General features: G+C 37.2%; 1 protein-coding gene and 1 long non-coding RNA gene across 5 annotated transcripts; one reads left to right on the plus strand and one right to left on the minus strand.

Moving 5' to 3' along the window:
* Positions 1–2,279: 2,279 nt before the first annotated feature.
* On the minus strand, positions 2,280–6,013 carry LOC116253044 (pentatricopeptide repeat-containing protein At1g09820-like). The gene is given in 3 exon segments (XM_031627771.2): positions 2,280–3,067; positions 3,198–4,346; positions 4,349–6,013. Coding segments are annotated over 2 exon segments (1,920 nt in total). The 5' UTR covers positions 5,688–6,013; the 3' UTR covers positions 2,280–3,067; positions 3,198–3,765.
* Positions 5,992–31,327, plus strand: LOC116253045 (uncharacterized). Of its 4 annotated transcripts, none has more exons than XR_004172374.1 (4): positions 5,992–6,119; positions 16,254–16,398; positions 16,895–16,959; positions 30,889–31,327. It is a non-coding gene; the product is annotated as an uncharacterized LOC116253045 (long non-coding RNA). The 4 variants fall into 4 exon arrangements; XR_004172376.1 differs by having other exon boundaries at positions 31,071–31,327; XR_004172377.1 differs by having other exon boundaries at positions 16,254–16,385.
* Positions 31,328–72,089: the final 40,762 nt, after the last annotated feature.

Genomic DNA, 72,089 nt, shown 5'->3' on the forward strand with positions numbered 1-72,089 from the left:
CCGTCCAATTTAAGACTCGATCAAAGTTGACCGAGTCCTTTCTTATCCAAAATTTATTATTTCAGTTTTGTTCTTTACACCATTTACACTCAGGAAACACATACAAAGTTGTGCTTTCATATTTTTTTCAATAGTTTCTTCTTTAGAAACTATAAATTTTGAATCATGAATGTGCTATTTTCTTTGAATTCCTATTTTATGTTTATATATACATATACATATATATGTACATACGTACCGCCGTACCTAAGTTTTTTTGAAAATAGGCCAAACCAGTACCCGTACCAGCACCCGTACCGGCACCCGTACCCGTACCTCTCTGACCTTGGGTATAGACATGTGCATGGATCAAGGTAAGCACTCTATCCATTTCATGCATTTATTCAAGCAATTACTTGAAGATAGAAGAGAGCATAAAGTAGTGCACATCCTAGGACTCTTGTCTACATGCATTTCTTTTTAAATTAATGGTTTTGGAAGCCCAAAAGATCTGAAATTGTTGGTATACCATGGTGGTGGTATTTGTATAGACTCCTTTAGGGTCGTCTATGGCTTGAAGGCTATTCATTACCCATTGATATACTGAAAACTATTGTCTGTTTCGGTACTAATGGGGGCACTTTTAAATCCAATTGGGTGTAAATATTCTATTGACACTGGAGAGAAGCTATCGTGGGTCTGATTTGTTTTGCAGATGTTCTATTGGTGAGAAATGCTGAAAAAATCATGGAAATGGGTATTTTGAAACCATTTCTAACTAAAAGTAAACTGCTAAACTTTTTTTGAGAGTTCCTAGAGATTTTTGGACATGAAAATAACCTAATTGATCTTGGTAAAACCATTGCTAGAATTTCCATGATTGTTCTTGAAAAATTGGAAATAAATGAGACAAAATGAGGTGTAGGGTAAAATAGTTTTCTACATGGCAACAATCTGAGTGATCTAGGTCTTAGTGTTTGACACCTAGAGCAATACGATTTGATCTGATGTAGTTCTTGAACCCTGCATTTGAAATTCTTTCAAAAAACTTGTTCAAAATCCTCTTTGTGTGGCATTTTTCTTGAGTACTTGTTCATATGGCGTACTTGAAATTTGAAACCTTGGTCTTTTTCTATTGTTGTTCACTTGAATTTTTGTTTATTTAGTTGTCCTTTTAATTGATGTTATGGTCTCAATCTTGACTTTTCAGTTATGGTTGTTTGATGTAAACATTAAACTATAAATTATGCAATATGGTATGGTTTATGTTGTATTGCTTTTGTAGATAAAACTACACGTAGATTGTAGACCACATAGTTAGAGGACAACAAGGTTTCATCGGACATTTTTTACACATACAAGGTACTATTTTGGGTCTACATCTATTTGAATGGTTTTTAATATTATTATGTGAATCTGGATTGTGGACAATTGTGCAATTAAACCGTGCATATAAGGTATTGTTTATGGAATTACCTCACAACAAATCTTTTTCATGTAGAAAGTATTGATAGGACATGTTGATTTGGAGATTGCCCCACATTTGTTTTAAGTTGTTTTGATTTTTCAATATCACCTCAAAACACTCTGCCTCGCTTCACAGGCTTAGCGCTTCACTTCATCTCATCGCAGTTACAACATTGGAAACAAGTGAATTCTGGAATAGGCATTTTTATTTGTTGCGTCACCTTCAAACTTAAGGGCATTTAAAAAATGGGCATATACGAAATATATCTCGATATTTACTGGCTTCACCGCCTTCGGATTCAATTAAATACTTCACATTGGCTTCTCACCATCAAATAAAAATAAGCATAAATATGTCATTTGTAAGGACAAAGTTAAGTCATGTTCTTCGCGTTCACTAAAGACAAATAACCGTACAATGTGAAATATGTGAAATGTTGACATGCATTATTACACAGTTTAACAAGGACACTCCAACCAAATTTGGCAGGCTAATTCCATATTGTAAAGCAAAAATAAAATTAAAGTGCAGGAAATTGGGGGCCGTTTGATGAATTGAAAACTTAGAATTGGAAAAAAGATTATGGAAATAAGTTTCTTGTAATAAAGGAATGAGAAAAATCTTTTCAATTCTCATTTTGCTGTGTGTGTGATGACTGTTCTTAGTTTGATGGATTGAAAACAAGTTTCTGGAAACTTGTTTCTTAGTTTCTTATGTGTGAATGTGTCTCTGCATTTTCACTGTTCGAAGAAGGCATTCACTTCTAAGAGGACTGAAATCGATTAACCTATCATAGAATTTCGGATGACTTGACGTCCCACTAGAACATAGCTTCACAAAGAAAACCATTCCAATTGCACAAATTCGAACTAATTTTCTGTTTTTGGACATCAAATCATGAATAAGATGTACAAGCAATCGGAATGCCAGCTACAAACAGAAGTTCCTCCCATTTCAAGGATGAATTTTCTTCCTAAACACAATCTCCACCACGTCCACTCCGATCAACGTGGCATTAGTTTGGTGACATTTGGAAGGGCAAGGCTTCCTACCGCGAAGCATAGTGAATGTTGATGGTTTAACATCTCTTCACGTCCACATCTTCCACCGCAAGAGCGGAAACAAGTCTTATGGTATAGGCGCAGAATGGACGATGATTTTGCTTAAACTCTTCTCAAAGTTTCGCTAGCAGGGGCTTGCAACTCGTATCTGGTGCTACATCTTTTGATGACTCAGAACCTGTGCTGAAAGTCGAAAGAGAGAGAGAGAGAGAGAGAGAAATAAAAGAGGGGAAAAGGGTTGAAACTACTCCTCGCGAAATCTGCTTCTCGTCGGTGCCCCTTTCCCTCTCCGTCTCTGTTCCTTCCTATCTGTGACCAAACGGACGCCCTTTTTCTGGCGATATGGAGGATCAGCAGTGCAAGAAAGGCAGCACTGGAAAATGGGATAGGATGTTCTTACTGACAAATTTCACCCGCTTGGCTCTTATAGACATCAGTGTGACATCGCAGATGAGAGAAAGCACTGCCTATTGAGAAGTTCATTAGAGCTAGTTTGAATGCACACTCTGGGACTTTAGCTCATACAAGTATATGATGCTGGATTTTCACCATTAGCATCCTGAAAAAGGGAAGACCAAAGCACGGTCAGAAAAAAACAGGGCCTGAAGGTAATCACGTTTGACACTTGCGAAGACTGCAAGTCTAATGAAGAAGGCATTCGACCAGTACTGAAGTAAATAAGTACATACGTTTATGTGCATACTACCGTGTGTAGGACATCAGCATCAAGGAAGGAGAAATTGAAATTGTCTTTCTCTTTGATCTTCAATGAAACACTAATGACATACAATTGCATTTTTTGTATGGAAAATGGCAATCGTACCGTGTGTAGGCAGAGTAATAACAAGGACATGAAACGTGCCCATCTTTAAGCTGGCAACGTGTACACTATCATCATAAGGGATTCCAACTAGAGCATAGGAATGCAACATAATCTGTTCACATTGCAGAAAGGATTCTAACACCATGAGTAGGAAAAAACGCATACCACCCTCTGACTTCACAAGCTCAGGGCTGTCATTATATACTCATGTTGCAGATAAATCACCATGTACCTCCCATCACGCGACCAACAATGCTTCCAATTGCTGACTTGAATAAAGCATGTTTATAGTTCATATTTTCACACACTGAAAAAATTGGAGAAAATCTTACCATTAGTCTCCTCCTTTTGATAGATATGCTTAGCTTGGCAGGCGTTGCCCTCTGGTCAGCAATAGCAGTCGAAGCCAACAATTCATGTCATGAACATCAATACTAGGAAACAGAACTGTATACATGACCATCAATATCTGGAATGAATCCTTTCTGCATCATGTCATCTTTGATGACATCATAAGTTACACGGTTTGGAACTAAACCCTTTTCAAGCATATCGTTCAGAAGCCTATTTGCATCTTCCAGATTTCCTTTCTTACAATGACCCTTAAGCAATAGATTATAGGTAACCACATTGGCATGCTTCCCTTCTTTCTCCATTCTTGCCCTCAAAATCAAGGCACCCTTCAGATTTCCTTCCTTACAGAACCCCTCAATTAAAGTATTGTACGTCACATGACTTGGCTTCAAACCCGCATCCAACATTTCGTCCAACAAAGTGACTCCTTTTCCAGATTGATTTCGCTCACACAAAGCTTTAATCAGTATATTGTAAGTCACAATGTCAGCTTTTATACCCTTTTCTACCATTTTATCTAATAGCTTACTAGCATCTTGCGTCCTGTTTGCTTTGCAGAATCCAGTGAGCAGAGAGTTGTACGTTGAAATATCAAGAGGCATGCCTCTTTCCAACATTAAATTATACATGGCGCAAGCATCCTTCATCTTACCCAATTTCCATATCCATCTATTAAGGTATTGTATGTCACAAGATTAGGCACTAGACAACTTTCCATGATGCAGTTCATACATTTTCTGGCCTCCAAAACCATTCCCTTCTTGCAGTAACCATTGATCAGAGAATTGTAGGTCACTATATTGGGCTCTATACCTTGATCCTTCATTTCTTCAAGCAAGTTAGCCGCTGCTGTAATTTCTCCTTCGTTGCAAAGCCCATTGATCAGCGAATTGTAAGTTACGACATTGGGCAACATCTTCTTCTTCTTCATCTCCACCAGCAACCGCAATGCCAAGAAACAATTCTCATCCTTGCAGTATCCCTCAATAAGAATGTTATATGTGACCACAGTTGGCAAAATCTTCTTGGATATCATCTCTTTCAGGATTGCCTCAGCTTTAAGCATCCTTCCCACTTTGCACATTTTGCAACAACCGTTCATAATCACATTATACGTGACGACCGAAGGCGAGCAGCCCCACGACTCCATATCCTTCACCAGGTCCATTGCCTTCTGCAACTTTCCAACCTTAACAAAAACGTGGATCACGATATTGAAAGTAATCTGGTTGGGATTAATTCTTCTGCTCATCATATCTTTGAAAACAATCTCTATATTCTGCGTGTCAGTCGTCTTCGCCAATGCATTCAAAATCGAATTGCAGGACAATACGGATAATCGAAATCCATAATAGCCTGACCTTCTAAATGCATCTAACGCCATGAAAAGCTTAGAACTTTTGACCAACTCGTACACCAACATATCGATGACAAGCCCAGTAAGATCTCTTCTCTCTCCACCGGAAACGATGATCTTATGAAGGACAGCTGCGCTTGAGTCCGAGTTTACGGGTTCTCCACCGACCATCAAGTGAATCGCTGCCCTAACTTTCCCATATTCCCTACATTCAGCCAAGCGGCGGAACATTGTACAATAAGAACCAAGATCAAAGACTGCCCCTTGTTCCCTCTGAACCCATTTGAAGTACCTAAACACTATTCCCAGATCGATCTTCTTCTCAAACAGAGAAGGCAAGAGCTTCTTCGGTTCAATTTCCCCAAATTCTCTCTTGAAGGTTGACCAATGTTGCTTGCTGACGAGCTCGCTAAACCTAGCTTTGAACTCATCGTCGTCCAGAGACGAATGGATCGAACTGATGGGAGAAACTTCAGCATTTACCGATGAATAAGAGCAGTAAAAAGCATCAAAATCAGGATAGAATCCACGACCACAGGAAGCAATAGCGATCACGACAAACAGGGGCATTGGTCGTATTGGCAAAACTATGGTTTTTGCTATTCGATCAAAGGCTTGCAGCCTGCGAAACGACGGAATCAGCATGAATAAACTATGGATGCAAGCAAATAATGGACGGCAATTTTCTCTGTAAACGGAAGAATGGCGAGCCCCAGGCTGCCGTCTCCTTGTCGGCGCTTGGTGAACCAAAGCTTCCCCAACCGGAACCCTACAAACTTACCAGTGGCTGCGGCTCTGGAGAGGGGAATTTATAAGCGGGCGGGTAAGTCGCGGTAATTTGTTATAACCGGATATAGTAACGCGTAAAACATTAGTAATAGTTGTAGGAGGGGCTCGATCTCGATTTAGCCGATAGTGTCCACTGCTCTTACCGCCCGTTCTAAAAGGATCGGAAGGCCCACATTGATATTCGACGTTATGGCAGGCTTTTCTTTCTTCTCTTCCCCCATTCTATTGCAGCCCCTCTCGCCCCCTTCGTCGTCTGTGGAGGCAATGGCTGCTGCTGTCGCATCACTGGTATGGGACCCTCTTTGTCACTCCCTCCCTCTCGCACTTCCTTACTGTCTCCGCTATTGACTATGAAAGGGAGGTTGCATCTTCTCCCTCTCGAAAACTTTATTACTCTAGTTCTTCCTGGATTTGCCGGAGCCTTATTTCAAGTTCCATCATCGTGCTTCATGGGTACATCTCTCACTTTTTTTATATGCCCTTCTTCTCTCCCTTTTTAAAGGCATATTTCTTCAGTAAATAGGGACGATTTGTCTAGTGCTTGAGTAGAGTGAGTGTTCTAGACAGGTACACAATGCAGATGTCTTGGTGTGGGGATGGCACTTCAAATGTCTTTGGGTTTTCTTAGTCTTGCATTTAATTATATTCATCTTACTTTTTTTATGCAATTGCCATGATTAGATTAATTTACATTGAATTATAGGTTGATTAAGAGCAAACTAGAAGAACCAGTTGTAAAACCAGTCCCTTTTTGCTGCCATCTCTTTGACGAGTTAAGGTGTCAGTACAGACAAACTATGGCTGCAGATATGCAGTGTGTTTGTTTTTTTTTTTTTTTTTTATTGTAAACATGCAGCAGTGACGATAACATAACAACAGAAAAATGGATTAATTAGCAAAATTTTCATTATATCAGCACCTCAGCTGCTTTTTCCTGCGCAGCTTATTGGTCCTTCGGCAAGCTCTCCTCCGTGAAGATCCCATTCCTGTCAGCACATCCATAGAAACTGCAATGTCTGGTTTTGTTTCAGTGTTTGTGAAATTTTAGTTTTATTTAAGAAATTGGTTTTCAATAGTTCTTTTTCATGTAGTAACACTGATAAATGTAGTTTAGAATGGGTACTTTTATTGGATTTTAGGAGTTGTGGGCAGAAGTCCAGAGAGAGTAGAAATTGAAGAGTTCTGTTTTCTAGTTCGTAAAAAAAGGAAGGTGTTTCGAAAGGGTCGTTTTGTGAAATTCAAGATATTCTCAATATGTTTAGGTATATTTTCATTATACTTTTATATCCTATAACTATGATATGCCCTTGTGTCTTATGTTGTATCTTCAAAACGCACAAAACCAGTGACAAAAAGAAAAATTGTTCATAAATTCCTTAAAATTAAATATTAAGTGTACCATTAGAGGTATATTTACATATTTAAACAGAAATGTAGGCTGATTTCATGAACTAAAAATTGAGCCTTTTGTGGTTTCCTTGTATAGGAGCTTATTTCTACCTTCCAAATTAAAAGTTCAATGTTTTCATGACTATTACTTATGGTCACAAATTTCATTTACGGTTATAAAACAGCAAGGTTTTTCTTAGGTATAATATAGCAAAGTCGAAAATCTTACGAAAATCTCAGTAAAGTTTTAAAAAAGTTAAAAAAATAAAAATAAAATGAGAAAATAAAAATCTGGTAATTAAAAATTGTAAAAAAAATGAAAAAATGTGAAACAACTAAAAGACTAAAAAATTACGAATAGTATGTTTTTCGCATTCCTTTCATTTTGTTTTTTTCTAAAACACGTTTTTTCTCTCTTTTTCAGCTGACATTTGTGACCCGGGTACGCCTGTTTTGGTCAAGTACCCGTGTCAGGTATGTGGGTACAACGACACAGGTACGGGTACGGTTGGGGTACCGTTGCATTTTAAACTTTTAAAATTATATTTTCAAACTTAATTTTTTCTCTAATTTTTTATTTTTCTCTTTTATATTTCTCTTTCAATAAGATTCTATATTTTCTTCTCATTTTTCTTTAATTTTGTGATTTTTTGTAGATTATAAGACTATTAATGTTTTTTTTTCATTTGATCATTTTTGAGAATTTAAAAATTTGCCGTACCCACGTACCCATAATTTTCAAAATTGCCGTACCTGAACCTGTATTGCCGTACCCATATTTGTAGTGTACCCGCATGCATGTGACATAGCAGCTTACTTGTTTTTATCATGCAATTCACAAGCATTTCAATGTGACATATCAGTTTCATCTTGTAGCTAATATATTTTTTAATGGAATTCATATTTCTTTCCAGATTCTTTTTGGTTTTATGGATTTAAAGAAGTTTACAATTTCTGTTTACCTATTATTAATTGATATGGGTTATGATGTACTTGCAGCATTGATTTGGACTACCATGATATATTCATGATAGCCTCTTAGGCTATCAAGGTCTGGCGGCAAGGAGGAGAGGGAGATGAGAGGTGGAGAGAGAGAGACTAGAGAGAATGATCCATCATAATGTCATTAGGGCTAAACACGCCCAATTAATAACTTATAGCCTAAACAAAGCGGGTACTTGCTAGGGTCCCGATCCAAACTAATAAAACGTACTAAACTCTAATAAATCCAACCATAATGAAGGCAATGCTGAAATACGACTAAAACAAAGCATTACATTACTCCCCCCCCCCCCCCCCTCTCTTCAAAAAAGCACCTTGTCCTCAAGGTGTGAATAAAAGAAATGAGGCATGATGTCTTCACTATCTTCCCATGTTGCTGGTGCATCTTGTAAGAAATTCAAGCACCAATATCTAAGTTCTGAAATCAGCATTCACGCAGGAATATAAAGATAGAAAGAGTTTACAAGAAGAAGATGAGGAGAAGAAGCCATAACCAAAATGGTTTGCACGGCCTTTATTTATAATCTCATTTTTAGAAATCTAAGAGTCTCCAATCGTAGAATTCTAGGAGATTTTACAAGCTACAAGGACATTAATTACATCATAGAATCGTAGGAGACTCTTCACATGTTATAAGGACATTAAATATCTTAACACATTTTACAAGGATGTGGAATCCTAAGAGACTCATCTTCAACGTGTTGGTGAAGGACTCACTTTCAACATGCTGGTGAAAGATTTATAGTTTAACACCCTCCCTCAAATTGTGCATGGTTTTGCAGTATGTATAACTTGCCTTTTAGAAACTAGAATCGTTGCTTCGTTAATCCTTTTGTAAATAAGTCTGAAACTTGTTCATCTGTACGAACATAAATAGGCTGAATCTCATTGTCTTCCCCCTTTTGTCTAACAAAGTGTTGATCAATCTCAATGTGCTTTGTTCGACCATGTTGTATAGGATTAAAGGCAATGTTAATAGCGCTTTGATTATCGCACATTAACATTGACATTTTAATCTTTTCTCCAATGTCTTCTAGCAAATGTCTAACCATTGTAACTTCAGCAGCACCCGCAGCCATGCATCTGTATTCAGCTTCAGTGCTGGATCTTGCTACTGCCTTTTGCTTTCGACAACTCCAAGACACAAGATTACGTCCAATGAAAATACAAAAACCAGAAATGGATTTCTTTGAATGGGATCTCCAGCCCAATCTGCATCTGTGAATGTCATAAGTTGATGTCCAACAGTTATATTTTCACTCTTACCATAAACTAAGCCATCTCCTGTTATCCCTTTAAGATATCTTAATATTCTTTTGACAACATTCATTGAGTATCTCTAGGTGCATGCATAAATTGAGATACTTGATTCACAACATATATAATATCTGGTCTAGTAAATGTAAGATATTGAAGTGCCCCAACAATACTTCGATATTGCATAGGATCTTCATATAACTCCCCATCCTGAGCACTTAGTCTTTGATTTAGAACACTAGGAGTTCCAACAAACTTACAATCAGACATACCTGACTTTTTTAGCAGATCCAACGTGTATTTCTGTTGTGTCAATATGAGGCGATTATTGTGCCTATCAATCTCCACTACTAGAAAGAATCATAAATCACCAAGCTCTTTCATTTTGAAGTTTTGTATCATCAAAACTTTAGCTTCTTCTATGTGTTTTTCTGAATTGCCTATGATAACAATATCATCAACGTATATAAGAAGTAAAGTAAATATGTTTTCCTTCCGATAAATGAAAAGAGAATGATCTAGAGGACACATCTGAAAACCACATTCTTGAAACTTACAAGAGAAACTGTCAAACCACGAGCGTGAGGCCTATTTAAGTCCATAAATAGATTTTTTTAGTTTACAAACCCATGCATGAGAGTCTCCTTTCGTATATCCTAGAAGTTGTTCCATATATACTTTCTCCCTCAAATTACCTTGAAGAAAAGCATTCTTCACGTCCATTTGATGTAGTCTCCATCCATATTCAACTGTCAATGATATAATCACGTGACTTGTTCCCATTTTGATCACAGGGCTGAATGTCTCATTATAATATTCTCCATATTGTTGTGCAAACCCTTTTGCTACTAACCTTGCTTTGTGTCTTTCTATGTTGCCGTCAGGTTTGTATTTGATTTTATATAACCATTTAGAGCCCACTATGTTCTTTGGGAAAAGGTATCAGCAAGGGTTTCCTATAATTCTTCTGTTGTACAGTCATCAGAAATTGAAAGTAACACTTGTTGAGATAGAGTAGACAAAATATACGCAACCAAACTTTGGTAACGTCTCATCCACACAACTTGTTCAGGGTTGTTGTCTTCATGAACAACAATAACTTCTCCGTCCTCATTTTTTATTTCTTGCAAAATGGATATTGGAGGAGCCTTTGTTGAACCATCGAGATGTCCAAAAAGGCCTTGACTTCTTATGAAAGGCATGATTTGCCTTTTCTAGATCAGATAATTCTCATGGTTGAGTTTTTTGGTAATAAGGCGAGGAAGAAAACTTGAGGACATGCCAGAGTGTGAAAGGTTTTCCATGACAGCAAAAGGAGAGTATACAGGTAGGAAATGTTAGGGAAAACAAAATGACACGATATAACAAGATATGTTCTTCGGTAAGCAAGAATGAGTCAAGAGAAAGAGTGAATATAGGATAGATAGAAATTGAGAAAAGAGTTTTAACTAGATCAGACCTATTTGAGCACTTCGTTAGATAGAAGTAACGTAACATGGCTCTGATACTATGTAAGAAATTCAAGCACCAATATCTGAGTTCTGAAATCAGCATTCACGCAGGAATATAGAGAGGGAAAGAGTGAACAAGAAGAAGATGAGGAGAAGAAGCCATAACCAAAATGGTTTGCACGACCTCTATTTATAATCCCATTTCCAGAATTCTAAGAGTCTCCAATCGTAGAATCTTAGGAGATTCACAAGCTACAAGGACATTACTTACATCATAGAATCCTAAGAGACTCTTCACATGTTACAAGGATATTAAATATCTTAACACATTTTACAAGGATGTGGAATCCTAAGAGACTCCTTTTCAACGTGTTGGTGAAGGACTCCTCTTCAACGTGTTGGTGAAGGATTTATAGTTTAACACATCTTCATTGGACAACCATTCAATCAGCCATTGGTGACACAATTTGCCATCTATCTTAACTTTCCTCATGCCGATGCGTCTCAGTGGTCAAAGACAGGCGGTTCTTCCAGGATGGGAGTAGATTGGATATCGTCGCCGGTGGGAATTGTGGTGCAGGGTTTCAATTTGGGGACGGTGGAAGACTGGATGTATTGAACTGCCGACTGGGAGAAGGAGCTCGTAAGCGAGTTTACCTATTCGGCGGCTGATCTTGTAGGGTCCCACATAATGAGAGAGTAACTTTTGCTTTCCGAGTCCCTTTAATTGCACCTTGCGCTGCGGTAGTCTTTTCAAGAATACCCAAGCACCCTTTTAATAGGTCACATCTCTATGGCAGCAATTGTATTGTAAGACCATGCAATTTTTGGCAGTCGCTAGATGTTCCTTGAGGTCCTTCAGAATAACGTCTCAACAATGTAATTGAGTGTCGACCATGTCATCGCGTGCAGTGCCCGGCAAATAGCGGTGAACTGTAGGAGGTGGTCGCCCATACATGGCCTCAAAAGGGGTAGTATTTGTAGATGTGCACCAGCCAGTGTTGTATGTCAATTCTGCCCAGGATAAATAAGTTGCCAACTCTTTGGGGTGCTGCCCTGCAAAGCATCGGAGGTATGTTTCTACACAACAATTTACTACCTTTGTTTGGCCATTCGTTTGTGGGTGGTAGGTTGTACTCATCTTCAGATTAGTGCCCTGCAAATGGAAGTACTCTCTCCAAAACGCACTAAGGAATATCAAGTCCCAATCATTGATAATGAGTCGAGGCATACCATGGAGCTTCCCTGCATGTTCTTGGAGTGCATGGGCGACAGTCTTGGCCAAGAAAGGATGACTCAAGGCAATGAAGTGTGCATATTAGGATAGTCGATCGACCACCACCAAAATTATCGACTTGCTGTGGGACCGGGGTAATCCTTCTATGAAGTCCATCAAAATATCTTCCCAAATTTGCTTGGGAATGGGTAATGGCTGCAGCAATCTGGCTGGTTTCTGTGTTTCATACTTATTATGCTGACAAGTGTCACACACCTTGATATAGTCATGAATATGTCGTTTAATACCTGACCAAAAGAAGGCGGTTCGCAGGCAGCGATGTGTTCCTTACACTCCTTCGTGACCAGTGTCTTTATAGTCATGGAAATGCGTGATCAAGACGCGTGGCAAATCAGTGTCTGTGGGTATATAAATGCGATCCCAAAAGTAGAGATAAGGAGGCCTCTATTCATAACCATACTTGCGCATTGGATCGTCTTGCATGGTGGTGCGAATGTGCTGAACCGAGGCTGCTGTGTTGTGTGCCTGAGCTATTTGGTCCCAAATTTGACACTGTATAGAAGTGGTGGCAAGGAACTGACTGGAGGATTCCCACGCACCCTGCCTGGAGAGCCCGTTTGCCATTAGGTTATCCCTCCCTCTTTGATATTTGAATTCAAAATCAAAGCCACTAAGTTTTAATACCCACTTCTGTACCTTAGGGAGCAGAGTCGACTGTTGCAGGCAATAGCGAAGGCTATGGTGATCTGTAAGTACTACAAAGTGTTGACCCAATAGGTAGTGTCTCCAATGCAGTACTACTAGAACAATAGCAATTAGTTCGCGAACATAAGCCAACTTGCTATGGAAGGCCGAGCCCATTGTGTGACTAAAAAATGTGAGTGGGTGCTAATTCTGACTCAAAACTGCCCAATGCCTAAGTCAGAGGCATCGGCTTCCACTTCAAAGGGGATACCAAAGTTGGGCATTGCCAGTACTAGTGCCGACATGACCACTTGTTTTAATGCCTCGAATGCCTTTTCCGCTTGAGGAGACCACTAGAAACCATTCTTCTTTGTCAACTCGATCAAGGGCGCACAACTATGGTTCCGAAATTAAACAAACTGCCTGTAGTACCCTGCTGGTCCCAAAAAACCATGAAGCTGCTTGACTGTGCGAGGTAAGGGCCACTCCCATAACACCAGTACCTTATCTGCCTTCATCCAAACACTGCCACGACTTATAACATGGCCCAAGTACGTGACATGAAATATGCTGAAGGTACATTTGGATAATTTGGCATTTAAGACGTGTTGCATCAAGAGAGACAAGACAGCGTGAAAATGCTTGAAATGTGTGTCCTCATATGCGCTAAACACCAAAATGTCATTAAAAAAGACAAGGACAAACCTGTGCAGATGCGGTCGGATCACGTCATTCATGAAATGTGGCTGGTGCATTGGTGAGCCCAAATGGCATCACAGAGAACTCATAATAGTCGTTGGGTGTGAAAAAGGCAGTCTTAGGCACATCTGCCTCTAGAACTCTAATATGAGGATAGCCAGTGCAGAGGTCGATCTTGGAAAAGAACGATGCTCCTTGTAAGTCATCAAGAAGATCCTCCACGTCGAATCTCCAAATATCATCTTTCTTTCGCACTAATAAGGCTGGTGAAGCAAAAGGGCTCCGACTAGCTTGGATGATGCCCTACTCTTGCATTTCTTGTACGAGCTGCGTGAGTACCTCCCATTGGAAGGGGTTGTAGCGATATGGCCATTGTTTGACGATGATTGCTCCAGCCTAAAGATCAATCCTATGGTCGCAGGAGTGCGAGGGTGGTAGCCCTCTAAGAACTAAAAACACGTTAGAGAATTCATTAAGAAGTGAGGATAGACATACTCTATCTATGGTTGGTGTGACATACGAACTCTCGGCTGCTTCTGGCTGACTCATGAGGAGCACCAAGCTCATAGATGCGCCTCTCAATATCTTGAAGTTAACCCCTTATGTAGCCGCGGTTCGTGAGCTGGCTGCTAGCGTAAGTCGACGGCCATCACTTTGGGTAAAATGCATTCGCATACCCACAAAATCCCACACCACTTCGCCAAGCCCTCACAACCAATGCATGCCTAGCACAAGGTCGGTGCCCGCCATGGACAATGTATATAGCTGCACGGGAAAACAATGACCTTGAATTTCCAGCTTTTCTTCATTGCAATGACGTTTACACTTCAGGGTGCTGCCATCTCCTACTACCACGTCAAACACTCGCTGCGTATCAATCATGCAACCCTGCACCCTTGCCGACTTCTCACAAATAAAGTTGTGAGTAGAGCCTGTATCGACCAGCACACTCACTGTTCGGCCCCTTAGCCGCCCTTCGACTCGCATCAACTGTGGTACCTTGTTACTGGCTAAAGCATGCAGAGAGATTTCAGGTGGCAGGCCACGGCCATGTGTATGGGCGACGTCTCCTCGAGTGTTTCGATGGTGTCTCCTTAGCACGGCTCTTCCTCTTCCTCCACCAAATACATGTGGAGGCGTTTGCATGAGTGCCCTTCAGCCCATGGTTGATCACAGTGAAAACATATCCCTTGGTGTTGCTTCTCCCGAATCTCGTCGCACAAAAGGCCGTAAAGGGTCCTTGCCAAGAGGTGGCTAGCTCACCAGCTTGCCTTGTTCGACCGGGAGGGCGGTAGGCAGTTGGAGGGCGCGTGTCATGTTAGGCAGATGATTTAAGCTCAGGAAATGACAATGCTTCTCCTCAGCCATGCGTGCTGCAGCAAAACACACGTGTAGGGTGGCAGGTCTTAACCCTTGTACCTCAATCCGCAACTCCTCCTTAAGGCTGCTCACGAATGTGCCAATAAGGGCCTCAACAGGCCACCCGCGAACCTTGTTGCTAAGTTCCTGAAAGTGCTCTTGGTAATCCACCACACTTCCTTTCTGCCGTATCTTAGAGAGCTCTGCATTGTAATCCACATAGATTGACGGTCGAAACCGTGTCGTCATGGCGGTTACCAGTTGCTGCCAATTGGGTCAGCCGTATTGCGAGAGTAACTATCGAAACCACCGGATGGCGGGTGCTTCAAAATTCATGGCAGCATGACTAACCTTCATTGTCTCTAGGATCCCTTGGCACTCAAAGAAATGTTCGGCCTTAAAGATTCAACTTGGCAGGTCATCTCCATTGAAGCGGGGAAAGTCCATCTTGATCGGCTTCCATCGGTTGAAGTCCCCCCTCCATACCAAAAAGTGGGGCGGCATCGAGGAAGGGCTGCCTCCAGTGGGCGCCGAATTCACATTGTCGGAAAAAACGCCGCCTGCAGTTGGTCCTACACCTGCATGGGTAGCGCCGAAGATGCCAAACCCTCCATTGATGGGCAGCTGTTGTGCGGGAGGAATGACTCCCATCACGCTGTCGTGTCAAAGGTTGGACGTATGGGCCTACGCCCGATGATGTGTCGTGAACCACACCAGGCATCCCGAGAAGAGACTTGCCGGTGGCTGGGAAGGCGGCTGCGACTGATGGGGCTGTAGTGGGTTTGGAAGGCGTCACGGAGGTTGGCGGTGACAGCTGCTTGGATGGCGCTCTGCAGGCATGCTTCAGAATCGGCGAGCGAGCGTTTGATTGTTTGGACGTGGCGATTAACTTTGATGATAGTTTTCTCCATCCAGGCACGGTGGGCTTCAATGGCTGCTAAAGCGACATTGTCATCCACGGCGGCAACGGAATCCGTCATGGTGGCTTTGATACCAGTTGATAGCCTCTTAGGCTATCAAGGTCTGGCGGCAAGGAGAAGAGAGAGAGAGAGAGAGACTAGAGAAAACGATCCATCATAATGTCATTAGGGCTAAACACATCCAATTAATAACTTATAGCCTAAACAAAGCCGGTCCTTGCTAGAGTCCTGATCCAAACTGATAAAACGTACTAAACTCTAACAAACCCACACATAATGAAGGCAATGCAGAAATAAGACTAAAACAAAGCATAACAATTCATATATTGGGAATAACGATTGCAATGTCTCAGAACTGTTGAAGAGTGTCCATTCCGTTTCTACAATGACTAAAAAATATGTTTGTTGTCTATATTGTTTCCAGGTGCCTTTAGAAGAGTATGTTGTGAGGTCCAGCCCTGGAGGGAGCAGCCGATCAGCCATATGATAGGGCTTCCCCACCTGTGTTAGGAAGCCTACACTCAACTTGGCATGCCAACTTCACTCACAAGTTTAGGTGATGATGTCCTGTAAGCTATCATTCATGACAGAATACATACGTGTTGAGCTATATTAGAAGGTTGAATTCATGAGCTGGATTTCCCAAACCCACTTCACCTTTAGTAGTAAACTGGGACCCCTTACCAATATATGTGAAAGCATGAAACCCTCTTGACCTGCTTCAATGTGAAGATCGAGATTGTAGAAGCCAATTTTTTTTAAGCTTTTCATACGGTTAGTCATTCTGGTGAAGCTAGTGGCCAATATTAATTCCAATTGCATCATGCGTTTGAATCAAAGCAAGAGTGGCTTTTTTCTGTTTTTTTTTGTGTAGCTATTTATAAAAAATACAAAAAGTCTGTAATGGCCAAGCCGATACATTAACTGTTTTCTAAAATGTTGCTTTTGGCTGATTATATTCACCGGTATATATGCAATGGTATTGTGGGCCTAAAATTTTAGCAGTAGTTTTTGTCACTGCTACAAGTAGTTCTTACCTCTCACGGAAGCCTTTCTTTTGTGCAGACCACTCCGTTTTTACAATCTGGCATATGCCACCCTCAATCACATACATATATTCAAGGAAGAAAGTAAGAAAATGATGCTATTGAATCTAATAGCTACACTGCCTTTGATTTTGGATCTTCAACAACACTAGTCTATCCAATGCTTACGGAAAAAGAACTAGGGGCATAGACATTCAAGATGTACAAATATCAAATACAACCTAAATGACTATATGATAATGTTTAGAAAGATAAAAGAAAGTAGATAAGCATAATTGATAGATCAAATAAACTTTCGTTAATGTTGGCCTCCCTCTTTGGTTTACTTGACACATAGTTATTCCCAACTGCTACGGCCAACATAGTCATTACTGCTATCTGAATTTTAGTTTTCTTTGATGTTTTCTTCAATACCTTGTTGCAGAAAAATGCCTTATTTGTAGCTGCACAAAACTAATATGTCTGCATAGGCCAATTACATGTAACTAAAGACAACTTAGACTGTCATAAGACTCTTTATAGTTTAGATTTTTGAGAATACAATAGTGGGAGATTTTCTGACATAAATAAGTCTGTGGTCAAAGATTGTTGGGCCAGTCAATCATATCCAGAAACTAACCCCAGCCATGGGGTAATTTACATAAGCTATGTTGTTTCACCTTCTTTTTGCCGTCAAAATCAAATTCATTGTTGTCAGGAAGCACTGAAAAGAAATATGACCATCATTTACTTCTAAGGGTCAAATTTTGTGTGGACTCTACTCATTTCATGGTATCACTAATATGGGCCTTTGACCATGTGGGACATCAGCAAGATGTTGGAGGCTATCAAATGGCTGCATAAGGCAGCAGGTGCTGCTAATTCAAGTTTGTATTAGTACTTACATGAGAAATTTCATCTTACATGGAAATTGCACAAATAAGACAATTTACATATATTCTCCTCTATGTTTCTATATGTGGGAATTTGAGAGGCGGGATTTAACTTGTTGGTATAAGGTCCGACCGTTCCTAGTACCTTTACCAAGGTTAATCAAACTAAGGACGAGACTAAATGTTATAATGTCTAAGTTTAAATGTGTTAGTATTGTGACGATAACCTGCAATTGGTTATTAACTCATGCACCCTCCCAACACATAGGCTAGAATTCGCCTCTCACAAAGAGGTAATCCTCATTACTTTGCATAACCCTAACACTTAGGGTAACATCATATATAAGGCTATATGATTTTGGAACAGAGTTTCCTAATGCTAACATTTGCCTCTTCTTTAGCAACACCTTGTCCTAAAGGTGTGAAGTTTGGAAGCATTGCAGCAGCAATGGAGAGTCTTCCCACGTTGGGCTGATGTCTTCATCTCCCTGCCTGTTGGCATGCCAACTTACACTGGGTTGTCCTTGGACTCTGCTAGCATATCTTTTGAGAAGTCTAAAGGGTTTGGGAGTCTAAGTGGTGTATGTAGTTAGCGCAGCTGCCAAGGCAGACGAAGCTGGAGGTGGCTCTCCCTGTTCTAAGCGAGATACACAGAATACTGGGTGGATGTTGGACCCCTCAGGCATGGCCGGTTTATAGGCAACCTTGCTTGTTCTCTCTATTACCTTGTAGGGTCCTATATATTCATATGGGTTCCTACTGATTTGCATGCTACCTCACCAGTACGAAAGCTCTTCAAGTTAACTCAGTCCCCCACTTGATATTCTCTGTCATGTTGATGCTTATTATATTTCTATCTCGCCTGGTTCTCGGTTGTAGCCAAGCATGGCTTGACAACCTCTAACACTCTGTCCTGGCTGAGTAGCTGGATCTCCACTTCATTTAGCTGTTCGCCCTGAGTGTGGAACCTCTTTAGGTTAGGTCGTGGTTGCCCGTAGGCTACCTCAAAGGGAGTCATCCCTATGGCTGACTGCTGGGCTGTGTTGTAGGCTCACTCTGCCCATGACGGGCATTCGGTCCAGTTGTGAGGTTGTTGTACAACATAACAATGCAAGTATGTCCCTAAAATGTGATCAGTAACCTACTACGCCCTAAACTCAGGTTGTGCTTCAATGGAGCAGCCGCACGCCTTTGCAGTTTTCTTACTCACAAAGTTATAGGTGGCCCCGTGTCCACCAGCACATTGATCTTCCTTCTCTTTAACTTCCCTTGGACGTGATCACTTGCGGTACGTTATCTCCTGCAAGTGCGTGGAGTGAAATTTTAGGGGAAGCTATTTTACCATCTTCATCTTCTGCGATTTTTCTTCTTGTGTCTCTGTTTCTCCATCTTCTTCATTTTTGTCCATGAGATGCATATGCAATTTTTTACAGATATGGCTAGGGACACTTCTTCTTGCACTGGAAGCACAGCCCCCTTTGACATCTCTCCCTAATCTACTATGGATTTAGCCTCTTCATTACTGCTAATTTGCCTTCATTTTGCAACCTCGGAGGCCCAAGGCTCTGTCCTCCCAAATCAGCAGGTGGCATACTAGGCTTCCTGACCGTCTGCCTCGCGATTCTTGAATCTCTCATTGAAAGTCCTAATCTTCGACATTTTTTCTCTGCCACTCTTGCAACTTTGAAAGCCTCCAACAAGGATTGAGGTCGTGTGGCCTAGACTTATACTCTCAACTATTCGTTTAATCTCCCTAGGAAGGTTCTGACCAAGGCTTTAGTTGGCCATCCCTGAACCATATTACTGAGCTCCTCAAAGTCTACCTGCTGTTCAGCCACTGACCCTTGTTGTCTGATTTTGGAGAGCTCTACATTGAAAGTCTAGATAGGCAGGGGAACCAAATTGGACTGTGAGAGCTTCTACAAATTTTGAACCTAAGCTTCAGAAATATTGGATCCAAATCCAAGTGTTCGATCATAATCAAAAAGATTTTCACTTACCTCTTCATGTTCCTACTAAATCTTGGTTCTAAGTTTGAAATAGCTATCTTGTGAAGATCCAAAAAGTACACACTTAATATGGATATTTGGATTTAATGTTTGGAGATGTAAATTCCAACAAGTTTGTTCTTTTATTCAGGATATAATCTACTAAGACCAGATCCAGGTATGATAATTTCAGATTCAATGATTGACAAGATCTGAAATGATCAAATTTCTATGTCCAAGATCCTAGGTCCAAATTAGTCGAGGATTAAGTCGGTCAAAAGAGGTTGGACTTAAGAGTATGCAAACATTGCTAGAGTTGGTTTGGCCTAGAAATAAACTTAGCTAACGATTGTTAGGTCGAGATATTATGTTAACTTCATATTGAAGGTCTCATACTTGATCATAAATAGTCTACAAATGGGTCTTATAGAGGTCAGCTAGGATCTAGCTCTAAGATTCATGGGTTTGATTAGTGGGCTTTAAGTCCAATCTATGTGAGCTCTTCGAGGATAGACTAAGGATTGTACTTCAAGTCTACATGATCTAGGGTTTTTAAAAAACGTTATAAAGATTTTAGTTTTCGAAATCATTTAAAGAGAACTATGTTTTAAAAGTGAACCTACGTGAGGCCTGAATTGAATTTAGTTGCATTCATGCTGGGGCTATTTTCTCAAGGCTTGTTATTAGGCTAGCTTAACTCAGCTTCAAACAAGGGTGCATGTGGGTGATAGGTGATTAAGTTGCATATTTAAATAACCTGTACTATGCATGGTGAATTAAACAACAATGGCAAACTACATGTTCAAGGTAATATTTGAAATATGTATGAACTAAAAAGCATCACTATACAATTAAAAGAGAGGGACGAAGAGGCATACCTGACCTTTATGACGTCAAGGTTTGTTGGACACCTTGCTATCATGAAAACGCCTGTCGTTACCATAGTAGCTGCATGAATTGAGTTGTATGTGAGTCTACTAGGTTCATATAGACTGGTATAAAATGAAAACTTGGGTTCATGTGGCTCCTAAGGTTTTATAAAAAAAGGTGCACATAGTGGGAAAAGATCATGCTACCCTTGGCATGAAAATTGAGACTGGTTTATCATGTGGGTAAGCTGACTGCACACTGAGGTGCACTGGTGAAAATAGGCTACCTATGAAATTTGGTTGAAAAAATAACTTCATTTGCCCCTCCAAAACTCAAATTTTCAAATTTTACACAATGTAAAATAACCCTTTTTTGAGTGGTGTGCAAGGGAAAAATGGAAACTATTAATCTAGAGCACATCCATCCATTATGGAGTTGAAATACTATAGCAAGTAGTTGCCAATCAAAATGATGTGAAGAAACTAGGAAAATGATTCTTAGATTGATTAAAATTCAACTTGAAAGATTGAAGTGCACTAAAAGGAGATGTTTATAGCAAGTAGTTGCCAATCAAAATGATGTGAAGAAACTAGGAAAATGATTCTTAGATTGATTAAGATTCAACTTGAAAGATTGAGGTGCACTAAAAGGAGATGTTTGGAATTGGACATCCCTTATTAAACTATAAAATGTAAAATGAACTCAAATCTAGATGATTGAACTGAAACTGAAGTTCGAAATAGTTAGGTTGAGCATTGAAGGGTGTGATCGTAGCTTAGTGCGTGCTGCTACTGAATGGACTGAGAGAATTTTAGCTCGAATTCAACAAAGTAGATGATAGAGTCATTCTGATTTTACCATAACCATTCCATAACTCAAATTAGGTCCAAGAACTGAAAGTAACTTACAAAATATTTTGTGAACACTAGAGGGAGTATATGTTGAGCTCGGTCTGGCCTGACATGGTTTTGGTGATCCGGAAATGGTCGATGAAAGGTCTCAGTAAGTGGGTTTGATTAGAGTGAGCTGGTTTTGAGGTGATGAAACCCTAGGAAGTTGACTATAACGACTCATGAAGTATAAAGGTGAGAATTGGCCTAATGACTCAAATGTTATGCAAGTTTTAGAATTTTCATGGAAACCCACAAATTTGGGGTGTGAGTGATGGGTCACAAGGGCAAATGGTCATTTGGCAACAACAACAATCTAAGTGATCCTAGTCTAGTGCTCAATGCCATAGTGAAATGTACTTGCCTGACTTCCTTTGATATATATGAAAAATGCGCCAATATGAGCATTTGTTCAATGTTTCTTGAAAATGGTTGTCAAAACTTATTCTTGATAAAGATTTCTTAGTTTTTATATTTTGTAGCTTGCATGACTTTGTTTCTTCAGGGACCAAAACCCTTTTTAGTCATTGTTATTAAATTTGTCTAAAAGGATCATTCTTTGGTTTCCAAAAGACAAGACTAGAATAATCATTATCTATATCATAGGATTCTTGGTGTAAAATTAACCACTACCTTGACTCTCTTTTAATCGCAAGAGTTATATTTTTGCCACCAGAGATCTTTTGTCTTGATTGACCATGCTTAAATGTTTTCCTTATTCGTTTTCCTTGAATATGACTGTTTTTGGCTCTTTCATCTTCCTTCTTTTCTTGATTGTTAATTTAGGCCAACCATCATCTATAAGGGAATTCCTCTTCTTGTATTATACAAAAGTTTTGCTAACATAGTAAATGACATGTCCAATTTTACACCCCTCCTTATAACATTCTAGAAATCCTCTATAGGCAGAGTTGCATGATGAAATGTAGAGCAATGGGGGCCCTCTCCAGATTGGTGGCTTCAAGACTAGTCGATTTAGTAGATATTACTTGATGCAATCATAGAGTGCTGACATTGGAATAAAACATTGGATTCAATACACTAATTTGCATCTAAGGTCTAGGTTTGAAATAAAACACTGTCTTGCATGTATTCAGTCTTGTAAAGTATGTAGTTCTTTGAGGTTGGTCAGGACAGACATATCAATGTGTTCGCACCCCACCCCTTTCTCAAAGGGTATCGAAATGCGAATCAATAAAATTCTTTTAAAATTGAGGTTTTGAAGAAAATTTTCAAGAGAAAGGGATCCGCCCATCGGTATAAGGTCCAACCGTTCCTGCTGTCTTTAACAGGGGTAATTGGACCAAAGACTAAGGATCTCTTGGATCATGTACGAATTATTGATGCAAATCCTATATGCATGTGCATTGAGATTTTGGATTCAAGAACCAAAATACATTTTGAATAAGTGATTTGAACTTGCCTTGAAAATGAATTTGAAGATTGGAGAGTTTTCAAGTTAATTTAAAAACCTTTGTTTTGGTGTCATTTGATTTGAAATCTGCAATTCTTGAGGATTTTGAAGCTTTGAAATTGAGTTCTTTGTTCTGAACTCAATATGATTCATGGGTTGAAATGATGATCGACTTTTGGGAAAATAGCTAAGTTTCCTTAGCAAACAAAATTGATTTTGAATTCTTTTTTTGATAGAACATAGGTTCCAAATTGTTAGAAAACATATTATTTTCTAAACATATTTTGGCCAAGATTGTGAATGCATTGCTTGTGTTTTCATTTGAAATTAAGTGAAGTTTACAAATTCTTGTTGCAATATGACTTGGTCACTTTTTGCAGTTCAAATATTAATCACTTAATTTCTTGAGAACGTGCATGTGGTGCTATTGATTTTAAATGAAAGTGAATGCATGAAATGAGAAGAGAAACTATATGAAACATTCATTCTTCTCTCTCTCATAATCTCTCAAGATTCATTTATTGCAATCACACGTCATATAATCTATGCATGAAGATTGATTTTAATTAACATGTAGGACTTTCTCTAAATGTGCTTATTATATTGTTAAGCACATGAATTAGAGATGTAGTCCATAAGCTTGAGTCACGAATGAAAAATTCAAAACAATTAAGAATTAGGCAAATGAGGGTGAAATCAAACTTTAAAATATAGAAGAAATGTGGATATCATCATTTTTCCTCAAAATTATCATAAAAATCAGATTTTATTTTGATTTAAATATATTAAAATTAAAATATTGACTCTAAGAGTGTTTGACTCTTGGAAAATGATGAAATTCAGTTTACTCCATACGAACTAAGCATCAAATTGGCAAAAATCATGTGCCACATGTTCTCGTTCATGTCATGGAGTTCTAAGAACCTTTCTTTCTCCCTAAAATCAAACAAAATTTTATATTCTTGTTCTAGAAGATCCATTTATTTCTTGGACTATTAAAATACTTTTGATCTTGTTCTTTAAGGGATACAAAGATTAGAATTTTGGAAGCATTCTTGAGACTCAATTAATCAAATGTAAGTCCAAAAATTGATGAATGAAATCAGAAATTTCTAAAAGGCTTTTAGAGAGCCAATTAGGTAGGTCTAGAACCTTTTTATTGTTCTTCAAAACCTAATCACTTTGTGGCTGAAAATTGACATCGCAAATATATAAATTTTGACTTTCAAAAGCTAATTCCAATAAAACATGGTCTAATTTCAACAACTTACATACACCTTAAGTATGAATTGCTGAAAATAAAAGAAAATTTAAGATGAAATTAAATGATTTCATAGGCTTGTACTACGAAAATCAACAAAATGATCCCCCTTTCTTAAAAAAAACTAGTTTGGAAACATGTTCCAACTTGATTTTAAAAGGAAAAAATGATTTTTAACAAGAGATTGCATGTGTATATATATATATATATATATATATATATATATATATATATATATATATATATATATATATATATATATATATATATATATATATATATATATATATATATATATATACACGCACCCTACTCTTCAAAACGAAATTTTATCAAGGGACATCATGACTCATGAATCATAATGATTCATGGCTGGGTTCTTTTACATATGAAAATTGAAAACCTGTTTCTAATCTCCTTTATCACCCTTGATCAATTAAATTGAAAGACATGAATCCAAATGACTTCAAATGAGAAGGAAAATAAAACAATGCTCAAGTTAATTCATCCATAATTTTGCCATACAAGGGTGGATCACATTCATAAGAATGTATCCATCCCTAATAGACGTTTTCGTCATATATGTTGCAGCAAAATCACTCTCTCACCATGGGATTCTCTCATGGTAAGGAGTTCAAAATGGTTTTCAGCATGTTGTTTTGAAAGGGACGTGGCCTTGGAACCCTTTTCAAAATTTGATACATGGGTTAGTCTTTTAGAAAAACTGACGCATGCATGCATTATGTATTAACATGTACATTTGATCGTAGGTTCTCCCTGGCTGGACATCATTCCCAGCTATAAAATAAATAAAAATAAACCTTCACACGAATTCTTGAAATAAAAATGAACTAACAAGAAGCCAAAATAGAAGAGAAATTGATTAAAATCACCTACCTTGCAGTCGGTCTTGATACTTGATCTTCACCTTCACTTGTTTTCTAAATCAAGCAATCCTAAGCAAGAATCCAAGCTTGGATTCGAACTTAGCAAAGCTAGAAAAAGAATAGCTTGCTTGCTGGAATTAGGAGTGAAAAAGAAAAGAGCTTCTCTCCACGAAAATCCTAAGTAAGGGTTCACTTAAGCACCCTCACTTAGCAAACTCGATAGAGGGAATGAAGAAGAAAATGAGAGAGAAGGGGGAAGAAGGCTTCGACAAATCTTCTTTCTCTTCATTGGCTTCTCCCTTCTAGGACCTTGGCTGAACCAACTTACTGAAGTGCCTGAAATTTTCGTCCTCCCCCTTGGTGGCCAAGTGGAGGCTTATATAGAGGAGGAGGTGGTTCAACCACCTCCTTAACTCACCTTGGGAACTTGTTTCATAACTTGGGGACTTGTAAAATGGATTAAATAGGGTTTAAAGGCTCTAATTGACCATTCTTAGCTCATTTACACGAGGTAGGTGGGCTGGGCTAGGTTTGGTCAACATTGGTTCAGACCTAGCTGACCAACTTTGACCAGAATTTCAAACAAAAATGCCATTGCACAGGATTTTTCTTTATTTTGTGCTATTCATTTTTTTTTGTTTGAAATCGAGCTCGTTAGGTTAAAACATAGTTACTAAGCTCCAAATGTCATTGAATTATGATAATTCAATTTAAATTTGAATAAAATTTGAAAATTCTATCAAATTTGGTTCGAAAAGGGTATTTTCATCCATAACTTGATTAAAAGTGTATTTCAACTCAATCAAACTTTGGTTTGAAATATTGAATTTTAATTTGGTATTTGATTTATATATTTGACAAATTCAAATGTATATGTGCCTTTTATAAACCAATTTAGGCTCTGTAATCTCAATTTGACCATAGAAGGGCAAAGATTTGTCAATTTCTACCAATTGACCAAAGTCAAAGCTCATTTGCGAATAGTTTGACTTTGTTTGAGGTAATTCGATAAATTTGAGCTAAGAAAGCTATTAATTGAGGTGAATTATACTTTGACAAAGTCTAGTCAAAGTGGGTTCGATTCGGTCAAAGTATATTTTCATCCACTGATTGAGTCACGGGATAGACCTACCCTTTTGACTGTGCTGAGCCCAAGTTGACCGAACCTAGGTAGAATTGGCACCACATTTGGGAGCACCTGGGTCAAACCTACTTGGATTAAGTAGGTTAGGTGAGTTTGACCAGCCTATTTATTGCTTTTTGGAAATTGTCTCCTCTTTAAAGAGGACCTCGTTAAAGAAGAGAGAGAGACATAAATGTCTCTCTTTTCCTAGGTTTCTCATTCATTTCGCCTTAAAAATGACTTTTCTTCATCTAATTGAAAGAAAATATATATATTTTTTTAAATGGTGGGGCGTGACCCCTGGGGGGCTCTTGACCACACGGGCTAGGTGGGGCCACACGTGGGTCCCATGTAGCATTCTAGACTGAATTAGATCCAATTCATGGATTTAAGTCAAAATTTGAATTTTGCAATTGGATTTGACTCGTAATCCTGCATTGGGATCTAAATTGTTCTTTAGATTCGAAATCAGCTTTGAAATTGCTGATTGATGTTGAGTAGAAGATAATCATCTTTGGTTGTGGCCTTGTTAAGATCTCTGAAATTGATGCATATTCAGACTTTTCTGTTCTTCTTTCATACCATGACCATATTGGCTACTCATTTAGGGTAAATTATTATTATGATTAATTTGGCATTTTAGTAAATCTTCCAACTATTCTTTGACTTTATCTTCAACTCCGGTGTCTAATTCCCTCAATTTCTATTGTATGGGTAGACTCACAGGCATTAAAACAAACCTATGCACCACAAGTTGTGGTTCCTACCTGGGCATAACTTCGTATGTCGAAGTAAATATTTCTTTGTAGTTTTTTAGGAATTTGACAACTTCCTTTTCTTCGTTTGGATTCAAGTTGGTGCCGACTTGTATCATCTTGGGATTATTGATAGTCCCAATGCTCACCTCCTTGATATGGTCATTAAGCAAGACATACAGTTGATCTTCTTTCTATTTTGCTAGATCTAGTTATGGTTTTGCTTGCTCTTTTTGTTTGACTGGCTCTTCAAAAGTTTTTTCATAATCTTAAATTTGCAAACATGTGGATTTCTCCACTGCCTAATTTTGGGATTTGGCACTAACTTAAGGATTGGTTTGGATGCCACACGAGTCCTATAAATATTGATGGTGAGAAATAAAGTTAATGTGCTTGGGTGTGCATAGTTAGAGAAAGAAGATGAGAGAAGGAAGAAAGAAACACATTTAGAACACTATTTTTGGGTTCTGGCTTAGGATTTTCTGGTTCTAGGCAGAAAAAGTCAGTAATTTACCTTAAATTTCTAACAAAAATCATGTCTTTTCTACCTTGTACAATTGGACTTCTTAAGCTTAGCCCGTTCATTAGGGTATTTGTTTAAGATTTATGGCTACAGAAGTCAAATTCCAAATCTATTTCCCTTCCAAGTCACCTGAACAAGATGGAAACTCTAAATTAATCTTACTCTATTCTACTTTTGTATTTTCTATGCATGGATGAATGATTTAGAACCAACATGTGGGGTTTTTCTAATTTAATTCAAGGTTAGGAATGCTGTCTAGCTGGCTTATCCGCATGCATTAATGTATATGTTAATTGAATTGAAATGCCTACACCCAATCAGTTTCTAATAAAAAAGCTACATGGACTTGATTTCAGAAAAGAAAATGATGATTTATCCTAACAAGCACACCTACGGAACTCAAAGTCAACTTTGAAAAGTTCCAGACTATGGAGAAAATTCAAGGGGAGATAGACCTCGAATAGGATGAGAGATACATGGCTGGACTGTGTGGTGCTCTTCTATCTTCCAATTTCTGAGTCTTCATTATGGTGAATGCAATATGCGAGAAAGAGAGGAGAGAAACAAATGAATAATGATTATACTTCAACATTGAAATCTTACCATCGCAACCTATCAATTTCAGCTCGTTAAAGATTAAATTACTCAAACATTGGATGTAGTTTGCCATATAAGAGGCTATATTAATCATATTGAGCTTGTGTTTAAAAAATAATTCACTTTTTTGCTCAAAATATATTCCTGAAAATTCTCAAAATTTTCTGCAATTTCTAGAATTTTGCTAGATAAACTTGGTTGTGAATCAAAGGCTAATCAACTTGATAGGTAATCCTCTAAACAATAGTTCTCTCTTATTAAAAACCACAAGGAATCTACTTAACCGACAACCAAAATCAGCAACCATGAGAGAAAACCCGGTTTTCCCCTCTTTTCCCATCAAAACCAGTCACATATGTCTATCAAATAACATCTGGAATCTTTAATTTTCAAACCCTAAATCAGCTGCCCCTAATCTGGAAGTAGCTGGTCACCGGTCTATCAAGGGACCAAACCTCTTTCAAATGAGATTTTAGACTTCGGTTTTACAAAGATATAGATTTATCTTTTCATAATATCTAAAAGTCATCAAAAGAAATCAGAAATTTTAGGTTTCAAAAATTTAAAACCATGTTTTTCTGCTCACAAAGAGAGCTAACATCAGCTTGCCAATTATCTAGGTCTGACTTTTATGGTTTCTAACGTAAATGTTTGTTTCTACCATTAAAATGGACAGATTTTCAAATGATTTCATCCCAAAAGGGATGAAACTAAACCCTAAAACTGGGAAGTCAAAGTTTACCGAGTTGGTCAAATTTTTCCCTACGAAAATAGAGATCTCCAAGATCATAGTCAGCCTCCAAGTGACTTGATTTGTGAGTCCATAAGTCGATTTGAATTGAATCTCTTATATTCTCTCCTTCGTAGCAAGGATTTCAAATATCCAAAGTCAAGACTACAAAATGATTTTTAAAATCAAGTCAATCTCATGAACCATGCTCTAGAGCTTATTCTTGATTTAAATATCAAGGATCAATCTAGAAGCCCTCCAATATTTCCAATCTCCCAAAACCAGCCAATATTCATATGTACATTTCTATATATGAAATCCAGTTAATTTATACATGAAGAGATGAGGGAGTGAACAATGAATGTTACATTTAGTTTTCTTCTTCAATCATATTCATCTATCATCAAGATATAAGTGAACCAAATTGGAGTTGCTACAGTGACCAAGTCATATTGCAACAAAGATTTGAGCTCCTCAGTTATTTCAAAGTGAAAATATTCAATTCAACCTAAAAGTATTAAAAAATAATTTAGAAAACTTGAAGTTTTCAAGCCACCCAAAATTTGGAATTTTTCAAACAAAATTTCATCTTAGAATCTCCAAATCGAAGCAAACATCAGTAATTTGCCTCTCAATTCTCAGCTATTATTTCAAACTTCAAAAGAAGAAGTTTGAAATCTGGCAAGACAATATTACAATATTATGATAAATTTCCAAATCTATCTTTCAAAAGTTTTGATTTGAAAGTTACAAATCAATCATTCAAGTCAAGTTGCTCAAACGTATCCCAAAATCTAATTTTGTGTCAAATCAATAGCCCCAACTCAAATACACTTTTTAAACCTCACTCAATTTCCAGTCATTTCACCAAATCTTCAAAATTGCCAAAACTAAAAAAACAAAATCATTCAAATTTCCAGTCGAGCCTAAATGCATAATCCAAATTTTTAACATAATTTTTTATCCAGCTCAATGCATTTCAGCCTTGCTCAAACAAACTCAATTTCTCGATCATTGAAATTGAACACCAGATCAATCAAGCACAAAATGATAACCAAAATCAAATCCAATCCATGCACAAGCATATAAAATCATCAATTAAAGTGACTCATACAATTTGAGAAGCATTTGGACATTGGTTCTTTTCTCTCAAAAATCTTCCAAACCAAAATAAATTTTTGTTGTTTCACAGGGTTCTCGTTTACAGGAGGGGTGCAAATAGGACTCCTTTCTATAATTCTAACAATCGAGTATATAATGGATGGCCTTTCATTGTGTTTCATTGATCCAACTTCTTAGCTTGAAGAAGGTTAGACCTCACCATTCAACAGTGTTGCCCAATTTGGCTGGTTTGTCCATGCCAAGGCATCTGAGGCTGTCTTCTAGGCTTATTTTATTTGGGCATTTCACACTTGACGTTTTTATGGTACATGCTGCTCGATGTGCAACCACAGGTTGTGGTTGCCTCTCCTACAAATTTTCTACCATGACTGTTGTGATAGGCATCTCCATCATTCCATTTTACACATTGATGCAAAGTGGATGGCATGGTCTTGGAATCCATGGCCATTCGAGTAGGAGATTGTATGATGGTAGTACATCACAACATAAAACAAAACTGAGTGCATAGTGAAGTTGATGCAAAGGCCTAGGTAGATGCATCCTGTAATTGTCATTTTGCTTCAGTCAAATTCGTACATTATCATATATTTTGGATATAATGCTTGTACGTTAGCCCCAAAGCCTTGGTATTCATTTCAGTACAGATGTTCAAACTACTTCCTTCATCAATGAGAACATGTAGGGTGTTCACATCCTCACCACTATATATAGAGTGTTGCTCTATAATTGGTGAGGTCATCATCAAAAAATGTGAAGGGGGTCTAGATCATAACATAATTAACTATTTGCGCTAGGGTTTCTAGAGTCGTGTTGGATTTTACCTTGATTTTACTAAGCATTTCCTTTATGGCAGATCTATCAGTGAGTGGTAGAAGCATTGGTAAAATCCAAGATTGAAATATTCAATGGGATATTAATGACCTGTTGTGTGACTTGCTCTTCTGACTTCTCTATTTTTTTCCATTATTGAAACAACTTCAGATGTTGCTTGGTTGCAGCAAGAGCCAGTTTGACTTTATAGATAAATTTCTTGATGGGCTTCGGTTCAGCTGCTTGAATGCACATGGCGGCCATCCTTTTTGCTAAAAGCTTGTATGAAGTCTAGTGGGCTCTGAATGGGCTTATTATCAATGGGTATGACTGCCATCTCTTCTTGTGTGTAGGGCATGATGAGGTCCTGTGGGCAGAATAACACATTGTCTACCACAACAACTATATTCTTGCCATGTTCCTGGAAAGGGCCCTTGAGGACCTTTGGGGTAGTCTTCTCCAACAGTAGATATTTGTCAATACTATCTTGTATAATATGTTTGAGCAGGATGCAATCTTCTGTGTTGTGGCCTAAAATGTGATGAAACTTGAAGAACTGATTTCTTATCCCCTTCATTTATGAATGATCTGATATGCAATGGAGTTTGTAGAGGCCTTCTTTCAAAAGATATTCCAATATTTCCTCCTTTTTCCGTTTTAGAGGAGTAAACTTTCGATCTCGTGCCCAACCTAGTTTCTTTTCATTAGTTTCTTTGACGAACAGTTCCTTTTCTTTCTTGTACTTCCCTTTGTGTTGATTCTTGTAGCCCTATTGCTGACTTAGTTGGCTTGGCTATGCATTGTAATTGGGTGCAGAGCTCATAATTGCAAAGATGCATGCACTTGAGCTGGTCTTGATGTCATGTAGTCCTCTTTCTTGGTTGTTGTTGCTGTATCCTGCGTCGGGCTAAGATAGCCTTTCTTGATGATTGTTTCAATTCATTTTGCCTTCTCAATTAAGTCATAGAATTCTTGTACTCATGTTGTATGACATGGTGAAGGAGATTCTCTTGAAATAGTCCGATGATTATGGTGAGGGTGTGTATTTCTAGCATCAGAGTTCTGGGTTTATGACTTTAGGTCTGCCACCTCTGTATCTCCTACACAGATTCTCCAGGAACTTGTTAGAGATTCAAGAGGGTGTCAATTGTTGGAATAACTGAGAGATATGGCTCGTATTTCTCAACAAATGCATTGACCACTTCATCAAAGTCTCCTCATCTGTGTCGGTCAATGGTTTCCAGGTACCATTGAGCAAGTTCTCCATCTAGGTTTTATTGGAAACAAAAAAAGAAAGCTTTATTGTCATCTCTAAACTTTTCACATTCTCCAAAAAATGTGGATAGGTGATACGAGAATTCTTCTTGCCTTTGAAATTGCTGAATTTACACGGGAATCCTTGGAGTTCTTTATTGTCTAAACCTACACAGAAATCCTTCCTAGAATAGACTTTCCTTCCCTTGCTTTGGATGCATCAAACAATCTTTTCCATCTCCAAGACTGCATGTGACGCGTCACTCGTCCTGTTGAGTCTCCAGCTATTTGTCATTCATAGAACCTTCAAAATTCTTTTTATTGGGTCTGACGATTGGTCCACTTCCCTCTTTCACCATTTGCTGGATCATTTTCTGAATGGCGAACATAAGATATCGATCAACCTAAGGATCTTTATCTCGTGTATTGCTAGTTCTCTCTTTTCCTTGCCCTGTGATGAGATCTGGTACATGGAGCCATTAAGAATCTTGTTACTGATTTCATCTTAAAAGGATAGGTTAGTTCAAAACAGGCCCAACATAGTTTGGAAAATACAAAGAGAAAATTAGGATTATGTACACATTGAAAATAAGAAGACAAATCAATCATTGTGCTAGAAATAGTTTGAAGGCATAAAAGGGACTCAACGACATTAAGGAAAAGGGGGTGGGGGACAATCTTCCACTACTCCATGTACACTCTAGACCCAGTAGATTACCATGTATTTAGATCTCTTGCCCCATTGATGATCAGCTAGCAGCAGCCAGGCTACAAACACCTTGCCATTCTTTGTTCTCCATGTCAAAATTTGCTACTGCACTATAATCTCCCTAATGATGTAGAAGTACATCTAATACTTTGAGAACTACACCACACACTGCTCTCGATGATAAGGGACTACAAAGAAATGTTTCAAATGAAGAATGTTTGTCCCCCTGCCATGAAATGTGTATCATGTGGCTGCTTCTTCCTATAGAAATATCCTAGATGAGTTGCTCCTCAACAAGATCATCCAACATCAGCCAATATGGGTGGAGTGAGAGGATGCTATTGCCTGTAGGCCTGAAACCTTGTTTATACGTAAAATTTTTCAATCTTACATGCAGATAGTAATAAATAAGATAACATTACTTGTACATGCCTCCATTTTCCTTTTGTGGTATTCCAAGAGATGCAAAACCTAAGAACTCAAATGTACACTATTAAATTATGCATGTTTTAAAATCTAAGTAGATCCTAGAAATGGACTGACGAACAAGAAGAAATTAATCTAAAGTTTGTTCATGATTAGATCATCATAGGTCAATGAAAATGTCTTAAATCTAATATGATGCATGCAAAAACTAGTTCATGTACACCTGGAGTCCGGTCTCTACTAGGGCTTTGGTGTAGGATATGGACCTTTCTGAGTAAAATAAGATATGAAACCAAATCCTGTAATCATAATCTCAGAGATTCTTGTTCTAAATTCAAATAAGAGATGCCATAAAAATGTAAATATCATATCATTTATAGAAATTCACAATCCAAAGTCCAAGAGCTCAAGTTGTGATTCAGTAACCATGATCTAAGATTCAAGAGCCAAAATCTAAGATAAAAAATCTGTAATCTAATACTTGAGATATACAATCTAATATAAAAAACATAAAGTATAAATCTATAATCCAAAGTCCAAGAACTAAGAACTATAATCCGAGATCTGAAATCCAAAAACCAAAACCTAGGATTCAAAATCCAAAATCTAAAGTTTTGAGGTCTGAAATCCAATGTCCCTAATATAAAATCCATAATTTGTTATCCATAATATGAGGTTTATGATTTATAACCCATTATGTGAGATCTAATTTGAAATTCAAGATCTAAAGTTCAAGATCCAAAATCTAAAGATTTAGGATCCAAATCCAAGATTTAGAATCTAAAATTAATAATTTAAAATTTATGATCCAAAAACCATGATGTAGTGTTAAAAGTCCAATATCTGAAATCCAATACTTAAGATCCAAAGTACAAAATCCACAATTGGAGATCTGAAATCTGAAATTCATACTTTATCATTGTGATGCTTGAGATCTTAATCCAAATTCTTCATCATATCATGTTTATGATCAAACCTGATTGAAATTCGGGATTTTGATGACTAGGGCTGGATCGGCTAAAGAACTAGGTTCGGTCTTGCCTAAGTTGAGTTTGAACCTACTCAGGGACATGCTTGATTGTTGCATTTGGTCTTATTCAAATCACATGATTCTCATGTGGATGTTAGGGAAGTTCACTAGATCTAGGCTATGGGATTGGCTTCATAGCTGCTGGACCCTAAGACCGGTGTAGGGCTAAGTCTTAAAGAATAGAACTAAGATTGGATTCCATGCCTACATGACCTAGGTTTTTTTAAATCATTTAAAGAAATTGATTTTGAAAACATTTTAGAAATTTATGATTTGAAAGAGTTTTCGTGTGAAGACCAAACTTGATTCAGGTTTTCACATACCTAAGTTGATGCATATAGGGTATGCTACTAAGTTGGACCCGACTGTTTCAGACAAGAGGTGGATGTGGGTGCAAAGAAATCCGTTGTCTATGAAAATAAATGTGCAATGTATAACTAATGAAAGCATATAGAGAAATATGACCTATTATGCATGATGCCAAAACGAATTATAGAATTGAAATAGAAACGAGAAAAGAGAGGAAAACATACGACAACGAAGCTGCATGTTAAATTCTTTCAAGAATCGAATTCTAATTTGAAAAGTAGAAGAACATGTTAAGAATGGAAAAGAAATGCAGGTTACTTGAGGCAGACTAAATGATTAAAGAAGTTATGAGTGTGATCCTCACATGTAAGCATGTTGGTTTTTGGAAATTCATTTGGGAACCATATTATCTTGGATTTGATCATTTTGGATCCCAATTTGAAATCTGATTTTATTGAGAATGGTCATGGATATGGGAATAAACTTTTAATGGATTAATATTTGGATTAAAATCTTTTGGATTTGAAAGTCTGTAAGTTTTGAACTTTGAATTTAATATAGCATCTTGGACATAGATACAAAATCTATTTTACTTCGATCCAAATATAACTTGATTAAATTTATACCCATATATAAAATCCAATTTTATTTAAGTTGAAAATCACTTTATTGAGATGTGAAAACTTATTGAAAACGAGTCCTTTTTAACATGGACTAAGGAACCAGAGTTGTGAAATGGATTTGAGATTGGATATAACTTTGAAAACCAATCCTGGATTTTAAAATTGAGATTTTTAATTTGAAAACTACTGTGGCTTCGAGTCTGTCTTGAATCTATTGAAAGAGTGAGCCTTGGACTAAAGAGGCATTGCGAGAGGAGAAGTTAGCCATGTAATTAATTTGATCCTCATAACAGCAACTCAAGAGTTCCGTCCACCTAGAGACACACAGATTGACGCTCACCAGCAAGCTAGGTCTGCTTTAGGTGCTAATATCAAAACGATAATCAAAAGAGGTTTGAATTTTTACCATGATGAACTCAACTAGAAACATCATAAAATGATTAATTATTCAAACTTTGCAAGACCACGATACCCAGCTAGACAGGACCCTGGGACAAAATCCTAGATATAAAATCTCAAATTACCTCTAAATCTCACTCAAACATTCATGTACCCATCCCGCATCAATCCATACGCACAATTTGGATTGACATGACAATAGCGTGTATTGGCCATCCTTTATTATCCTCTTCATCAATTTATTTGGCTCGCAAATTCATAGGAATGGCCATTGGTCAACACAAATGCGTCATATCGGTCATGAATATTCAACATTCTTGAACCCATCCACGAATCAAATGGCCTCGAACAAGAAGTAGATAACTAAAAATAAAATAAAAGCATTCTTCATGAACTTGAGAAATGAAAACTCACATCGACTAAGTAGTATGAGAAATACCAAGCCTATGACATACACAAATGTAAATGAGTGAATGGAAAAAGAACGACATGATTGCTAATGTACGCATATGATTAATTAAAATTAGTATGATTTACCTGTAGCCTCTACTTTTCCCTATGTGGGAATCTGAAAGATAGACCTTGACCTACCAGTATGACTTCTGATCGTTCCTGGTGCCTTTATCAAGAGTAACTAGACCAAGGACTAGATTAAATGTTCCAATTTCCAAGTTTAAATGTCATCCAAAATCTAAAAAAGCTGACGTGCCCTGATTTTGAAATGATGATGTTTTGAAATCTAATTTGGATCATCAAGGAGAGGCATGTGAACAAGGGGAGCTAAATCTAATATTTGTGCATGTCCAGTTCAACATAGACCCACGCAAAACAACGATCTACATCTAAAATGGTGCATGTAAACTAGATTATGTATACTTGAAATCTACATTCTATGGGATTCAAGTGAGGGACGTGGTTCAAAACTCAAGGAATATTGGATCCAAATCCAATTGTTTGAGCTTATTCTATTAGATTTTAATTTAACTCTTCATATTTTGTGAAATCTTGGTTCTAAGTTTGAAATGGGATATTTTGTGAAGATCTAATAAGTTCACGTTCAATGTGGATATCTGGATCTATAATCCAATGTTTTGAGATGTAAAATCCAACAAGTTTGATCCTTTATTTAGGATTGATCCTTTATTCAAGATGTAATCACTGAGATCTAGATCCAAGTATGGTAATTTCATCTTCAATGACTGACGAGATCTGAAGTCCTTAATTTGAACATTTGAATTCATTTATACTAAGATCGACCCAGGATTTATGATGAAATTCTAGTGTCCAAGATCCAAAATCCAAATGAGTGGATGATTAAATCGGTCAAAAGGGGTTGAACTTATGAGGATATGAACCTTGGTAGACTAGGTTTGGTCATGGAATAAACTTAGTTAGGACTTGTTCGGCCGAGATCATATATAAAATCCACATTGCAGCCTCTTACTTTATCATAAATAGTTTACAAGTGGATATTTTAGGGGTTGGTTAGGATCTACCTCTAAGGTTCATGGGCGTTACATGTAAATTTTGTATCTTACATACACACAATGTAAATGAAATATTACATGTACTCGCCTTTGTTTTCCATGTGGAGGAACTTATGAGATGGGGCCCGACCTATCAATATGAGGTCTGACTATTCCTAGCACCTTTACCAGAGGTAATCAAACCAAGGACTAGATAAATGTTCCAATTTCTTAAGCCTAAATATTGTCCAAAACCAAGCAAATAAATGTACCCTAATTTTTAAATCATGCATTTTTTAAAATCTTAGTAGGCCTTAGATGGAGATTGATGAACAAGGAGAAATTACATCTAGTGTTTGTTCATGTCTGAGTTATCACAGGTCAATGCAAATTGATGTACTAAAACTAATATGAGGCATGTGAAACTACATCATGTAAAAGTGAAGTCTGATCTCTACTAAGGCATAGGTAACGGACGTGGACAAATAAGAGGAAATTGGATCTAAATCTGGCACTTGTAATCGTAATCCAAGAGACTTTAATAAAATTCTTGCTCTAAATTGAGATAAGAAATGCCATAGAGGTCCAAAATATCATCTAATGTTATTGAGAGTGAGAATTCATGATCCAAAATTTAAGCTCAGAGCTTCAACAAATTTTGATCTTGTATCCATGATTTGATCTTCTAAAATCAAAATTTAGATAAAATAGATCCAAGTTCAATGATTGACTTGGTTTAAAATCCTGTCTTTGAGTTTGAATCTAAGGGGAATTAACTAGGGTTTGCAATCCAATGTTCATTGGTTCAAAATTTGATAAAAAATCTAAGATCCAATATCCAAGATTCAAAATCTAAAGTTCGATGTCCAAAATTCAATATCCAAGTGTGAAATCCACTACCCAATTCATAAGCTCCCAATCCAATTGAAAAATAGCTCAACATAAAACATGAAATCAAATGAGAAAATGAGGGACGAAAGGGGCATACCTGACCACTACGCCTAGCCTGGGACATTAAATTATGTGAATTTTAAAGAAATAAATAAACTAAACTAGAGAATTACTGAAGCAATAAAGAAACCTGGGACCTAAGCAAGAAGTAAAATAGACTAAGCATGCAAAAAGCAAAAAACAAAAATTAAAACACACATAAAAGAAAATTAGAAAGAAAAATACTAAATTGCAAATAAGAGAAGAAAGAGAAAGGAAAAAGACCTAGTTTATTATATCTAGGTTGAGTGCTAATGCTGCCCAAAACCTTGACCTAGGCCAAAACTCTAAAAATTCTAACTTGTTTGAGCCGACCTTCTTTTTTTAAGTCTAAACAGGAATTTCACTAGAATTATAGGGCTTTTGCGTAACTTGAGAATTATATCTAGACATAGGAGGAGTAACCCCCTTTTATAGTAGTGAGTGGGGGTCGATCATCCTTTGGAGGATCAATACATTACAAAAGTTGTCATGCCTCCTCACTCCAAAAATCACAATGTTAAAAATGTGCTTTCAATCGAAATTTGTTCGCTACGACTTCAAATCTAATCTGAATTCAATTCCCCAAAAACCAGTTATATGTAGAGAGAAGTGCTGATCAGTTCTTGATAAAGGATTTGGATTGACATTGAGCATTAATAATAAATGATGTGAGAATATGAAAAGGAGAAAAGACACATTTAAAAGCATAGTTTAAAATAGACATATTTTAGAAAAGTGTTCATTTTGGATACATACGGATACAGTTTCAATTTCATCTGCACTGAAGTGATCAACAAAAATTTTTGCATGATTCAACTCCTTTCATATGGACTGAAATTAAGCATGGATTGAGAAAATTGCATTTTTGAAATATAATACGCATTAAGCTCTAATGTGAATCTTGGATCTGGGTTGAAACTAGAACTAAAATCTGAGTCCATATCTAAAGCGATCTGAATTTTGAAATAATGGTATGGATATGATATTGAGATCTAGATCATGATATGATATTCAGTTCCAGATTTTGAAAAAATAGACATGGATATGATATTGAGATCTATACCATGATTTGATTATGAGATCTGGATTTGCAATTTGAAATGGAGCTCTAAAATAGTGTAAACTTGGACCTGGCTTGACCTAGGCTAGGTGGGTTCAGGTTGGGTGACATGGGCTGGCTGGACCTAGGATAGGTTCAGTTTTGAGAATTGGTTCAAACCTAGGTTGGGCACAGTTTACTGGGCTCAGCTTTGGTGCTATTTTTGGGAATCTTGATTATGTGAAAAATTGAAGTGGGCAAGCCTGAGCTAGAGCTTACTAGGTTGATGGAGTATGTATAAAAAGCTAACTTAGGTTCATGTGGCTCCTAAGCTAAGTCCTATGCAAAATATGTACATACTGACAAACGACTACAACACCCTAGCAAGGAAATTGAAATCAGTTGCTCGTGTAGCCAACCTAACCACAACGAGTTCTGTGCAAAATAAAAGTGGGCCATCTTGTGAAATTGGTTGAAAGTGACCTCATTTACCCCTTTGAAGCTCAAAAATTAAATGTTTACATGTAGTATGATGGTCCTTTTTGAAGCCTAGGCAAGAGTAAAATGGGAACTTTTGATTTAAGCCATGTTCATTCGATCTGAAGCAAGAAATACTCTCTTGAAGTGTTGCTGACCAAAACCATCTGAATAGATCGAGAAACTAGCTCCCAAATTGATCAGACTTGAGCTTAGAAAATTGAGCTGAATTGAAACTATGTGTCCAAACCTTAGTAAATTTGTAAAATAAAAATTGAGCTCAAATTGCGATGAGTGAACTGAAATCAATGTGTGAAATACTCACAAAGGACCCTAAGAATATGATCCTAGCTCAACATGAGCTGACTTGGTGCAGATTGTGAGAATTATAGCTCAGACTTGCTAAAGCTAGTAAGAGAATGTCACTCTATTGTTAGGACAATGCTCTAAATCTTAAAATCTAGTTTTTAAAACTGAAAGCACCTGAAGAATACTATATATGCACTCAGGAGAGCTTATCTTTTGCTTGGTTCAACTTGACATAATTATGATGTTCTAGAATTGGCAGGTGCATAGTTTTAGTGAGTTGATCGAGCTAGACTGAGCTCACTTTGAGCTGAAGAACCCTAGTGAGCTGACTCTAATGAATCCTAAGGTGTTTGTGGTTGAGAAATGGCCTAATTGTTAGGCAATTCTGAAAAATATGATGAAAATATCTACTTTTTAAGTCAAGGCGACAAGATATAGGGGCAAAATGGTCATTTTTAGCAATGGTGACCTAGGTGATCTAAGTGTAGCTGCTTAAAGCTGATGCAAAAGCTTGCTTGTTTGATTCACAAATGAACTTGTTCTTGAAATTTGAAATCTCACGGTTAAGGATAAAATAGTCACTTGAATTTGTGAAAATTTTGGGTGCTTACAAATGTCCCTTTTGCTACTCAGTCGAGAAACCATGCTTAGTTGCAAAGACAAAACACCATCCTTGCAAATGATGATGAAATCTTGAAATTGAACTTTCAAAAAGAAATTTGTTTGAGTTAAAAAAAAGGCTACCCCAATATGAACCCTGGTGCAAGGCTTGTGAAGTGTTTGTAAAAGCTTTTAAAATTCAAGCATTAGTGTGCATGTACTTATATGCTTGTGTGCACAAAAGTGCAGAAATTTAGCATCCAACTGTGAGTGCTTATAAAAATGAAATTTTGACAAGGATTCTGTTGCTTGCACTTCTATATCTTGTGAGGACATGTATGATTTCATTCCTATGATGACAAAAACCGTTTAGTCAGTGTTAAGAAATTCATCTAAGACAATTGTTCTTTCATTTCCGATGATGAGCCAAAAAAGATTGCTCTCCATGTCATAGGGCCTCTTAATATAGAATTTGTCAGTATCCTCACACCCTTCATAATCATGAAAAACTCACGTTTTATCACCAGAGAATCCTTGATTTGAGAGATCTTGATTTTCAAGCATACATTTTTGCTTGTTTTCTTTTTCTTTTTGAATTTAGCTTTTTTTGCTCTTTTATTTCTTGTTCTTACTTTCTTGATTTTTTAGGTTGGCCTTCACCTATAGGAGAAATACCTCCCCAGTCTATAGGCTACTACAAGGCTCCATTGCCTTGACGCTAATGTAGTTTTGTCATATGTAATGTCATGTCTATTATGCTTTCTACTGAACCTTTGCAATGAGTTTTGGGTCAATAGCTCCTAAAGTAGTTTTCATAGGTACCAGGTGTAGAACACCCCCTGACTTGCTTGCTCAAACTCAAAGGGCTTTATGAGACATAACTAGACAAATATTCATGGATCACATAACACAACTGAATAGATGCAAATTATGTTTCGTAGTTACCTGGTAGTCTCAACTGCTGATCAAGCAAAACAACTAAACTTATTCCGAGCCCATCCCTCAACGCTCGTTTTTCCATGTTTTTTCTTGTTTCTCTCCTATCAACTCAGGCTTTTGCCATCTAGATGATTCTTTGGAAATTCTTGAATTACTAGGGGATCATAGTTTAGTGACATATTCTAGACTTCAATTCCCTTTTTTCATTAAACTCTCTTCATGGCTTATGATATGGTCCTACCAAAATTTCAAATTTAGGCAATTATCAAATCATTGGTTGAAATTTTCTTGTCCTTTCAGAGATATTGAAATCGTTTGGGTACTTGCGAGATACAATGTGGTAAATTGTTAGGAATATTCATCAACTTTGAAATGCTTGTGGTACTTGTGCACACTGACGCATGAACATGTGTATAGAGGTGCAAAATTTTGTGTTGAAGAGTGTATACTGGTGTGTACTGAAGAGCAAAATCTTACGCGAAGGTATGTTCCTGGAAGTGTGAAATATTATATGTAGGCATGTTTGCTTGTGTTTGTTGAAGCACAAAATCTTATACGAGACTAAGAGAGTTTAGAAAATGGTATGTTTTTATGTGTGCACCCATGCATGATGAAATCTTATGTCAAGGCATGTTTACTTGAGGGTGCTGAAGCAAGAAATCTTATACTAAAGCATGTTTTCTTGTGTGCATTGAAGCATGAAATCATACACCAAAACATAGAAACTTGAGTGTACTGAAATGTGAAATTTTATGCACTAATAAGTTTTACTTGTGTGTTCTAAATCATGAAATCTTATGCCAAGTCATGCTTGCTTGAAGGCACTGAAGCATAAAATCTTATATCATAATACAAGAGTTTAGGAACTTGTGTAAACTGATATGCTTACTTGTGTACACCAAAGCATGAAATTTTATGCACCCAAGTGCAAAATCGTATGCTAGTGCATGCTCTTGTAAAACTTGTATGCACCAATGCACGAAAATGGTGTGCCAAAGTATGAAATTTTCATGTGCAGAAGTATGAAATATGGTGTGCTAATGTACAAAAGTGTTGTGTCGAAGCACGAACTCATTTTAAAAATTTGTTAAATAAGAAAATTTTAAACGCACTACTACTACTACTACTTATCAAGCATGTATAACTAGAGTGACTACTACTAGTTCTATTACCGATCCATGGAAAGTTCAATGATGGATGTGAATCTTTAAGCTGGCTTTTATACATGTAAAGGAAGAACCACATTTGTACCTTAAACCAGTTCTGTTGGAGTGGCATTGGTGGGTGTTCTGACTATAGTCATGTAAGTCCATAGTGTGTCATGTAGCTTTCATACTAGTCAAAGCTAGTTCCCACTGTCCTTTTCATGATTCTGATCAATATCTTATTCATTGCTTTCGTTTGAACATTTTCTTGTGGAGAGTAGGGTGCTGAAAAGTGATCCATGATCTTGAATTTTGTGTAGAAGTCACACATCCTTTCATTTTTGAAATGCATCTCATTGTTGGATACAATATCATGTGGACTCTAAACCAGTACAAAATATTTTTGTCGATGATAGAGATGACATGCTTTCCTTTTACATTTCTGAAGGTGGTGGCCTCCACCCACTTGGTGAAATATTCAATTGCAGCAAAAAAATACTTGTGCCAATTTGATGTTGAAGGATTGTTGGGGCCCACCACATCAAATACCCACATTGAAAGGGCCAGGTGATACAATAAAGTGTAAATATACTGCTGACATTAGCTTGAATCTGACACTTCAAACATCTCTTGATGTATGGCAATCTTGTTGCTTGGTTGGCCTATAGTAGTCTACTCAAGTCAAATGCCTCACTAGGGTTTGATATCAAGCATGCCCATGATAGATTCCTTTGTGGGCTTCCTCGATCATTTCTTGAGCTTCTTGCTTGTCAAGACATCATGAATATTCTGAGTTGAAGCCACGTGATTATAACTAGTATGAAATATCTTCCTAACATGTGTCACATTGCTCTATGCTCTTTCTTGGGCATAGAAGTAAATTCTCTTCTTTCTGAATAATGCTTGATGTTTTGATAACAAAAAGCTTCATTTGTTTCAACTTGATTCATCTACTTTGGAGAGTGACATGCTGATTGGGTTAATTTTCTAACCTCAAACGCTCTGCATGGCTCATTTTTCTTGAAGGTAACGTTGATTTTCAGCTGGCTAAGCCATTTGCAAAATGATTGAATTCCCTCCTAATGTGAAATACCTGGTATTATTCAAATTTCTATACAAAGGCTTGAGTGAATTCCTGATAAAGTCTCAATTTTTAGGGTCTTTCACTTTCCATTTCTTGTTAACTTGGTTTACAATGAGTAAGATATATCACCATCTTTCTAACACTGAAAATAAGCAACATTCTGAGTCCATATATCAATGCTTTGTTTTCAAACCTATTTTATATAGATGTGCATTTCAGTTCGAGAGAACATGGCATCATCACATTCTTTTGGAGTGAGCAAGAGAATCTTCATGTATGTTCCTATAATATTTTTAGATCTGCCAAAGAACATTGTCAATGGCTGAGTGGTTTGAATATGTAAGACTTGTTCATCCAAGAAATCATCGTCAGCCTTTAGTTCTTCAGCCAATGGGGAATCTACTAGTTATCGACCAATTCTTGTCCTTTAATGGATTTCTGAGGAATGTACTCCAAGTCATGTTGCATGAGGAGTACCTGCCACTTAGCAATCCTTCTTGTGAGAAATGGCTGTTCTAGAGTGTACTTGAGAGAATTTAACCATGAAACCAACTTAACCTCACAGGGGAGTAGATACTCTCAGCACATCTAGACATGGGTGAGACATGCTTTCTCCATCATTGAGCCTCTCATATTGAATGAACTTTTGCTGATACAATATATGGCATGTTCAATTTTATAGCCTTATTCGTATTGAGCTAGAAATCCTCCATAGAAAGAGTTGTTCACTGAGATGTACAACAACAAATGGCGTCCCAAGACTGGTGGATTTAAAACTAGAGGATTCAACAAATATTACTTGATGTGTTCAAATGATCCTAACATTGTGGGCCCCATTCAATTGATGTCCTTTTTGAGCAGCTGATTAAATGGCTCAAATCTGAGAGAAAGGCTAAAAAAATGCCAAATTGCTTGCATCTAACCCTATAAACTTAGTTCCTAAAATGTAGTTGGAATTGGCATGTCAATGATAATTTTGACCTTGATGGGATATAATTTAATGTCCTATTTGCTCACCATATACCCTAGGAGTCTACATAATTATGTGCCAGATACACGCATTTCATGGTTCAATCTCATATTGGAGCAGCCTATCAAAAACTTTAGCCAAAATCCCAATATGAACTTGATGTGTCTTGACTTCATCATAATGTGTGCACAAACTTGTGCATCTAACCGTGAAAAATTGTTGCCATAGTTCCCTAATATGTTGCTCTTGCATTCTTCAATCTAAATGGCATTGCTGTGTAATAAAAAGTTCTATAAGGAGTGGTAAAGGATGTCTTTGGTTGGTCTTTGGGAGCAAACTTGATCTTATTATAGCCAAAGCATTTGTCCATGGTGGAACATATAATGTGACTGATAGTACTATCGACCAACAATCAATATTGGGGAAAGGATAGTTGTCTTTTGGTGTTGCTTTGCTGAAGTTCCTGAAGTCAATGCAGATCCAGACATTACATTTTTCTTTGGTACCACTACTATGTTGGCCATCCACTTAGGATAATCAATAGTTCTAATAAATTTGGCTCTGATAGATCTTCTAATCCTTCTTTGACCTTGTCTTCAACTCATGGATCCATTTCTCTAGTTTCTGGTTGATTCGATGGCTTCTAAGCATTAGAATGAATCTATGTTCTACCAACTTTGGATCTAATCTAGGCACATTTTCATACATTCAAACAAAGGCTTTTTTATAGCTATTCAGATATTGAACAGGGTTCTCTTCTTCTTTTGGACCGAAGTTGACATCAAACTATATCATTTTTGATCTTTTATGATGCCAACATTCACTTCCTTGGTGGGATCATTAAGCAGGGCTAGTAGTCGTTCCTCTTTTAGTAACTGAACTAATTCATTGGGATCATGCTTTGGTTCTACTTGTTTTGCTTCTTGGACTGGTTCCACCTATTAAACTAGTTCTGCTTGTTTTTTAATCTCATAGACAATTTTTCTGATGTTCTACTTGTCTAGCTTGTGGATAGGTTTGAATGTCATCTTAATCTTGTAAATAGTGACAAGAAGAAAATATGTTGGATGTGCATTTATGTCCATAGTGAGACAAATAAAGAGGAGGCGAATATAGAGAGACACAGGGATATAGGAAAAATCATTGAAATTTATTGATAAACTTGAAAGAATGGGAACCCTCATTGTCCCTACAAAGATTTGCGAAAAGGACAAAAAAATGAAATAGTGACAATAATTTTCTCTTTAGTCCCCTCGTTTCTTCTTATACTACTCCTTGGCTTTTTCCATGGCTACCTTTCTTTTATAGTTGAGACCTATTGCACCCTTATGCTCAGCTCTATTGTTGATGCATTTGATGATGTCATCTTCCATAGCTCTTAAGAATGTGTATGATTTGTACCTCATCTTGATCATCAAGTGGAATCCTTTTAATAGTTTTACAAAATATTCATGCAAAGGATGTCCCTTGATAGTTGTTTCATTGATTCAACCTTCAAAGTTGTAGAAAGTCGGCCCCCCCAGTAGGTATCCAAGAAGTTTTTGTCTAGATTTTGGAAATGATTCTAAAGAAAAGAGTTCATCATGTCCATCCCATCACTATGACCATTGTACACGGGTTATATGGATAACCCTTTTACATGGGTCATGTGGATGAGAGGAAGGACACAAAGTTTTTGTTTGCAAATACTCGCTACAATTTTGTTTTACAAAGAGGGGACTTGTCATGTCAGTATGAGGTGTAACTGTTCTTGCCACCTTTAACAGGGGTAATCAAACCAAGGATTGAGTTGTTTTGGCCTAAGTCTAGATTTGAATATCGTCTCCCTATGAAAACTAAATGTGCCCAAGGTTTCAATAAAATTTCACATTTAGACCATCTAAGTGGATCATTAGATGATGGCATTGTTTGTATTACTCATCATGTTTAGCTGCTTTCAACCTCCTATTTTCCATCATATCAAGTTTCATCCATCTTTGTTGTTGATAATGATCAAGAGGTAATTCAGTCAAAGCTGTGTACTTAAGTGTTGTCTTTTGAACATCCAATGGCAAGACCACGTCTGTTCTATATACAAGCTCTAAGGTTGTGGCATTGGATGGGATTTGGATAGTGTAAGGAGCAGCAGGGAAGTAGCTGTGAACTGCTGGGTTTGAATAGGAAGCAACAGTGGTTGCTATTGGGGCAAACTACTGGCTTTGGTATGGAGCAGCGAAGACAGTTGTTTTCACTATATTGGTAGCAGTAGGGAAGACCTGCTGGTTGGTTGGGAGCCACAGGGCTGTTGGGCTGAGCTGCTAAAGGTGAAAGAGAGGGAGTTGCTATGCCGACTTGGTATGCTGCTGAAATTGATAGGGAATTGCTAAACTGTTCTTGATAGCTTTGTTGCTGGGTAGATTTGATAAGAAACTGCCAAGGCAAGCTGAGTTTGATAGGTAGCAGCAGGGCTGAGCTATGGAGCATCAGGCTTGAGGCTGTTGGGTCTTGAAGAACTTGCCAAGATGTGATTGTGGAAGTTGCTGAGGTGCATCTTCATGGAAAAAAGCAGTGGAGCTACTGAATTTGATAGGGAGCAGCAAAAGCAAGGCCACTACTGACATCAATAGGGAATAGCAAGAGCAGAGCTATGGAGTTGCGGCAGTAGAAGGCTAATGTTGAAGTTATCCAAAGTTGTTGAGGTAAAGTTCATTTATTTAAGGAGCTGTTGTAAATGAGTAGTAGTTGAAGGTGTTGAGGTAAATTTCATTTATTTAAGGAGCTGTTGTAAATGAGTAGTAGGTGAAGGAATGGTTACTGAACTTGAAGTCATCCCTAGGCTTGCGACAAGCTTGGAGCTGAGCGTCCGATCTATTGTTGAAGATCTTAGATCTGCTAGGCATCCAAGCTTGTTGTAGGAGATATTAGAGCTACTAGGCATGCAAGCTTATAGGGGCTGCCTAGTTGAGCTTGATAGCTGCTAAGAAGAGCTTAGAGGAGTTGCTGCTCATCCTTAAGGGAGTGCCTGAAGCTGGAGGAATTGAAATCATCCAAGGGAACACTCTCCTAGACTATCAGCTTAGACCCTTTTGTAGAGTTTGCATTGATGGTTTTCTTGGGGACTTGGTCCCCTCAATTAGGGAATTAGGGAGGCAGTTAATGTTTCCATTAACTTGGTGGCTGAGATCATTGATTCTTAATCAATTCTAGCCAAGAAGAGTGAAAGGGGGGCTGTGTAACGCTCGTTCTTTTGTTAAGTCAGGTTGGGCTGGAGCGGGTCCAGACCCGGACCCAAACTCCAAGCGTGAAGAAGAGCCCGTCGCTAGCTCTCTCCTCCTCTCCGTCTCTTCTCCCTTGCCTTCCGCATAACCTCCCTCTTCTTCGTTCTCTCACTGATCCTTGCGACAGAGAAGCAGGCAGTGACGACAGAGGTGGAGGACGGCAACGGCAGCGGCGACGTGTAGGTAAGCTCGTCCGTTTCTCTCTATCTCGTCTCTCCCCTCTGTCCAAACCCTCCTTGCTCGCCCTCTCTGCTGCATTTTCTCCCACCGCCACTCTCTCGTGCTCTCTCCCATTTCCAGCTTCCCTCTCCCTCGTTGTTCCCTGCCCACACGCACTCTACTTGAGCTCTCTCCCCATCTTTCTATTTGTTTTTTTCCCTTTTCCCCAACTGAGCACCCTTCCTCATTGATTTTATCACTGTTTGATCGGATTTCAGCTTGGGGGACATGTTCTTCCCCTCATAACAGCGACTAGATGGTGTTGGTGGTGGCGGCATTACACGATTTTTGTCATTTAGGGATCATTTGAATGCTTGCCAGAGCATTGCAGCAGTTCGGATTCTTAAATTGGGGTGAGCAAGGCCTAATCGAGCTTAGATTGTTGTAAATTTTCTGTTGGAGTACGTATAATTATTGTTTGAGCATGCTAGAATTGAGAATTGATGATTTAGAAGGCATGCTAGAGATGTCGCTATTTTGGGAAAGTTTACTCCCATTTTGAGATGAACGAGGACCTATGTGTATAAGTGTTTTTCTAGCATGATGTGTTGATTTTCGAAGCAATAGGGAAGCATGATAGAGATTGTGATATTGTGGTGAAAGTTTAGAACCATTTTAACGAGCTTGGAAAATAGGCTTCTATTGATGTACATATGTGTTGTATGTTGAGAATCTTAATTGCGGGGAAGACTCCTCAACTAAAGAAAACTAATGAAAAATGTGTTAGTGATGGATTGATTGAAGCATTCAGTTTTGACGTTTGGTGACAACATGAAGAAGTTGGGAGGAGGCCTATTGAAGGGCTTGTAGGTTGACACAACCCGTTGACACCCTCTTGAGGCGATGACATGCCTCACTAGTTATAATTTCTACTTGTATACATTGTAAGCGAAACAAGTAGAGAACTTACCATTTGATTATGTTTGCAGGTACACCGGGCACGTCAAGTAGGCCTTGAGCAACGTGGGTTGTAGTTCGAGGTGTTTAGTGGACGCGCGATAGGTATTGCGGCATTCCAGGCAAATCCCTGCCTGGGGCCAATTTGTGAATGTGTGTTCTAGGATCATTAGATCATCAGATTGTGATGTGATTGAATGACTGTAATGTGTTTGAATGAATGTATGCATAAGATTAAATGTATGTGATTAGTTTTGTTTTTTGTTAAATGACTACGCAATTGCATGTGCATGCTAGAATTGATAACTGCGTAGGATAGATGAGGTGGGGTATCGAGTCGAGTGTCTCCTCGACCCCAAGCGTGCATTAGAAAGCATCCTAGAATGATAATTGCCTAGGACAGGTACGAGTGAATCACAGATCGAGACTACTCTTCATGGTTTGGCTAAATTTTGAAAGATGTTACTGACGGGTGTGATTATGAATGTTGTGATTTGTTGCATATGCATTGCCATGGGCAATGATGCAATTGAATGAATTGAAGGGTAGTTGTACCCGTATTGTTATGACAACTAGCTAAGATTGTTAATGTTATCTCCATTCATTCAAATTGAATATCAATTTGGCTCAATTGCTTCAAAATTGCCACCATTTTCAATCTTCCCTCAATTGTTCTAAGGCTAAAAAACTAAAAGCGAGTTCTCACTTCAAGTTAGGATTCTGTCTCTAACATGAAAACAAATTTTTGCCTAGCTCAAATTCAACTCTAACATCCGAATTTAACTCCAATTCAGCTGAAAAATCCTAAAAATCTCACCCTTTTCCCAAATTTTCCTCAAATTGACTTGTTCTTATGGGGTCGAACTTAAAGTGAGTTATAATTTGATTGAGTGAGGTAAAATTGAGCTAGGAGTATGTTCCTCATATTGGAAGACACCTTCTCTTAGGTTTATTTGCGTGAGCTGGGAGTATGTTCCTCGTATTGGAAGACACCTTCTCTTAGGTTTATTTGTGTTCATTGCTTAAATTTTAAGTTCATTGGTCCACAAACTTGAAATGTAGTATTTTGCAAAAACCTAAAAATAAGTCAATTTTAACAAACTCGGTGCCATTTTCAAGTTACTAGTCATACCAATGTCAATTGAGTGGCAAAAGCATGCATTTTACAACTTTAACCATCTATGATCTATACCCAATTGTAGTATCATTTTGGCCCTTAATCCCAGTATTTTTCAAAAGAACCATCAAATTTTTAATCTTCCCTGAGTGCAGTTTGAGTTTATTCATCTAATTTGAGTTCAATTCAGCTTCCTAGGATTGCGGACCCCATTTTCCAATTTTAAGCTTGTTTATGAGGGTTTGAGATAAATTTGAGCTGGATTTTGATTGAATAAGCTAGATCCAAGCTGGGACTATGAAAAAGTTACTTGCTTTAGTTTGGTTTGAGTTCATTCATACGCATTTGAGTTCAATTAAGTTTCCTAGGCTGTTTAAACCACCAAAAGAGAATATAAACATGTTGAAATTGTTCAAGGAATGGACAAATCTTTAGTATAAAATCTAAAATCTATTTTGATTTTAGGAAATAAAGTTTTTCTAAAAACTTAATGTCTGAACCGAACATGAATGGAAGCATGTCCTCAAGAGGAACATTCCTCTTGTTGATTTAGATGTTTAACTCATGAAAAGTCAAGCAAGCTTCAATGACTTGTCATCATTCTCTAAGAATCAAACTTTCGTAGAATCGACATTTCTGATTTTCAGCTATATAAATCAATATAAAATTTATTTTATGTCTATATTGAGACAAAAGTGGGTGTTATCCATGTCTCCCATACATTTTGAAGATTGATTTTAACTTCATTTACATGATTTTCTATTATTTTAAGATTTTAATTCAAGTGTCACGCTTGTGGTCCATTTGCTAAGTAAACTTGGTCTTTTTTTCTAAAAATTTGACCACAAATTGATCTCAATTTCAATCCAAAATTAGGAGACGATCTTGAGTTAACAAAAAAATAGATCTCAATCACCAAATTCTCTAATTTTCCAAGCCAAATTCCCAATTAACTATCGAATTTTCCGATCATATTATCAAGCAAATTTTCAAAATCTTGGTTCAAAACCATGACCCAAATCAATTTTCAATATTCTTTCCAAATTTTGAAATCAATTTCAGATGGTACATTTTTTACCAAAATAATGATCTTCTATTTTAGAGATTTTCTAATTTTCCCAAATTCCTAAAGGCAAATTGAATTTTCAAATAACTTGTCTAAATTAGTTAATTTTCCAAACAACTTGTCCAAAATTCTATTTTCATTTGCCTAAAACAAGCTTAGAAATTGCTTGTTCAAAATCAAATTCAAAATCAATTTCTAATTTCACTTTCAACCCTTTATGCACAAGTACATAGGATTGCATCAAATGACTTGTACATGATCCAAAAAATGCTTAGTCCTTGGTTCAATTACCCTTGTTAAAGGAGACAGGAATAGTTGGACCTCGTCGTATCGATGGGTGGATTCTTTTCTCTTAATTTTTTTCCTTAAAACCCAATTTGAAATTCTTATTGATTCACATTAGCACCCCCAAGGACAGGGTGGGCTGCAAACAGATGGTGATTATGGTGGGACCCATCATCATTCGTCTAAGGATTTCTTGGATCAAATACAAATCATTTTCATACTGCTAGATATCAATTGCATGAAACCATTCATGATCATACTTACCGGCATCATATTTGTATGCTTCTAGGAGTAATTGAGGAGATTTCATGTTTCCTTTAGTTCTATAAATTATCTTACCTCTCCTCAATTTAGGAGTTGTATGGAGCCCCTGTATGCTCTCAAATTTTCAAATCCATCCCTTAGGAATGTATGCAGTAGAGTAATCTATTTCGCATCTCATGAATTAGGGTGACTATCATGTTCCAGACATCATGTTGCTAGGCTATTTCTAGGATACTAATCCAAGATATAGCGTTACAATTTGACCACCTAATTGGACTAAGAAGTCCCCCTATTAGTATTGAAATAGACAATAGTCTTGGTATATTAAAGGGTGAACAAGGATAATTGTTGAGCCCAAATATAGGAAACCCTTAGAGGAGTATATACCAGTACCATATACTTGATATATAGGCATACCTCAAATTTTTGATAAATTGGGATCAATCAACCCATTTATTTCCCATAAGTTCCAAGACCAATTGTCCAAATGCTGCATATAGGCAAGACTCCAAAATTCATTATTAATTGTGTGATTCAACTACTTGCTTGGATGTATGAGATGAAATACCTTACCGTGTCCCCAAATCCAATGTCAAAATCTAATACTTTCTCTTGTCTACATGGACTTGGAAATCATTTTTCCATATGACATATCCTATTTGGGTCGTGTCAAGATCGATCTGAACACTGCATCCCAAGTGGAGTCTACGTACGTCAGTGGTATCTTTCGTGGTATCCAACCTTTTGGTGTATGTTCTGAGACCACTTAGAAGATTGCAGTTTCAAATAAATAGTCAATCTAGCTATGCAGCCCATCAACGACAGTCTAATCCATACAGTTGCCAAAAGATGGAATCCAAGGACTATCAAATTTTGGTTCCCATGGGGTGAAATGACAATCACCCCAGATGAATTTTCCAACATCATAGGTTTACTTGAGCTAGAAGGTGATCCAAGAGGATCAATTGAAGATCAATTCCTTATCAATCAAGATCAAATCAAAACTTTAGAAGTAATTCGCAAACTCATGAGAAAAAGGAATTGGCCACTTCTAGAAAAAGATGGACATCAATACATTAGATTAGAAGGACTTGGTAAAGCATGTTTCCAATATGTCAATCCTGCATTACTCTCTAGAAGTGCTACAGACAAACACAAAAATTTCATCATAACTTATACCATGGGTCTCGTGTTCTTCAACAATGAAGAACTCCACAATGGATTTTTGCACAGTTCACCTCTTCAAAAAATGGAGGCACATCAAAATCCATTACATATCCATAGCTGTGGAAGCTATTTTTTATGATCAAATGCTCCAATTCATGGATGTGTATGTGGATAATTTGATAATTAAGTAAAATACCAGGGAGAATTACATCAGTATTCTTTCTCAAGCCTTTCATAGAGTTTTACAGTATAAGCTTAGACCAAATTCGCTTAAGTGTGTGTTTGGTATAGAATCCGATGAACTTTCAAGATTTACGAAGGGAATCGAAGTGAATCTCTCCAAAGCAAAGGCAATCATTGAGATGAGAAAAAGATGATTTTTTAGATGAGCAAATCCTAACGATCGAACCAAAACCATTGTTGGATATGCACTTAGATGGATCTAAAGGCACAATGAGGGTAGGAATTGGGATACGTATTGTTATAGTGGAGAAGGAAATGATTACTTACTCCCTGAAATTTAATTTCACTTGCATGCATCACATGGCAGAATATAAGAACTTAATACAAGGTCTCAAAATGCTTATCAAATTTAAAGTGCAAGGAGTTCATATTTTTTGAGATTCTCTCCTAGTTGTTAGTCAAATTAATGGAAATTGGCAAGTCAAAGATCATAAATTGATCCCATATCAAGAATTGGCAACATCCCTCATAAAACAAAGGAATGCCAACTCTCACATGTCAAGGGAGAATTTAACCTAATTGTAGATGGTCTGGTTAGTTTTGTCTCACATTTAAACCTGAGGAGCCCATTAGATCTTTCAAGGTCGGTAGACTCGAACAACCATCCTATGTCATGCCATAATAGGAGCTACAAGCATAAAAAAGAGAAGCACCAAGGTATCAAGATAATTAAATTTTCTCTAAATAGGAGCATTTCCACCTGAAATGTCTCAAAAGGAGTGAATAACTCTGAGGGCATACTTCCATTCGGTTATCTCACATAAAATGGTATGAGAAGTGCATCAAATGCCAATTGGAGAGAACAACCTATTGGATTTAACCTGAAATTTCTATCCTAGGCATACAACCACGTCTGTTCTCAAATGGTCTCATCAAACAGAGAAGTGCATCAAATGCCAATTGCATGCACCATTAATTCATGCTCCTGCAGCATACTTCCATTCGGTTAGCTCACCCTGGCCATTTGTAATAAGATCCTTCGAAGTAGTCAGCCCAATCAATCCACCTGCCTCAAATGGGCACAGGCATTTTTTTGGAGCTACAAATTACTTCACCAAATGAGTTCAAGAAGAGATGGAGAATCCACATCAGGTAGATCCTACTCTTATGCTGGCCATTTAGAAGACGACTCAGTAAATGGTGAATCAAGGAGTTATTGCTAAGCCAACTCACAAGAATTTAGAAGGTTCCGCTCAAGCCCAGGAGCTTCAATTCTTCACTAGGTGCATTAAAGATCATATCCAATCTCATGTTCATGGAATGGAGAGAACAACCTGTTGAATTTAGAGGGAAGATGACCTACCCCAAATGAGATTTTTGTGAATGGCAGGATGGTGAAAACCTTGAGGGACATTGAAGAAAATTTAGCAAGTTCAGAGGGGCAAAAAACCTCCACACTATCAATGTAGTGTAGTGGTACTTGGGGACCATTGATTACACTCAGATCTGGCATTTTGATGAGATGGTCAGTGATTTCATCGAGAAAAATATGAACCCAATCTCACTATGGTGCTGACCATCAATACTCTTATCAATCTTTGCCAAGAGTCAGACAAGATGGGTAGAGAATGTATCTAGTTATGGTGGACATCTAGTTTAAATCTTCACACTCTAATGCCAAAAGAACATGGTTTAACCATGACCTTTAGGGGTTTTCAAGGGCTTATCCACCATCAAGAATGGCTATCTTCAAACAGATGCGGGATAGAGTAGTGGTCGCAGCAAGGCGGATGATTTCCTAAAGGCCAATAAAACTCAAGTGCATGCTCTTCTTGTAAATAAGAATTTGGCAAACGCATAGTCCAACTCGCCAAGACAGCAACCACAAAACTACAAAGGTAAGGGAGACAATAAGAAAATGCTGCCCTTGAATCGCAAAAGTGAGAAATGTCCTATTTGGATGCAAGACAGAAAATTACTCCCTCAAAGCATAACAAGGAGAAAATCTTGGAGTATCTCCTCGTAGAAGGTTTTCACCACAAATTTCATCATGCTTTGGGCCATGACATTGAAGTATCTGCCTTGAGATGACAGCCCAAGCCTTGGTCCTCAATGATGAACATTACTTGCCAAATGATATGACCATTTATGGGTTTGACAAGAGCAGGAGGACAGTAAAAGGCAAGCTATATCTGGACCTGCACATCAGCTTCACCATCCATACAGTACTTTTCTATGTGGTGAATGTGCCACCATCTTACAATTTACTCTGTGGATAACTATGGATACACGAAGCAAATGTTGTGTCCTCCACCCTGCACCAATGCATCAAATGGAGTCATGGAGGCACTATCACTAGGGTCCTTGTTGAGAAACCTGAAGAAAGGCTCACACAACCTCTGGTCCCTCGTCCTACATGCACTGTTGTGATTCCGAGAGTCCAGTGCTCTGACGAAGTGTACTTGAAAGATAACTTTGATTGCTTTCATTTGAATGAACCTCATATTATAGAGCAAGTCAACCCAATGGATTGGAAAGGTTCAACCTTCTACAATCTTGGTGGTCAAACCAATGAAGCGGCCATAAAAAAAACATCCTTTATACAAATGCTTTGTAGAACTATTGAAAGGCCTTCATTTGGTGATCAAGATTTGCTACAAGCCATGCACATGCTTAGGGGTTATGAAGATGGCATTTGTCGAACCGGTCAATAGCGGGGCCAGACACACAGGACTACAGGTTTCAGTTACAAAAGAAAGCCTAACAAGAGAAGGCCAAAGAGGTATCTAAGAAGAAGCAAGGAGTTTAAATAGAAAATCATTATTTCACTTTTTCTTGTCTTTTTCCTGAACTTCTACAAGGACGGTGGAGGTCCTCATACTTCAAATTTTATCAATAAAGTTCAGTTTTGCACTATATGTCTACCTCTTATTTTTATTTTGTATGCACACTAAATGCATGTCCAACTTATGTTCTTCTCATCATTCCTTACAGGATTAAGATGGCATTCAAACCCATCCACAAATTAGTCATTGCCCCCAAACTTAAAACGGGTGGAACGAACAAACTTCATAGCTCATCCCAGGTTATACTCCTCAAGCAGGTGCCAGTTTTAAAGAAAATCAACTACCAGCCTTGCTTAATGATCCGATCAAGTAAGTGAATATTGATACCATAGAAGATCCCAAAATTATACAAATTGGTGTCAACTTTGATCCAGAAGAAGAAGAAAAATTGGTTCAATTTTTCAAAAGATACAGGGAAGTTTTGGCATAGACATATGAAGATATGTCCCGACTAGACCCAAAGCTAGTAGAGTACAGGCTAATAACGAAGGAATCACCTAGTCAAACAAAAATTAAGTAAGTTGAATTCACGAGTCAAGGACAAAGTCAAAGAAGGGCTGGAACATCTACTTAGGGCCAAGTTTATCAGAGCCTTTGATTCCCTAAATGGCTTGCTATATATAAAAAATTGTAAGCCCAGATCTGCATTGATTTTTGAGACATCAATAAAGCCACACCCGAAGATGACTACCATTTCCCCAATATCGGTCTACTAGTTGATAGTGGAGTAGATCATGCCATCCTCTTTCATAGATGGATATGCCATCTGCAATCAAAACAAATTATCTCCTATAGATCAACCCAAGTCATCATTCATCGTTCTTTGGGAGACTTTTTGCTATACAGTAATTCCATTTTGATTAAAAAAATTAGTAGCAACATATCAAAGAGCCATGACTACTATATATGATGATCAAATGAACCAGTTCATCGGCACATATATAGATGACATTCTAGTAAAGTCAAAGACATTGTAAGATCATATTGAGGTTTTGATTCAAGTTTTCAATAGATTGCTCCAATACAAGTTGAGATTAAATCCTCAACAATGCATATTTGGAGTCGAATCAGGCTAACTCTTGGGACATATGGTGAGTTGATTGGGTATTGATATAGATCCCACTAAGGCCAAAACCATCATTGATATACCCGCTCCAACCACCCTGAAAGAATTACCTAGTTTACAAGGTAAGATGTAGTTAATTCGGTGATTTATTTCCAACCTAGCCTTCAGATGTGAGCCATTCTACTAGTTGCTCCAAAATGGCATCAAGTTTGTGTAGGGCCTACAATGTCAAGAGTCCTTTGAGTTTATCAAATCATAGTTTTTGAATCCTCTAGTTTTAAAGCTGCTAGTCTTGGGACGTTCCTTACTGTTATGCATTTTTGTCAACCGCTCCTCTTGCAGAGGATTTTTAGCTCATTATGAAGAAGGTTGCAAGATAAAACATGTAATATATTATGCCAGCAAAACCTTCGTTTAATATGAAAAGGAATATTCAATGAAGGAGAAAACATGTCTCTCCTCTGTTTGAATGTGTTGAAAACTAAGATGCTATATGTTCTCATGTGAAGTCAAGGTGGTTTCAAGAATTAATCCTCTCAAGTATATCTTAGGATAGAAATTTCTCAAAGGAAGAATCACCAAGTGGCAAGCGCATCTCATACAGTATGGTAGATTTTCCATTAGCTGAAGAACTGAAGGCTAGTGATGATTTCCCATATGAATAAGTTTTACACATTGAAACCACATAGCCTTGGATGATGTTCCTTGATGTATATGAGAACATGGCCGAAACAGGTTTTGGGATCCTCCTACCCACCCCTAAAATGGAGATGATCCCTTATTCTCTGAAGTTGGAATTCACATGCACTCGAAACATGGCTGAATATGAAACATTGATACATAGACTCAGAATGTTGTTGAGTTTTAACATCAGAAAAGTTCATGCTTACGGTGATTCTTTGCTCATTGTAAACCAAATTAATGAAGAATGGAAGGTAAAACTTCCTAAATTGCCACCTTATTAGGAAGTCACTTGGACTTTGGCACAAAAGGTATAGGAATTCCAGCTATTTTATGTCAAGAGGGAGTTCAATCAATTTGTAGACGTCTAGCCAGCCTTGGGTCCATTATCAAATTAAAAAAGAATGAACCACGTATAGATTTTGAGCTAGGGAGACTAACTCAACTGGCATGCCATCCCCTAGAACAGAAGAACTAGGTTGATTTAGAAGAAGGTCCTTGGTAAAAAAACATCAAAGATTACTTGGAGACAGGCAAATTTCCTCTCAAAATGCCAAAGAAAGAGGAGAGAGCAATACAGTGTATGTGAAGTTGATATTTCATTTTAAGAGAGATAATGTTCAAACATGGTTTCAGCATAGAATATTCATGACGATAAGTAGGAAGCTTAAGAAATGATATGGGAAGCCCATGAGTAAATTTGCAGAGGACATGCTGGTGATCAGACTTTGATCAAACAGTTAACTTGATCTGGCTAATATTAGCCAACTATGCAATAGGTCTACAAGTTCGTCAAGAGATGTCTAAAATGTCAAATCCATGCGGATGGGATACATGCTCCCATGGCATATCTACATTCTTTTGTATCACTGTGGCCTTTTTCAATTTGGCCATTTGATGCAGTATACCCAATTAATCCTTTGCATCAATGGACACAAATGTTTCCTTGCTGCTTCAAAATATTTCACCAAGTGGGTGGAAGCAATCACTCTAAGAACCATGGAAGGCAACATGTTATCTCTTTCATTCACAGAACATCTTGTGTAGGTTTGGGGTGTCACATGACATCATGTCCGACAATGGAACACATATTAAGAAGGAAATCTTTTGGCATTGTACTAAACACAAGAAAACAAAAGCGAGCGCATGTAATACTATCCCATTTATTACAGTCTGCATGTAGGATTTGATAGAAATTTTACGTGTGAACAATAGGATAAATTGTGTCGATCCTAGCTTGAACTTTTGAGGGAATATACTTAAAAATGCTTTTTCATGGTCCTAGGTTTGACGTGGAATCGGCTAGGTCATAGCTTTATAATTTAGGTTTGAATATTGGACTCTAAGGCAGGTCTATGTTAGGTCATTGAGGGATAAACTTGGGTAAAACTCCACACTTATGTAACCTAGGTTTTGTTTACATGAAAAATTTGATTACCTTGAGGATGATCACCCTTTCTAGAGTGGAAGAGTGATTGAGGGGCAAGACTTGTTGGTATGAGGTTCAGCTATTCCTGGTGCCTTTATGAGGGTAACCAAACCAAGGACTGGACTTGACTTTCCTGCCTAACTAAGAAGCTGAATGTTATTCAAAGTGCTAATGTGATTTATTGTAACCATGCTGTAGTTTTGGAAATCATTTATTTTAATGAAAACCTAGTTTGGCCTCACAAATTCAGGGAACTTGAACAAGCGTAAGAGGCATTATTCATCCTAGATCATCATATTATGACTCTAATCTACATGATGCATGATACAAGTTTTGAAATTGTAGGTTTTATAGTCTAAATGGCCTCAAATTGAAAAGGATTTCTTGAATAAGATAAGAGGCACTCCATTTATTCCCATATCATTAGTGTCGATGCATTGATGCATGTGGCCAAAATCTATGGATGAAAATCCTACTCTACATGAATGCAATTCTTGGAGATTAATAAATTTTTAGACTTGCCAATGAGTGAGCTAAGCTGCCTGCTACATTTTGATGGTGAATGTGCTCAGGTGGATTGGAATTGAGATTATCGATGGACCTAGATGTATTCTAGGGTTATTTAATCCAGCATTACCAAAACCAAGCCTTGATTAGGTGACTACCAAGAACAGAATTGAATTAGAATTAACTACCCTATGTTGGGAAGAAGTGATGTCTTAGTTTCAGTTTTAACTTGGGGTAATCTCACCTAGGTTCAAGATTTGTCTTAATTAATGGCCTCAAATAATATGAGTAGGATCAATCAAACAAAGCTTGGGTTTTACTAAGGTTTACCTTGACTCAGATATGGGGCCTGGACTTGACACAACTGTGAACATCCAAATTTTTGTAAGTCCAAGTAATCATTTTACCCTTCACCATGAACTTTCTAAATTGGTTTTCAAAAACCAAATTTCAATAACAAGGGTTGTTTCTAGATCAAAAAAATACTTTTCTATAACTTAAAAAATAGAAATGTCCATTGTGCCCCATCATGCTATATTTGGACCTAAAAAGTAAGAATTTTTCATCAAATTTTTGACAATTGGCTAACATTTGAGCAAGGATGCCATTTCTCAACTTTACATGATCCCAAGAGTTGCCAGAGTTAGTTCACTAGGGTTAACCCAGCATGAAGTCAGCACCCCTGTTGCTCAAATCAGCTCTCTGAAACATAAAACTATAATCTTTAGGTGTACTACCTTAATTGAGAGAAAGGTTCATTTCATTGAGTTTAAGTTAGCCAACCCAAGTTTCAGACCTATGCTAACTTGCATATTGCCACTGGGTCTTTCTCTCTCCTACTTTGAGAGGTTGGAGCTGAATTTGAGCTCAATCCAAGAGAGGGAGTTGAAACTGGGCTAGGATTATGTTTATCATGTGTAAGTCAAGTTTCCCTTAGTTGGGTTGAGTTCAATTCAGATCTCAGTTCTTTCTCTCTCTTGTTTTAGGGGTTTGAGTTGAACTCAACCTAATAGAGTGAGCTGAAATTGAGCTAGGATCATTTTTCATGTATAAATCAAGATTCCTATAGTTTAGTTTGAGTTCATTAATCCAAGTGTGCATTTAAGTCAGTTTTGAGACCTTTCTTCTATTTTTTGGGGTTTGCGTTGAATTTAAGCTAAACTCAATAGACTGAGCTGAACTAAGTTGGAATCATGTTTAAGGATGATTTCATTCCTTTTGCGTGGAGTTCAATTCAGTTTCAAAGGCCTTAGAATTCATTCACAGTTCTTGCTACACTACAAACTGCTCTGAAGCTCAATTTTGCACAATTAATTCAAATTTTCAATCTTTCAGCATATCCTTATAGGTAAGTATCTTGTCTAGGCAACCTCAGCTCCATCTATGAAAATTCTAACAAAAATTCAGATTCTTATAACCCTTCTTGATTTCCCATTATAAACTTCACATATACAGCTTGGAAAAAATTTATTTTTGGTTTTTACAAGAATTTGGGGGAAATTTTGCAGCAATATTCTAACCAAAACCTATTTAAGAGTCAGCCCACAGGTTCGCTCAGTTAGATCAAGAAAATTCATCTAGAATTTTGGAAATACACACAAGGGTAAAACGATCATTTCCTTTTTGAGCCATATTCTTCTACATAAGCATAGTATATATGTCACGTATACCTTGGTTTATGAATTTTTTTTATTCATATAACCTTAGCTCAAGCCAATCCCCCTATTTGAACCTATTTCAACCGAAAATCACACACAATGATATCTTGGTCATTTGCTAACATGCGCATATTTTTTGTAAAACCTAACTCAGGAGCTACATGAACCTATGTTAGCCTTTATCTACATTCACATGAATCTGGTATGCCTGAGAATAGGCTCAGTCCACATCCATTTCTCACTAAACTAGGGTTTTTCAAAAAACAGCACCTAGGATTGAGCCTGGTAAACATGCGCCCTACCAAGTTTAGAAGCTAGTTTTTTAAAATTGAGCTTAACCAAGCCCCAGTCTATGTCATACAGCTTGAACCGAGGTCCAGTCAATGCTATTTTTAGATCTTCATTTCATATCTTAATCTATATCACATATCCAAGTCTTATTTTCATGTATGGGTCTCATATCCAAGTTTTGATATGAGATATATCTTTATAGATACAGATCCATGATGCTCATTTTAAGTCTCAAATATCACATCATGATCCAGATCCCATTGTCATATCCACATACGTCTTCTAGGATTTTCCTTAGATATGGATCTGAGTCTTCGTCCCAATATCAACCCCAAATCAAGGATCCACACGTGAGCTCAATGCACATTATATTTCAAAAATGCACTATGATTTTCTCACTCTCAGATTCATGTTGATTTGCATGCAAGTACTTGTAATGTGCCGGCTGAAGACAGAATTGAAATCAAAATCTGTATGTGGTCAGAACAAACATTTTACTGATTTATAGCAAGTTTTTAAATATAGTGTTTAAATGTTACTTTCACCTCTTCATATTATCGAGTCATTCTTCCTTCAAGGTCAATGTCAATCCAAATCATTTTGCAAGAATTAATCAGCACTTCTCTGTGCATGTGTGGCTTTTTATGGAATCAAATTAAGAGTTTAGTTGAGATCACAACCACCAAAATTTGGGTGACAATGCCAATTTATCCTATGGTTTTTGAGTTTTGAGAGGAGAGTGAGAGTGAAATGTTTAATCATGTATAAAAAAATCTGGAGGGTGTTTACCCCTTCTCTCTCCTAAAATATGGCTGTTCCCCTTCCTCTCTTTTCACACAATTTAAGAGCTACCTTGAGAGCCCTAAAATTCTGGAAAAATTATAGTTTGGTACTTACAAAAAGGTATTTTAGAGTCTTGGTTCAGACTGCATTTTTAGCATTCAACCTAGACCCAACCATGCTCGGTTCAAAGGTCATGGGAGTGTGCTCATGCAGGTCTTTAGACTCAGATAATTTCTTTTTCTCTCTTATGACTTTTTTATTTGTAATTTAGTGTTTCGTTTCTTTCTTTCTTTTCTTTTCTTTATGGTTGTTTTATTTTCGCTTTTACTTTTAACATGTTTACTTCTTGCTTAAGTATTAGATTTCTCTTAGTTGCTTTAATAATGTTGTCGTTTAGCATTTTTTTTTAAATTATATTTATTTTAATGTCTTTAGGGTAGGGATAAGAGTCAGTTATATCTATCTCTTCTTTGTCCATTTTCTTAATTTCATGTTTCTACTTATTTAGTTCTTACTTCAATCATCCATAAGAAAAGATAGTTTTCTCTTATGCTTTCTTTATTCATGTATTGCACATCTGTTTTGACATGCACTGGATCACCTTGCACCCACATACACCCCTTGTCTAAAACTAGACTACGTCAGCCTAGTAGCATACCGTGTGACATTAGCCTAGGTATGTGAAAACATGAATCCAATTTGACTTTCACACAAGAACCATTTCAAAATCATATTCTAAAATATTTTCAAAATCAACTTCTTTAAATGAATTAAAAAATCCTAGGTCATGTAAGTTTGGAGTCCAAACCTAGCTCAGTTCTCTAAAACCTAACTCAAACTGGTTTTAGAGTGCACTACTTGTGAACCTAGTCTCATAGTCTAGGTGTAGTCGACTTTCTTAAAACACTAATTCATATGAAATGAATGAAGTTCATATCATATATCATATGGCTTGACTAAGACCAAACACACTTATTACAGTCAAACCTTATGTCATATATCATATGGTTTGAACGCAGTTCTCTTAGCTGACCTACCCTAGCTGATTTGGATCTTGGATCTCAATTCAAGGATTTAATTCAAATCATAAACCTTAGGTTGATTTAAATCCTGATATTAAAGTTGGATTTGGACCTTGAGTATTGTATTCTGAATCCTAAGTATTAGATTTTGGATCTTGAGTTATAGATCTTAGATCTTAAATTTTGGATTTCAATCCTAGACTTTTTACCATTTCACATAATGATTCTTGAATCATAAAACTCAGATTATGGATACATAGGTTTTAGAACTCAAAACTTAGATTTAGGTTCCTGGACCTCAGGTCTTTGATTTTGGATCAGATTTCACACAATGAACTTTGGATTATAACCTTAGACTAACTTACATTGAATCATGCCCAAACATAAGATTTTAGATAATGTAATCATTAGATTCTATCAAAATTTGGGTTTGTAAGATCATATTCAAATTTACTGAATCTTTGACCTTGGACCATGAGTCTCCATAACATGATATGATATTTTAAACTACTATGACATTTCCTATTTGAATTTAACACATGAAATTATACAACCTCTCAGATTATGGTTCCACTCTTTGGATTTAGATTTACTTTTCTCCTTATAGGTTTACATTCTACCCCAAAATTCTCACAGAGACTGGACTCCATGTCTATGTGACCTAATTTTTGCATACATTGTATTAAATTTAGGACATCTATTTGCATTGATCATGATGATCTGGACATGAACATACATCAAGATTTAATTTTCTTGTTCATAAGTCTATTTCTAAGGTATATTCAGATTTGAAAACATGCATGATTTCAAAAGTAGGGTATGCTTGTTTTCTCAGGTTTTGGACAACATTTAAACTTATGAAATTGACCATTTTAGTATACTCATTGGTTTGGTTACCCCTAGTAAAGGCATTAGGAATGGTTAGACCTTGTACCGATAAGTCGAGCCCCATATCTTGAGATCCTGCACAAGGAATGGAGGTGAGAGCAAGTAAACAAGTCCAATTTATTACAGTCTGCAAGTAAGAACAAAAAATTTTACACATAAACAATAGTCATGATAGCGAAGGGACCTATCACTGTGTGACTAGACAAGAATGTTCCACTTTTCCATGTTTTAAATGTCATCTCACCCTTAGTGCCATCTAAGTACCCTCATTTGTTGTATGTGTATACTTATGATGTGCATTAGGACTTAAAATGAAGAGAGCCATGCTCACGTAGATACAAAATTATGTATCACCTCTCTTAATTTAAGAGATGTTTGAAAGCAATGCTTGCTTCTTTCCTTGATTTTAACCTCCCATCTTAGGCCACATTGCATGAAAGCCAATTGTTTGTGCATGTGATTGCACATTTAAAAGTTTCCCTTCACCTATATGTCCCAGTCATCACATCATGGAAAACTCCCTGTATGCATTGTCTCAAGGAAGTTCAATGGTTGGATCAATGTACAAGAGGTGAGTATTGGCCTCGCCTCACCCGTACAAAGGCATTAGCCTTGTGCAGTGATGAGTGATCAAGGAGAGCAAAGATACTTAACCTTTACAACTCCATTTGGAGGAGTCCATGCCATCCAAGCATATAGGAATATCAGGTATATAGAATGAGTGAGGATTTGAAATCCTACATATCTAGTTTAGGTAACGAAGCTATTTTTCAACAAGTTCATGATAAAGTTAGGCAATTAGGAGGTGTTTTTTCGAAATATTTTGTGTATATATTGTTTGATTATATGCTTATGTCGAGACAATCACCTAATCCATGCATCGGCTTAAAACTCATGTACGTCTACAATTTGATTTCCATTAGTGGACATGGCATACTAATGGATGAGGTCACCTACATCTTGGGGTAGCCAGAGCCAACGGGACATCCCAAAGACCTAGTTGCTTTTCAATTCATCACCAACTTCAGAGTTGTCAACTACAATGATTAACACGCCATAGGCCGATTCCAATAAAAGGACTTGGCATTCACAGAATGCTTGAGTTAAGTCACTTACCACCATTTTTTGTCTTCTTCCATTTGTCGCATTTGGTAAAAACTAATATCATTGGGATTTCAACAAATGATGAAATGAGCAATGTTAGTGCTTGTGGTAACAAAGTTTCAAGCCTTTCAAACAGAACGTTTTTTCAAGTTCCCTTAATAAGTTTGATAAGGTAGAAAAGGGGGCCCAATCAAATCAGAATGTAAATCCAAATGTAAAGAGATATTATCGAGCTTCAAGTAACATTACTTAATAAAAATTATCGCCTCTCTCTCTAAATAAGCAATTTGTGATGGTTAGAGAGTGGCAGCACTATGGATATATGTTCATCCTTTTTCATGGAACCATGTACATTTCTTTGCAAGTGAATTTGCTTTCTTATTCTTCGTTCATACCTTTCAGTCTAGCACTAGGGAACATCATAAATGACCTCCCATGGGGTGGGACTTGGACTTCAATCGATTAACCCAGGGTGCGCTAGACTTTCTGCAACATTTCTCAAGCTATGTAGTTTAGAAAACGACACTGCTAGAGGGATTACCTCCAAAATTGAATTAAGAAAATCGAGCTATACACAGATCCCTTAGGGATAAACAAAATATTGCCAGCAGTCTAGGAAATATATCACAAAAAATCTATGCATAACCTCCACGTTGATGGATACAAACACGGAGGAAGCCCAAATTACATATCCAACAGCTTACTGGATATATCAATAGTAGGGTTATCAAAAATAATCTGTAGCTTTTGGGCGTACAGAAGCACTTTCTGAAATTTGAGATCTAACCTGTGTCACCACTCACAGCAGCTCCTGATACAATGCAGCCAAGTCTTATTGTTTGAGATAACAATAATCCTTTGCCATCTATGAGGAAAGATGAAGGAGAGAACTTCCTGCAAAATCATTGTTTCTGGCATGAGTAGATAATCTGTGGTGTTTTTCAAGTCTCACCCACAAAATTCTTTATAAAACTTTGAAATCGTAGGCCAACTTGAGTTCATGTTTGAGAGCTACAGAGACAATCTCAACACAAATGCAACCTTCTCCAATTCTCAGCCACTCTCCTGCGATACATCCAGTTAAAAATAAAAAACTTAATACTCTTGAGCTCAGTGAGGCAGCTGTTATTGCAAACTTTCAGGACTCTGCGAAGTTCAACCTCCATTCCTCCAGATTTCTAAACATCTATATAGCCCGAATCATGCAGCCAAATTGGACCTTCCAACTCCATGAAATCCACCCACCCTTGAAACCTGCAGTGAACCATTTCCTAAGACCATAGGCTATGTTGGGCATTGAGCTCTTTTTCTTGAACTTGGCCACCACCATCTGCCAAACAGACTTTGCAAAGGAGCACATTAGCAACAAATGCTCCACAGTTTCTTCATGTTTATGGCAAATAAAACATCTATTCACCAAAGCCACACCCCATCTTCGAGATCGATCTAGGATAGGCAGCTTGTTTTGCATGCCAAATACATGAACCACCATGCTCTTGGATGCAATGGCAAAAACTAAAAGAGCTCCCTCCATTTCTCTGACCTATGCTTATGGCGAATCAGCTCCCAAAAATCCTTGGCGCCAATTTTTGTATTATCTCCATGTAATACTTTGAACCTGCCCTCATTGGTGGAGAAGACAAGGCCTCTGAATGCCTAAATGTAAAAGAATATCCTAGAATGTAGAAGAATATCCTAAACGTAAAAACTATTTGACAAACAACTTCAACCAATCTTTACACCAGCTAAATTCCTCAGTTGAAGATCCTTCGCCAAGCACCTGCCTGACCAATTATCATACCAGAAACTAAGATTTCCTTTACAAATTTCCCACTTAACCTTAGTCTCCACTTTCCTCCAGCCTTTGACAACACCACGAAAAAACGTGAGGCCTTTGAATGAACTCTTAGGCCCCATAAGCTCTTCCATCTGATATACTTCCCAGCCACAAACTTAGCCGACTATTTCTTTCTGTACCAAATATGTATACCCAAGGCTGCAATTTTGGCCAGATCGAGTTCATAAATATTCTTTAGCCCAACACCTCCGTCCTGTATGGGTCTACAAATTTTATCCCAAGCTACATAATGCACTCTTTTCCTTTGATCCATAGTACCCCAAAGGAAGGACACCATCAGATTATTCAACCAAAACTTCGAATCACCACAGTTTGGAAGCAAGAAAATGCTAGTCCAAAATTCTATACTTTGGTTGATCACATGTCTAATTAAACATAAGCGCCCAGCAAAGGATAGCATATTTACTTTCCATTGAGCGAGCCAATGCCCCAGTTTAGATAAGAGCTTGTCACATCGAGAAAGCATCATATTACCTATGAAAAGAGGTAGGCCCAGGTACAAGGATGGCAAAGTGGAGAAGTTCCAGCCAGCCAAGATATGATCCATCGGTCCTCCTCCATTGCAAGAATTGAACAAAAAAATGGACGATTTATCATTACTTACTACAAGCCCAGCAGTTCTCTCCAAAAGCTCATCAAGCAAGGATTGAATTTCCCCCAATGATTTCGCCTCTAGTTTCAAAAAAATGTGAATATCATCGGCGTACAACTACTATGAAGATGTCGGGTAAACACTTCCAAAACTACAATAAACAAGTTGGGGAGATAGGATCCCCTTGTCTAAGCCCTCGCTTCAAGTCAAAATATTCTTCAGCTCTGCCATTAATCAAGCTATTTAGTTTGCCTCTTCTTCCAACACAAGGGTTAAGCATGTTGATTGGTCTCTCCTTTCCTCTGCTGTTGATTGGGTCCTACCTAGCTAAGTGGATTTAGGCACCTGGCCAACTTCTGGCTCCAAGTCTCTTGCATGACTTGAATCCTTTCGTAAAGGATTCTCGTAGAAGATAACATCAAAATGTGAAGCTTTCATTTTGCTAGTCAGTACACGCATTGGATGATACATGAGGAGTTGGGCACCCAATTGTTTTGGCTATGCCATGTTGTCAAGTTGTTGTACATGTAGATTGTACAGAATGATCCTATGTTTAAGGATTGTTTGGTCCTTGCTGACCAGATCAAAAAGAGCTTGCTTGCAAACGCGTGGGTGTCCAATACATCTAGATCATAAGGAATGATGTTGTTTTTAGGATCGTAATTCTGTACACATGATTTGCTCGATGTTTTCTTTTACATTTGGATTTACATTCTATTTTAGAATCCTTAATTAAAAGTGTGTTCTTTGATGTAGTTTTTTAGCATGTTAGTTATTTTTTGTTAAAGTTATGGATGCAGAACCAGCAAAGCAGGTGATAAGAATGTTATTTTCAAGTGAACCAAGTAACATTTGGAAAGAACTTATAACATACCCAATGTTGACACCATTGATGATAATGAAGTTAAATTGGATAATGATTGTGAATATGTAAATAACAAAGAAGAATATGTTAAGCTATGCCTAAAAATGAAGGGTATACTCCAATTGTACCTATTAATTAAACAACTTTAGTTGGTATGGAATTTAAAACTGATGAAGATGTTTTTGAGTTTTATAATCATATGCAAATATGGGTGGATTGATGCTCATATACTTTCAAGTAAGAAAAAATGTGTAGTCATGTGGAAACAATTGAAACGTAACAAAGATGGTTGAAGAGGAAAACAACTGATTGGAAAAAAGAAAAAAATTACAACAAGGTGTGGTTGTCTAGCAAAAGTTAACCTTTCATGGAAAGATGACAAAAAGGTTTGGTCTATTAGCCCTACACATCTACAACATAATCATGTGTTACACTTTCCATCAAAGTTGAAAATGTTGAAACATGCACACAAATTTATAAGCAACATGAATTGGGTGTAAATACATGGATTTGTGTAGGTCTCAAGCCACACCAGGTTACAGATGTTTTATCACTTGAAGTTGGTGGACTTCATAATGCTCTGTTTACTGAAGACCAATTAAGAATTCATCTTAGAAAGCTGGCAAAAATTATTATGGAACGGATTGTCAATATGTTGTAGATTATTTTAAGAAGAAAATAAGGAAAATCCTGATTTTTTTTCTAATAAATGTGATTCATTTGGATAATTCAGAAATTGCTGTTGGGTGGATACATGAGCCCAAAAATGACTATCACTATTTTGGAGATGTGATTTCATTCGATGCAACTTACAAAACAAATAAATATTTGATGCCTTTTGCACCACTTACTGGGTGAACCATTACTACCAATCAATTATATTTGGATGTGCTCTTCTTTTTGAAGAAAAAAAGCCATAATTTGCGTGGGTATTCAACGAATGGTTGCAAGCAATGATGGGAAAGTACCTGGTAGCTATTATCACTGACAAAGATCCTGCTATGAACTCTGCAATAAAGAAGGTATTTCCACATTCTATTCACAGATTTTGCATTTGGCATATATATCAAAAAGTAATAGGGCATGTCAGTCAGTTGTATAAACATGCACAATTTCATGACTTATGAGAGAAGTGGGTATGTCAATCAGAAAAAATTGAAAAATTCGAAGCTATATGGGGTGAATTAGTCACTTTACTTCCTACCTTAGAAGATGATGATTGGGTCATGAACTATGGAATAATCATGCTAGGTGGGCTAACTATACAAATTACCACATTTATGGTAGGGATATCAACCGTGCAACATAGTGAAAGCATGAACAATTTTTTTAAGAAGTACATTAACAAAAAATACTCCTTTGAGAGAGTTTATTGTAAAGTTTGATGACACAACTCAAAACAAAGAGATAAATAGTTAAATTGTGATTATAAAAAATGAAGAATGAAGTTATACCCTTAGTGACAAATAGTGCTATGGAGATATACTTGAGCAAAGTATTTATTTCCACAACTTTTAACAAGTTAATAGAACAACTCCTACACTCGCTTTGTCATACACTTCTGTATGCTTGTGATGAGTATTAAAAAAAAATCAATGTAAATGAGGAATAAAAGAATGGACAAGTCAAAGAGTATGTGTTTACTTATAATAAGATTTCCAAAGAATTGTCCACTTGCACCTGTTTGTTGTAGGATTCACCTGGTATTTTATGTCATCATATTTTCATTGTATTGAAACATGAATCATTTCAAAAAATCCCATTTACTTATATTAGGAAAAGATGAACAAGAAGTGCATGAAGTGGTGTAGCACATGGCAAGGACTGTTCAAATCATCTAGTTGGAGCTAATGATTCATTGATTATAAAGAGACACACATCATCTGAAAAACAAATAAGTGTATAGGTGTGGCACTCAAGCCACAACAATAATATGATCATGCCATGCAAGCATTTGATAAGTTTTTTATAGAATTAGAAAGTATTGTTCCTGAACTTTAAATCGGAAACGAAGAAGACAATATTTTGCAATCATATAACAATTTAACTATTCAAGATCGAAAAAAGTACATGCTAAGGGTAGTGCAAAACAAATAGAATTAGGCATCCATAAGAGCAAACCTTTAAGAATGTGTGCTGCATGTCATCATTCTGGTCATGACTCTCAAACTTGTGCTTTTAACATAAAAGTCGGGTAGCAAGCTCATTGACACCTTTACACCAATTTTTACAACAGTTTATTGGACACTATAGAATTTTGTGCCATGATGTAATGTGGTAATGTATATTGTACATGGACTTCTACAAATATTGTTGCTAGGAAGCCAAGAATACGTCATACTTGTAAACAGAATGACCATGATAAATGCAATTGTCCTCAATTAAGAGACATCACTCAATGACGTAACCTTTTTGCAACATATTGTATTTATTTGAATTTAATTAATTATTTTCACAATTTTGGATGTTTTAATGATGGAAGGCAGGAGATCTAGTTTGCTATTTCAAATCAGGTTTTTCTTTTATTATTATTGATAGCTCTCTTGCAATTCAAAAACATCGTGAGAAATTTTGATTATGTTCTCAAATAAAATTATAGTCTTATCTTCCTTTTGGGTCGTTTAGGATTCGAGTCTCAGGTACTATTGCTTTAATAATGAGGTGCCAAACATTAGAGCTGCTTCATTGTTTTATTCTTTAAAGGACATTTTATTTCTACTTTTTAACTCTTAGTTGTGATTATTTTAATGTGAGATAAATTTGATCCCAAATGAGACAAATTTCCTTTTTAAGAAATGACTACAATGTGTAAATGTCATGGCCAGTGTGTCAGCGACTTCTCAAGATGCCATTTCTAATGAGAATGATGGTGGTGATTCAATAATATCTGATTTAACACAAGTTATAGGGCTAGAAAGAAGAGAACATCAAAATTAGTGCTGACAATTCAATACATAAACAGAATCAAATTGATAGTTTGCCAAGAACAAACATATCAGCTATATTAAACAAAATCAACTTGGTTTACAAGTTACTCTCTTTTCTCCTTGCTCACCATTCTTTTATAATAGGATGATTTATGTAGCATTTTAGGAAAGTCATAATGTCAATTTTCAGCCATTTACACAATGACAAATAGAGACAGATGGACCCTGAATTGGGTTCAAAACAAATATTTTGGATCCACCATTTCATGTATAGACAGCAAGCCACATAGAACCAGACACTTGGATGAAGCAAAGTTTATAAGATTGAAGGTCCCATCACAAGCACATCCAATATAGATTAGTCCAAGACCCATAGAACATGTGCCTTTGTAATGAATTCAAACCACATTATGCTCATGTTGCCTTTAGCCAAGAGCTGCAGTTGCAGCTATTTTCCTCTGTGTTCTCTTTCAAGTTCAGAAAGAATGCTCTTTCTGATGTTGGTGTGCTGGGTAAAGATGGATTCTACTGGTTTTAATCTTTTCAGATCATATTTCTTGCAACAATGGGAAACTGTCAAGCTTTCTGGATTTGTTACATGTATCATGCAGGTTTGTCATGCTCTGCTTCCTGTTGTCAGTGGTGTAAA

Source organism: Nymphaea colorata, chromosome 4, assembly GCF_008831285.2.
Source record: "Nymphaea colorata isolate Beijing-Zhang1983 chromosome 4, ASM883128v2, whole genome shotgun sequence".
In the NCBI taxonomy this organism is placed as follows: Eukaryota; Viridiplantae; Streptophyta; class Magnoliopsida; order Nymphaeales; family Nymphaeaceae; genus Nymphaea; species Nymphaea colorata.